The following is a 54,905-nucleotide window of genomic DNA, read 5'->3' on the forward strand; positions in this document are numbered from 1 at the left end:
AAAAAAAAAAAAATATGAGTCTTGTTGGCCAACTTCAATGTAGGACTCAGATGATCCATTCATTTTGGTGAGGACCTATCCACTTATTTCTTCATTTCCCTTAGCCTTCTGCAGGGGATCATATGGACTATTAGCTTAAAACCACATGCGTCTAAAATGTCCAAAGCTCTTACTTATCAAGGCTCCTCAATCAATCACTTCCACATGCAATGCCGTCACTAACCAAAAGACGTACGAAATGCCCCACAGTTGGGTTCCACAGTTCAAGAGAACTCTCTTCAAGTCAACACCTTGAAGACAATGGCCATGACTTTTCACATTTGTTATCTGTTCCCCACCCTCTTCCATACTAACAATAGTCTGGTTAAAATCATCAATAATTCTAACTATGTCAGTATTACATTTTACACCCAGCTATCTTTCACCAATCACCACAACTGTGCAATAACCAAGGTCAGGGCCACGATCGAATGAATTCCCATCAAGGATCTCCCACTTCAACTTTTCTGGAGCTCCATTAACCCAATTTTCCTCCAAGGCTTTGCATTTGCTTTGCTTTCAAACTCAATCCAATCTGCCCTCAAACTATTGATGACACCTATACCAAATTCTTCAAGCAATACCTGAGCGTGCCCCAATATGTCAAAAATGCATGGGCACATTTCCAGTGCTGCCAGATGAAATGGATCGATTATCACCCAACTTTTGCCAAAAATTACCAGTTTTATCACCAAATTTTTGGGGCTTCAACGAAAAATAACCAAATATTACAATGTAGACACCACATGAGCTTTGTTGTTATTTACAGGGCCGGCAAAAATTTGCAGATATATATGGTCTTTATTGACAACAAATTTGAAAAAAATGACCAGATTTACACAAAAATTTGCAAATAAACTTTCCAAAACATGGGCACCAACACGCTCTGGAGGTTGTAAGGGCTGCTTTTGACTTCCCTATCAAGCAACACGTAGATGAAAAGGAAGATCATATCATGATATCTTCCAGCATTGGGATTTGAACCTGCTATCCCTTGCAAGCAGATTTTGCCTTGTCCATGATACCCCCTAGAATGATCCGTATTTTGCACATCTTAATATCTTGCGAAAAAGATAAATATCAGTTCATTAACAAAGACACAATAATGCCAGAGCGTAGAAATGTATTGTAAAACAATTTTGTTGAGAAAAGTAAGTTTTTAAGTTTCAAAAAGTAATTGTAAGTCAATTTTTCCAAAACTAATCATTCAACTCATGACCATTTACCCCAAAAATCATGAGAGCACGTCAAGATGTGCCTGATTATTAAAGGAGGAAGTTCATTACCCAAACAAATCTAAAATTTGAAATAGAGTATCTTAAGAAATTGCAAAGATAAAAGAGCTATTTCAGATTGATGGAAAACATCAGCAGGTGTTTTGTAATATGTTTGCAATCTATTTCATACCTGTGTGTACTATTTTTAAAAATATTTCCTTTTTTGGCCAACCATAGCCAACCAAACTTGGATTTTTCGAATTTTTCAAAATCACCCGATTTCGAGGTTCTTTTTGCCGTAAATCACCAATCACCAGGCGCAAAATGTTGTCCCAAAATTGCTTGTAAAATCACCAGTTTGGTGATAAATCACCACATCTGGTAGCACTGCACATTTCACAAGCAAAACTGTGAGCCTCTCACCATTGGCTGTCAAGGTTAGTGTCCAATAGTCTTGAGGAACTGACCTTTTTGGAGGGGACTTTGGGACACATTGAGTCCGTTCTGGTCAAGCATTTGCTAACATTTTTTTTGTCCTTGGCGAACATCGCTTTGGAAAATTGGCGGGTACACACATTTGTTGGGCGCGCATTTGAATTTGATCAATCATGGAAGTTGACACAGGATCAGGACAATACGCTCTACATCCAGCAATAAGCAAGACTTTCATCATTTAATTCTCCCCAATTGTTTATGTATTGCAAACTCACTCTTCCTTGTTCCACTTTTTGCATTTACGCTGAACCAATTCTATTCACCTTTGTTGTCATATCACGTTTTTGTTAACTGCTTTATCATTCTGACCAATCTATTCTAATATCCATCTTGCGCATTTTTTTGACAACTCTTTTACACAATCTAGGCATTGACATGACAAAGTTGCAATAAATCATATTCAAGGAAAAAAATATTTTTAGATAGCTTATGAAAGCAATGTGTTCCAATAAATGTCAACTTTTGAACTCATGAACAGCCTAATTGTTTCCAGACAATGACGTGCAAAAAATATGTTTTCAAGATTAATATGATTGCAAGTCCATGTATCCTACAGCTGGCCAAAACTTTTAAAAGCCTAATGTGGGAAATTAAGGTCATCTTATCTCTTACCACCACACACTAATCATCAAGAGAGTGAATCCACACCATTGCTCAACTTTCAACCACTTGAATCTACGTATTAATGTATAAGGTTGTCGCGTGGAACACGCTCGGCATCGCTTAACTCTTTCCCCGCCGACTGACCGTGACAAGCAGATTTGACGAGCAGCCCTCCAACGGCTTGTGTCGTATTATTAGTGATATGGGAAACGTTTTTGTGGTCGGTTAAGTGTCAGTCATATGATAATGATAAAACCTGCTGTTTTCCGTATTAGAGATTCGTCTTGCTCGCCGTCCATACCAGACTCTAGCTGGCACCCAATGCAAAGACAGTGGTGAATAAACTTCAATAGCTTTTCCCTTGACCTAACTTAACAATTTGTTACTCAATGCTGAACAGCAAGATGCTTCTATCCCCAGGAAAGGAATCTGTTTTGGGATCCCAGTCTTAAGGTTGCAAGTAGTCCCACTTTAATCGAAAAACTGGATTGAATTCTTCAAGTTAATGCCAGTCTAAAGGCACCCTGACATGATGAAAATCTCGCACGACGTCCGAAAGTACATCTTCCGGACGTGTTACTGAGAATCAACTTGTTGCGATCTTGACGGCGAACCAGTGGATTGGGGTAGAAGCAAACGACTTGTTGATGTCTTGGCGAGCTGGCTTGTCAAAACATCCCAACCACGCACTAGTGATTTTTTGCAAGTTCATTCACTCGACTCAGGGGCTTTAATGAAGTGCTGTCTATTAGAGCCAACCCTGATTAATTTGCTGGGTCATTGTTCGATGCACTTCAATCGACGGACAGAAATGAACCTCAAGTCAGACTACAATGCAAGATTGACGGAATGTACGTACAGTAGATAGGTATTCTGTCGAATGGCGGAACAAAAGTATGCGAACGATTGTCATAGCTTTGGTGTGAGAGTGCATACGTAGATCATGCACTCAAAAAGCCGTCGTATTTACTGTCAAATAGTTTGTTGACCACGTCAGTTTACCGTGGTTGCATTTAGAGAAGGTTCATGCAAAAAAATCGTAGAGAGTTTCTGATAGGGCGTTTTCTTAAGCTCGTTACATCTATGAACACTTAAGTTAAGAGATTTCGAATTGTGTGAAATCGTGTATGAATATGTAGGAGACGCAGTCAAAGCAATCTGCGGGTCTATAAGAAGCTTCAAACGATTTTTCGAATAAATTGATGATTTCGAAAGCTGATTCATTTTTTTTCATTTTGGATTCGGGGTTCGAAAACAAGGTCTTTTTTGCCCGGCCACCACAGCCCGCCATCATGTGGTCCCTATGGGGATGTTTGGGCAAGCTCTGGCAGGTTCCTTTGTTTGCTGGTTCCAGTGTCAGCAATGCAAGTTTGGAGCTTCAAACATGTTTTTGAGAAGCTGACCCTTCTTTCACATTACTATATGAGGAATGGTCAGCTTCGTTAAAACCAGTTTGAAACGCCAATTTTGCATCACTGGCATTGGCAGGCAAGTGTGTTTGCTGGGGTTCCCATCTGTTTCCCCCAACGTCAAACTCCCACTGTAGTTTTCCGCCAGTCAATCTCCCCCAACAGCAAACTCCCCAAGAAGTGAACTCCCCCACAGTGAACTCCCCCACAGTGAAATTCCCCAACATGAAACTCCCCAAGGAGTGAATTCCTCCACAGTGAACTCCCCCACAGCGAACTCCCCCACAGTGAACTCCCCCACAGTGAACTCCCCCACAATGAACTCCCCCACAGTGAACTCCCCCATAGTGAACTCCCCCACAGTGATCTCGCCCACAGTGATTGTATTTAAAATGTAATTTTGGTTGTATAAAACTTCCTTGGTTATTTAGGTTAGTATCAGTTCTATAAACACGGAACTAATAATCATTCGGTGAAGTTCACATTCCTTGCATGTAGGGAATTTGTTTTTGGGAGTCAGGTACTGTATGTGTTATGGCCAAATATTTTTTTCATGGAGACACTAAGAGTGCCTTACTACTGTCTTACTAGTAAATATACAAACTGGGCTACCTAAATTTGGAATCTAATCCAATTCATAATGAAAAGCCTATCTTTTAATTAATCAAAACCCAGTGAAACCAAGCAATGAACCCATGATAACGGGGTTCACTATGTGGGGAGTTCACTGTGGGGGAGTTCACTGTGGGGAGTTCATTGTGGGGGAGTTACTGTGGTGGGAGTTCCACTGTGGGGAGTTCACTGTGGAGGAATTCACTCCTTGGGGAGTTTCATGTTGGGGAGTTCACTGTGGGGGAGTTCACTGTGGGGGAGTTCACTCCTTGGGGAGTTTGCTGTTGGGGGAGTTCACTGTGGGGGAGATTGACTGGCGGAAAACTACAGTGGGAGTTTGCCGTTGGGGGAAACAAATGGCCACCGTTTGCTGGTACCAGTGCTTGCCTAAATGTCCGAATACAAGTTTCTGATGGGTAGTGGTGTCATGTCCGTATCAGATTGGTTCTCCGTCTCTGGGCGAGGTTAGCGTCTAAAAGTTTCCTGTAGAATGGCCGGGATGGAGAATCGAACCGAGGACCTCTCTCAGGCTAGGAAACTGCACTAGCCATTGAGCCACGACTCATCCAATTTATTGTAGCTATAGTTCCAAAATTAATGCCAGCACAACTAAGGATTTAATTTAAGCCCAACAGTGGTCAGAAGTGTCATTTGTGGCGGGACTGCTCTAAATACTGTACTTTGAGATGCCAAAACAGAGGCGGCAAATTTGTCGATTTGTGGAATTTATGCCGCTCTGAATCTTAAGGTGGTGATGCCGCAAATAGACGCCACAGAAAATGCCATTTGACGTGGAGGAACAAATTCTGAATGCCGAATGAATGGCTGGCTGATTTGGAATTCATGCCAAGGGGGATTTATGATCAGGAGGACTTTATCATGCAAAACGCTTTTGGTTTTAGATGATAGTCATTCGTGAACTCCTTCTTGAGTTTCAGGCTCGAACCTAGGACTCTTTTTGCATTCATTGCAGAAAAAGGGGTCCTGGAAATGTGGCTGACATGTTCACCTGAATTGAAAGGTAAAGTTTATCTCAGCTCAAGAACCTTTGACTCACCACGAACACTCTCCGAACTGATTCATCTCGGCGAGGCCAATCACTCAATAATGTGCAGTTTTGGAAGTGTTTGTGGATTTATTTATCCATTCCGGTTCAAGGCTCTCTGGCCGTTAGTCGGTCCCCCATGAAATAGTAAAGCCCACGGTGTAAAGTTAGATGATACCTTGCTTGGTTTTACTGTTTGTGCGTGAGACGCTCTACGAATGTGATTTAATCCCCGTCAAATTGTTTAAGGTTAGATAACCTGAAGTTAGACCATACTTTGGCTCCTTCAATGCAATGATGGTACTAAAAGGTACAATGGTACACACATTTGAATTATGGGCATCGACGTTGAATGGACCACGTCATTTTCGTTTCAGGTTTATGTTCATTTGAAGTTCTTGAATGAATTAGCTGTTTATTAAAGTTGCGACACCTTCATCATCAATAAGTAAATTAAAGGTGGACCCACTCAACGCGATCATGGGTCGACAAATACAGGTCATTGATACATGTTTCCTAAATCTCAAGCACTTTGGTACCGAGCCTACTTGGTAGGCACTATTTGGCATACCTGTTCATTGAAGTTGTTTTGACAGGAGACACTTTGGTCGGCTAACCTTGACTATTCTTGGGCCAACTTAGTAAGATGCCTTCATTTCGTACTCTCACACTCAGTGAGCCTGAGTCACCTTGTCGGTTTTTTGGACATTTTCCTTTACCATGGGGCAAGTCAATCGTGATTCAAGCTTTCTCGCAATGAGAACCACCCCGGAGAATGAGTTCTCAGTATTACTAGGATCACTTGGTTTATTGGTTTATTGGTTGGTACCACTCAAACACAGTTTAACAACATTTAAATAACATTGCACTGGCTGTTCAATATTCGGGTCTATCGATAGGTCACAAATTCATTTTAGCAACATGAGCTGTATTTAGAAACAGCGTACCAGTTATGCTATTTCTATGAGCAAATACGGCAATCGAGAGCGTTTGGTGTGATCTGTGAAGTCATCTTGGATTCGGCGTGGTCCTGAGAGTGGACTCATGAAGACAAATATTTGCTAACACTGCTTTGTGACAGAGACTTGAAGAATTCCACGAAGGATTTTGGACTGCCATGAGAATTTGACGAGGCCCTCCTCCCGACTGACCATAATCTAGCTAGTCATGGCATCGTTGCAATAATGGTTACTTATAAGTGAGCCTCTATGAGATACTGAAAAGACGGAAAAGAGAGAAAAACACTGGGACTGAAATTGTCTACCATGGAGTGGGTATCGATCTTGATTGAAATCCGAGCAATTTCAAGTGCACTTTTGGATTCTACGTCAGGCCAGGACTCCCTTCAATCCGTCTCTCTATCCATCCATCCATCCATCCATCCATCCATCCATCCATCCATCCATCCATCCATCCATCCATCCATCCATCCATCCATCCATCCATACGTCTGTCCGTCCATCCTTCCATCAGGCAAATCCCTGCTCAATCTTGAGCAACCATTCCGCCATTTGGTTCGGTTGAAGGGCGACGAGAGGACAGATCTGATCCAGCTTGATGATATTAAGTCAAGCAGATTTTTGATACAATTTGCCAGAATGAAGGGGCACAGTGTTCAAGGCATTCGAGCCCTCACAAACGATCCATTGGCGACGGGGAGCCCTTTTGGCCGATGATGAGCGGACAATGTGCAAGAGGTGGTAGGTGATGTGATGGTGGTTTATTCTGGTAAATAATCTGCTGGTTGGAATCTTTTCAACAACTTCCCTCCAAGTCTTACTTCGACTGGGTGATGATACGTCAATGACCCCCTCCCTCAACTCCTCGTTGGTCATGAAACCTCAAAAGAAGTACAAAATGCGTCACTAATTTTTGCCTTGCCTTACCTGACTGAGCCTCTGCCTCTCTCCTCCTCTTGAAATGTGCATTACTCGTCCAACTTTTTCGTCTCAGATTAAAGTTGTCACAACTTGGAGATGAATCAAAGAGCCCAGCGCATGTGAAGTTGACAAGGGGGTACAAGTCAAACAAGTGAGATTTGGGATAAGGGTCTGTGGAAGCGAACGTAGGTATCTATGGTACAAGTACAGTATGAGCAGAAGCGAAATGATGGATAAGCTCTGTGGTCAAACCAGGCACCGAGCGCGCAACAAAAGAAGCCATTGGGCTGTTGGTGCTCGATAAACGACTACACTACATAACTAGGGAATGAGCGAAGCGTAGCGTTGAGACATTTTGAGGCCTACATGCCTGTTGGGAACTGGCTAGCTGGGTACGCATGGTACGCATCCAACGATGCAGGGCTTACGCACCCCGAGCGGATTATGACGACTATCATGATTGAAGCATGGGATGCCGAGTGATGTCCCCCCCCCACACACACCACCACCACCACCTCTTCCCTATAATATGTACGCGTATGTATGAGAGCTTTGTGCTTCCCTCATGAATGCAACAAGATAGCGTGAGTGCGTACTTGATTTAATTCCCGGTAAGAACCTCCAACCAACCAACCAACCAACCAACCAACCACCTAACCAGCCAACCAACTGATGAGGATGATGAGGACGAGGATGACGATGAGGACTGTGATGCCCNCCCCCCCCACACACACCACCACCACCACCTCTTCCCTATAATATGTACGCGTATGTATGAGAGCTTTGTGCTTCCCTCATGAATGCAACAAGATAGCGTGAGTGCGTACTTGATTTAATTCCCGGTGAGAACCTCCAACCAACCAACCAACCACCTAACCAGCCAACCAACTGATGAGGATGATGAGGACGAGGATGACGATGAGGACTGTGATGCCTAACTCGTACCACAATTAATACCCGTTAAAGCATCCGTCACAGAGTGGTTCATCCTCGCAGAAGTAACCAGCTGAAATCACGGCAGCCATCGACCACACGATTTATCATCCATCATGAATGATATTCAAGAAACCGTCATGACCACCACGACACACGCCAAGAAACCGGTTCGGCGGGGAAACACCTCAGGCCTTATCGGATTGTGGAACAGTCGGGTCATTCCGGGAGAAGATAGCCTTTCCGACGAGCTCGGCAATGGATCCTCCGTGGACCAGAATAGCAATTCAGACCTCCTCCAGATTCGGGAGCGCGCCATGCGCCGAATCAGTGTTCGAGATCCGCCCTCACCTGCCTCGCTGGAGGCCAACCGGCGCAAGCCATACATGCCGCAAACCTTGAGTGCGCCCAAAGCCAATGGACCATCGTTGTCCATGTTGGGCGACACGCTCCGCGTGGATCCAAGCCTCAAGACCCGAAAGACCAGTGAATTAGTCCGGCCCACGTTTTCCATTCTGAAGGACATTTCTGAAGAGCGAGGCATGTTTGCGGGTGGCATTCTACACGAGCGGCCGCATTCGTCTTCGCACGAGAAGACTTTGCCCACGGTGGTCATTGAGAACAAAGTCCTCACGGATGACTCCATCCAACGGGCCAATACGCCTCGCCGTGGATCTGGAGCAGGACTGGGACGATCCAAAAGTGTGAAGATCAACCGAGTCAAGTTTGGTCTGATGCTCGACGCCACTGAAGGTAGGATCGTTTTCTTTCACGACATTCTCTTGCATTACCGGTTTAGCGAGAGGAAGCCCTTAATTTATGATCATGACTTGTATCCTGGTACGTATTATGTACGTACAGAGCTGCATTCAGTTACTAAGTAGTAATCACTTCCCGAGCAAAGACAATTCCAAGTCCAACCAATGGGCAAATGCATACGTAAGGATAGATACGATAAACAGGAGAAAGATCCCATGACGAGAGCCCAGAGCGAGAACCAATACTAGAATTTGAACAAGTGGTTAGCAACGAGGCGATGTCAATCGTTAAATCCTTTCATCCTGAGTAATACGACGAGTTAGGCCCTCATCGTCTAGTACCAATCGGGAGGTAGAAGGCCAATTTGAATTGGGATCACTCCGCCCGCCAATACCAAAAAGAGTTCTCTCTTATCATCGACCGAAGGTGCAACCGTAATAGCTCCATTGAGCCTTTCAGTTCGACCAACATCGTTTTTTTTTAATCCTGCGCCCACCACTCACATTCCATCCACATGCGAGGCATCCCTCTCCAATCGTTCTGCCACTCAGTCGAGACAATTTTTCAGATTGGCATAGAACCAAACGGATGGCTTATGCGGGCATTGCACATACATACTTCCACTTCTGCTACTGCTATTGCTACTACTACTAATAATAATAATGCAACAGCAACAGCAACATCAACAACATCTACTACACACTAGCAATGCTTTGGTTCAGAGGGGTCACGAACGAGACTGACACTGAGTTATGCTGTTGGATGGTTTGGAATTTGTATTAGTGGATGTCCCTTGCAAATGAGGGCAGTCCATCAAAAATAGGAAAAAAGCTGGAAAGCGAGTAGTAGTGTCTTCAGAAGGGACGTACGTACGTACATCGACTTGTCAAACTCTGATTTGTCCGAGATTTACGCAATGACTACTAAAATTGTACTCGAACCTCTTGATGGATATGAATGATGTGGGGTCGTACTTATGACGATCTGTCTCCACAACGTGAAAGAAATTGGCCAAAGCTTCGCGCTCTTTAATTCAAAAAGTAGAAATAACTTAGAATTGATTGTTTTTGGGCTTTTTTGAGGGCCGTAATAATTTCAAAATTGGCTGATTTGAACGGGAAACAAATAATTTGGTGCTATTGAGCCAGAAAAAAAACTGAAAGAAAATAAAGCATCCACATTTTAGGGCTTAAATGTCAAACGAAGTGAGGTTTGAAGGTAAGAATACATAAACCAGCGGTAGGATCTCAAGCCAAGGTTTTGTAAAAGGCTTAAGAATCCCATTTTGCTTGAATTTTTCGAGAGCTATTGTACTGGCTCATGGGAATGATAGAGGATTTGATTTTGCATTTTTGACTCTAAGAGCATCTTTTTGTCTCGCTTTAGTAGATTTGGAGCTTTTGACCTGGAGCTGATATTTGGACGTTACCCAAATACAAGCTAACTCACTGAAGTGTTTGAAGTGGTGAGCGGATTTTCATACTGGTTAATCAAGTCCATATGCTAACATGACATCAAGCCAAGAGCTGAACAAAACGCTTCATCTCTGTTTTGTTTTGGCACTGAACTCCCCCCCACCCCCCAAGTTGATGTTGATGAAGTTTAAGCTTACTTTTCGAATGGCTTATCTTCACGAAAACTGATCACGTGGCATTTTATATTTATACATCAGAAGCTGGGTTCATAAAGTTTTGTTCCCAATACAACATTCTGCCAAAAGATAGAAGCAAGGAATAGCGCATAAACGTCAAAGACTGAAAGCTAAACCTGGGATACCCTTAAGAAAGCACAAAATGTTAGTAAAGTAAGGTAGAAAGCCTCAATTTTTTGCAACTTCTTGACACTTCTGCCAATTCATTGACAGACAAAGCGATTAATTGCTTTTTTTCACCAATCATTCTCCCAGCTCTGATTTTAACAGGTGGGTCTGATCCTATTGCAGTTCTTGAATACCATTTCCTGCATTCCGCGCTACTTTATCGGGGACTTTTTTGGGCAAACGTATTTCAAGTTGTGACGACTGATCGACGAATGTACGATCCGACATCACACGAATTCATCAATCGGTTAGGGTAAGGTCTTACAACATTTTGCTCAAGTCTTGAACAATCCAAAGTTTGACAAGTCCTTACAATTTCTGTAGTACTGAAGAGTGTGTCGTCTCAATAACATCCAGCAACAATAACACGTTTGAAAAGAGGGGGAAAAAACTTGTTCCAAGATCCAAAAAGTGGTTGGCAGCATGACTGCCCAAGGATTAACTCGTCTAGCTCACAAAAGTTTTAACGTGCTTTAAAAGAGGAGGAAAGGGTGGTCAGGCCATTTTGATTCAACGAGGCACTCGTAAAAACCAACCATCAAAACCTGACGCCCCATTTGGACTGGGCAGTCAGGCCAGCGAGTATTTACTGCATGTTAAGACAGATGGCTGGCTCGCTCTGTTCAAGCGATCAAGAGCCCATCAATTCAAGGAGGTTCAGGATGGATAACCGATCTCCGAACATCTTCATTTCATGGCACTTTAATTCAGGCCAAGATAGCCAACATCCAGTTTTGTTTCCTCGTCTGCAAAATGGGCTTTTCAAGTCTGAAGTTCTTCACGTACGTGCAACCGACTGTCATCCATCCTGTCAAGTTGCATATCCCGCACCACCCATCCAGATAACTGAAAAACAACAACATTGTACCATCGAAGGTGTCTAGAATACACGTCCAAGTAAATCGCTCGTTCTCTAGACTGATGTCGTTACATTTATCCATTTTTATTTCCGACGAACAGATCCGTTTTTTCAGAAATGTTTTTTTCAATCTGAAGTGAGGCACTAAACATGGACCTCAACGCACCAAAACTGTAGGCTCCAGTAATGCCTTAGGATCCAAAAGAGAGTCAATTGCTTCCCATGACACCTGAAACAATTGAAAACGTGTCCCAATATGGAACATGGCAAGAAAATAAGATGTTAATTTCTCGTGAACTCAATGGATAGCCTAGTAAGTAGGCTAGATGTGGTACCATATTGGTAGAGCATCCGCTTCCCAATTAGCGAATCCTGGTTCGAACCCAGGCTAGCCGAGTCCAAGGTTCTTTGCGGTGTTTAGATTACAGCATAAGTTGGTGCCGTCACAACTTAAATGGGCGAACCTGATATTATTCCCAAGGGTGAGGTAACAATACGGAGCGAGAATATCCCTTAATTTGTACACCCATCATTAGATGCAAGCCGAGCGAGAGAGCTGTCATCTGACTCCCAACAAACAAACAAACAAACAAACAAACAAACAAACAAACAAACAAACAAACGGACTTCAACGAATACGCTTTTAGGCTCTTTTGAACGGGAATCTCTTTCAGCAAAATCCGTATAACCATAAAATGGCCGAAGCTTGGTCGCCAGAACATCCTATTAATCATTCAAAAAAACCAAAGATGTTTCACTGTTTTTAAACACAACATTAGATTAAAAGGTGTAATGGAGAAAAGACATCCTAAGATTGAGAGAAATGAAGAAGCGATATGTGGAAGGATTCTCTCCACCGTTTGACCGTGTGACGATGATGTTGAGATCGCTCAGTTCCTGTAAGTATGTATTGCCCAAGGCAAAAAGTAGTAGATAAACTCACTGCCAATCAATATACTCGTGAGGTATTTTACCCTTTTTTAAAGCCTTATTGCCAACCATTTCAAACGAAATATATCCGTAGTTACCAAACAGTATCTGAAATGGTGTTGATTCGGAAACCAATTTGAGCCTTCCCAAGTCCCACACCAATAAAGAGCTAATGATTTGGAGGGCTTTGATGTTTTCAAGCCAATCAGACACGCTCAAGATGAAGCAATCAAGCGATCAAGCTAATTTGGCAATGAAATCAGGAAACCAGTCAACCAGTCAACCAATCTCGACGCTGACCACTCGTCCAGTGAGCCAACGCTAGGTCACATTGCACCGTGGCATGCTTAGTTTATGACCAAATCACATCTCACATCAATTCAAACCATGTGGTTCAAGGGCAATCAATGTCTGTCCAAAGGCATAAGAACAGAATGTGAAGAGCACAGAGAAGGTAGAATACCGCCGCCAAATGCTCAAGATTTGAGGGTGAGCGTGATTTGAGCTCAAATATATTGAATTTGAATTGTGTTGAACTGATATCTGTTCGAGCGAGCGAACGAGTGAGACTCTGGGTTGCATGATGGGCTTGCATGTTTGCACCCGACCCGTAATGATGGGATAATTACGAGCGGTAAAAAACCACGCCCAAAGACCAAAACACCTTGGTGAGTTTTAAGGGGAAAAACTGGGAGTCTGTCCAGACATCAGAGATCGAGGGGATCACAAAAAAGCCTTGCTTAAGTGAGATAATCCTGTGTCCCAAAATGCTTCGTGTTGAAGTGAAAGGTTTGAAAAACATGAGAAACATTGATTTACGGTACCTTAGTAAACAAAATCAAATCCAACGGAAAGATCAAGGCTCGGGCAAATTAGGTCAATAAAACATTGCAGCCATGAAGTCAGAAAAGAAAATACGAGTGAGTGTCCTGATCAATCTGAGTCAAATTCAATCAAATCGTAAGTAACTTGGATAATTTTGTTAGTAGTGAGAAGTACTAGAGTCAAATGGTTTTGGTTTTCGATTCAAACACCGGCGCCAAAATGCAAGTGTCATACGTAAAGCAGTGTGCAAATGATTATAGCATTTTGTGACAGTCAATGGTCCATTTCGGCGGTATTACATAGAGGATGATCCCCAGGATGTCAGTACGGATGTAGGATATTCACAGAACCATGAAAATGTGATTCTTGAATTTCAGAACCATAATTACTGGAATGGTCATGTTTCGTCCTGGAGGCAAAAATTTGCATGAGTCTCCTGTTTGGTGGTCTCAGACGATTTGATACGAAATGAAAGAAAAACGATTCCTCCCAATTGTTCTACATAAACAAAGGGCTCTTAGTAGAGAATCGAGTTGATCATCTTGAGATACTGGTCGAAACAGGCTCATTTCACTACAGATTCAGTATGAAAAGAGCTCGCTGACACTTTGTCCACATGGTTGACAACAGTGTTGCTTCCCATTTCCCTGTTCTCTTATTTTGGGAATCTTTCATTCTTAGTACCATGAAGCTCTAAGAGATCAAATACAATAGGGGATTGGTAACATTTCCGCCTTCCTCATTTTTCGGACCGTATAATATTCATTGTCTTCTCTGAGACAAATCTTGACGCGAAGTTAAGTTTTTCCAAACTCTTGACCAATTCAATCTTTTGGCTGCACATACGGAGAGAGACGAACCAAAAACCCGAACACTGAATATTCAGGATGAAAAACGTTTCAAATCACATGACACGAAGCAATTGTACGTACACCGTAGCATTTCAGGTCAAGGGATTGGTTTACTCAGTGATGTACAAAGATGAAGCCACCAAAGACCGATTGGGTTTTGGAGGAGCTAATCAAAGAGAAGCCGATCAAACAGTTTTGGGCTGAATTTTGGGAGCGAAAGGAAAAATGGACCTCACTGCTGATTATGGACCACAATCAGTCTTAAGATAGGGGCCTGCCGGAACCCCAAAAGTAGTAGATTAAGTTTTAGGGAGTGGAAAAAAGCATATTACAAAGAAGGAGTATGTCAATGGTTGTATGTAGCGCTGCATAGCAGAGGATACATCCCTGAAGATGCGTCCAGAGTGCAATGCCTGCAAAGTGCCAATGGATGGCTGTGAGAAAAATACTGGAACGCTTGTAATGGTTGTTACTTTTTATCACTCCAATCTTTGACCCGATGGATGGCAACCGGGGTAAGCAGACGTGCGTCCTTGAGGGCTTTGAGTGCTGACAGATTACGTGGATGGGTGAGATAATGGAAATCCAACGCCAATAGAATTGACATTATTTTGAGCACCTCTATTTGACGAGCCCTGACAGGCCCGTCGGTAATGATGACGCGCATGAAGGTGAAGACGATGGCAGTGATGATGATGATGAAAAAGATAATCTTGCACTTTGGGAATGTTGACTGTTTGACGGATCATTTTTAACCTTCGACCAGGATTGACGGGTCTGAGAGAGGAAAAGGCTGATCTGAAAGGTCATCATCAGACGACTCAGGTCTGGTTGGTTGATGGAATCTTCCATCTTGGATGGATTACACCCAACCACCACACCAGCACCACAGGCCTGACACATGGATGAAGGCAACTAACTGCCTAGTTGCATTAGCAAACGTAATAGCAATAATAACATTGCCGCTGCCGTCGTCCGGCGACTTGTCTACGTCCTTGCAAGTTCGAGCACGACGGTAATGGACCATTGTTTCCCTCTCATTGAAATTGCCTGATTCGGACTCGACGATCGTAATGGTATTTCTTTCACGCCAACCTCTGTCTCTGTCTCGAGATGGTAAATCGAGACTGGGTTTAAAACACATTTGGCTAAAAAACGACATACTACCCATAATAAGTACGGAACCTGGGAACCCAATCGGAACACCATTAATCTCTGACAACGAGGCAGGCAGAATAGTCTCCAAGTCACGTTGTACGTACATTAAATACCCAATACTTAGCTAAAGTAGTATGGCGAGGGAGCCTCGATGGGAGAGGATAGATGATAGACCGGGGGGGGAGGGGAAAATCAATTCTTGGTCAATGTGATACATCGATTGACTCAAGGACCCTGAAACGGCTACATATTGGGATATCTCATTTGTCAAACCATAATGATGAATAAATAACGATAAAAAAATGCTCATGAGAATGATGGTGTTTCTGCAGTCACTGCATTGCCAACGATTGGCCGTCTTCCACTCATTCCAAAGCCAACGCTTTTTATCCTTGTGAAATATGAAAGATTAGCCCGGATAACCCAAGGCGATGGATTGGTACAGGAGGTCGAAGGAAACACGTGGTGATTAGTCTTCATTTGATGAATGGCTGGATCCCAAAAAATGACCATCTGTATGGAGAGGCGAGGCGTGGATGGGATTTGAACATCGAATATGGATGCAATTTTGAGAGACTGAGCGAGCGACTCCCGAGATAATCGTCGTTTCCTCGTCTGACCAATGTAGAAAGGAAGCTTGGAAATTGATCATTGATCATTATGATAATAGCCTGTGAGGCATCCACGACGTAAACCGCTATCTGGGCAATCAGTCTGACACAAAGTGTTTTTGTTGAGGAGTGCAACCAATTTCATGAATTCAGTCCTTCACACGCGCGAAAAGCAAAATTAGACGAAAAAAAATCGAGCCTGATTTTCTTTTTGAAGATAATATCACTCAAAGCATGTCAATCGGCAGTCTACATGAACCTTGGATGTGCTTTAAATCAGTCACTTTGAAAGTCAGTTTCCATTTTTCATAAAAGGTCGGATTATTCACGTCGCGTCCGTGGCAACTTTAAAAACAGTAAATTTCAAAAGCTAAAAAGTGTTTCAAAATCGATCATATCTCGTAGACCAAAAATGATTTACCGCATATCTATGAACGATTTCTTTAAATGAACATGGAATCGCCATCCTTCCGTTGGATGTGTCAAAGCCTCTTAAAATGAACTGTCTTGGGTTCCTCCTGGTGGCGGCGAAAACAATTTATATATCTGATATATTATTTATGTTTACCTCATGAGTTCGTCAAAATGAATGGATGGATGCAAACTCATGGATGGGAGAATGGGCATCTCCTGATCTGGGCCCCATGGATGGAAATGATGTCAGACATGGCTCGAACGGTCTCGACTTTTAAGACGTTCGAGTTGATTACCTCTCAAGATTAAAAATACTTTTAAGGTGTCGTTTTTGTCACGGAACTTCTTGGGACTGGGGTCCGTTTTTGGTGCGTGTTGATTCAAGTCCCAGGATCATATATGGCACTCCTCGCCAAAGACGAGCATCATGGCTGGCCTGCAGAATAAAGCGACTAGCGACTAGTTCTGAAAGTCGTCTTTTTCTTGCCAGACTAACCGCATGAAAACGGTCCAAGGTCTCTTTTTCTTGGCCATGACAAAGGGCTAAATGAGATTGCACGTAACCCAATTGTAATTGACTTCCTTCTTTGCACAAATGGCAAAACAGGGATTGGTTATCGACCCCAAACCTTAGCAACTACATACTGGATGCACGCACTTTGATTTTCGCCTTAACAGATTGTGAATAAAGTCTCCAGACTTCGGGTAACCTTTTGCTGTAGCTACAGTAGTGTACCACTTTCTTTGGCATTCAAATGCAAATCGTAAGTAACTCTTCTGGCATGGAGATGGCCTGATCTGTTTTTTTCAGACATCGATAGTTTGGCGAGGATGAATGAATACGATTAATGTCTAGATCCCGCTCGAGGTTACAAGAGTGCGTGTGTGCGTGTGTGCGTGTGTGTGTTACATGTACTCATCTCTAATCAGGTAGTCTAGAAAGAGGCCTTTGGAGATGTAAATACGTACCCATAGACTCGTAGGTACGTGAATCCATAAAGAGTTGACACCCATTTGATGAGCGCCATGCAAAGCCATGGCTTGATCAACATACATACGCAGTGCAATTATCTATATGAGTAGGTACTGTAGGTAGGCCTCTTGCTTATTGGTTGTGGATGGCTGATTGGTCGGGCTCCCAGCAGAATAATCTCATTCAGAATCTCAATCCAATCAGACCAACCATTCATTTTCCGTGCTCAACTTGGCAATTATGGCATTGTGCTCTGGATAATGTTGCAATGGTCTTTGACACCACCGGTCAGATCCAATTGGATCATCCAATGGGCTTGGTGGCTTGGTGGTTTGGTGGCTTGGTCTCCTGGCTTTTGACTGCTGATTGCCTAGGCGAATATGATTCAACCTCCCGGTCATAAAGTACCCGATCCTCTTTCCTCACCATCCATTTTTCATTCCAACGCACGGAAATTATGTGGTAGCCAGGGCTTTTTTTCGCTAGCTGGCTGCCTTTTGGTGGCAAGTGACCTTAAGAATCCGTAATATTACTGGCCTCAGACAATTAGCAATTATGGCTGGTAAAACTGAGGCTTGCTTGGAATAGACAGACAAAAAAGCTGAATAGGGCCGTTGATGAGTCATCTAAACTTGGATAGCATGACGAGGCTTTGAGAACAGATTAAAAGATTCAATTCCCAGGTTCATGAATGAGCCCGTCAATCGAGATTTCAACGCTAGGGGGACTCCCTATTTCATATCGCCGATAAAAAAAATGAATGAACCATCTCACGGACAGAGGATGTTTATGTTGTATAATTGTTTTCCAGGCCACATTTCTTAACAACGAAACAGATGGTCATTAAAATAGCTTTAAAGGCGACATTGTCTCGCTCGCCCATCAATAACTTATTCATTATCGAAGTCAAGAAACAAGCACTAATAAATGACAGCATTTCTAAGTTAAGCTATGAAGTGAGAGCATAAGCTTAAGTTTGATCTCTGTCCAAATATTCATCTCATATTTACCGGTATGTGCTCGTGGACAGTGTCAGGTGTACGTAACAGCCTGCAATTAGTCGGAGCAAAAGTGTCTTGATCATAGTCTTAATACAGTAACGAGGCCAACGATCAACCTCAAAATCAAAAATGCTGAACACTGGTACATAGAGCACACTTTTCTCTAGAAATTCCACGGGGAGGTGCCTTTGATCTATTTTGAACCATCCTCGTGGATGAAATGCCAGGAGCAGGACGAAAAATGTGCTCACGAGATTGTAAACAACGAACAATGGCCACCAAGCAAAGAGGAGTTTTAAAAACCGGTCGGCTTTTTGTTCGCGTCAGCCAAGGCAGATCAATATGATCATCGACTCCTCAGAAGATGCCTTTAGATGTGGGATGCTAGGGGATCATAAAAGCGCTGAAAACATCCAATTCACACCCCATGGAAACAGGATGATGGCAATGACATGATTCGCTAGGCACGGGTAGTAGGTATCAAATTTTTATGTAGTACAATTAGGATCTTTGGACCGAAACCAGGCCCAAGCGATACTTCTACAAACTGCGCTGAATGGAATCTTTTAGGTTTAAAAGAGGACTGGATGATCGAGGCATGAAACCGAGATGTGGTTGAAAAACAGCCTCGTTGCAATACTGAATACCTCATAAAACGCATCAGATCTGCTCAGTAACACGTGTGGAAGTAATTGGATCAATGAATTGGATTCAGAATCAAGGTCCCCTCGGCTTACCGGGTTGGTGGTAGAGACCATTGAAAAGGCCATTCAATTACTGTTCAGTTGAAACTCTAGTTGTTGTTGCTCTTGTTGTCGTCCTCCTCAACGTTGTTGTTGTCGTCGTCGTGCCACTTTAATTTGCCTCAGATTTGTCGTACATACGTAGGTACAAAGCACAACTTACCACGTTCGTGCTCATTTATGTCATTGTATCTATTTTGGAGATGGGAGCTAATCATGGGCACGTGAGCAAACCATCCATTTTGTGTCCCATAATGCCATTCCAACCCAATTTCAACCCAAATTTCACCATCACGGACGAACAGTACGGTTGGCTAGGACCTCGAGATGACACCCAAGAGATTGACATACTTCGAAGACACGACAGTACAGAGAAGTCACATTAAAAAGATGTGGTTCTTTAGCTCCAGGGCCCGTTTTTTAGTGTACTTGATTGGAGCCCATTTCGATGTCTTCGCCATTTTTGTTGTACATACGTAGACTATCGGACTATCGTTTTAGGAACCCCACCCCCAGGCGCTACTCAGCCCACCAGAGGCTGTCCCAAAGCAATCAAGACGTCATTGGCCAAACTGAATGGGTTGACACCCACTGTCCATTAGGAAGTAAGGAGCAATCATTTGGTGCCTTAAAAGTTTGTGATGTCGGGCTTCTCGTATGAACGGACAAGTTTAGAGAAGGAGCGGAGAAGGGCGCATTTCGAACCACGTACCCAGTACGAACGAATGAAGAGTCGAGTGACGATCTTGACTTTTTTTGCCAATGCTGTTTTGAAAGGGCCGAGTTTGTTTGGTTAGCTTTCTCTGGGCAATATCCGTCGCGGGAAGCTAGTCAATGCTGCTCTTCTGGCTCTAGTCTCTTACTAACTCTGAGAGATACGACATGATTGTAAACTTTGGAATGTAGGAAGCAGTTAAGGGTCAGTGCAAAATCTTTAGAATGACTTGTTCGCTGACTATTCTGAATGCATTCATGGTTCTCGAGTGTTCGTTCATCTGAGCATGATCCTTGAGCTTTGATGGCAATAATCGATGGCAAGACCCAACCAACGTAGTCTGGGCAGAGTTTTTTTGGACACATTTGCCATCCATCCGTCCATGGCTGGAGGCACTTTCCCAAATTTGTGTGAAGCCAATTGACCTTCGGAATGAAAGTGGGTATGTACATTGTACCAAGTGCACAGGTTGGACAGTACGTAGTGCCGTGTATGTAACCCCGGTTACGCTGTTGGTCGGAGGCACGTTCAAATTGTTCATCTATCTTGATGGTCCAATGAGTGTGTCCATCCATGTACCCAATTCTCTCTCTCCTGGTCGTCTGGCATGTTTACTGTCAATGCGAATGTTTGAGTGGGTTCGTTTTTCTTGAGCAATTGGCCAACATGGTCCTTGGTCAAAGTGCGAATATCTCGTCTTGAAATCTCGGAGGAATCCTTTGACGGCCGCCAGGCGTTTGATCGGGCAAAAACTACCCGCCACGAAGATTGAATACCAAATTTAGCCGAAGAGGAACAGCACAACATCCGATTCAGAGACACTGACAGAAATCCTATCCAAACCCTCTGAAAGTGTCCTAAGACTTTCTAATCGAGTGCACCTTCCATCTTTACTTTCGCTAGCTTACCTATTACTGTATACTAGACTGTTTATCATCAAATCTGATGTATGAGTGGTTTAAACAATAAACAATCAACAGGAACTGTCCTTTTATTACTGTATACGTATACGTAGTCGGTGGTGGAGGAGATCCAGAGCTATTGAGCATCCAATAACCAATCATCCATCCACGTTTGTCAAAAGCATCCCTGGGTTTGTTGGGCGGGTGGTTGGCCACCTGCTTGTCATTTAGCTCAGTGGCAGAACAATGCGAGCTTGGAGCGAGCATTCGTTTGTACGTACGTACATGTGACGTCTGTATTGTGCTCGTCGGATGACAATCATCGACGACATGGACGATGGTAATGATGATAATGCTGAGGGACGACGACAACGACGACAACGACAATAACGACGACGACCACAGCGAAGTAGAGGCCTCACGGAGCGATTTGTCAAGGAATTTACCATAAGCTTCACCATGACAATTGCGCCGAGATACTGCGGAATGAGCATGGCGCTCATCCTCTACCTCTTTAGTTGGCATCCTCGTAGCAGGAGGCATGAATTGCCTTTAAAGCCTCAGTAGTGCAGTCGGTATAGTAGTGCAGTAGTAGGTAGGGTGAGTTGTATTGGTGGTAGAACTACTGACGTTATGACTCCCGTCTCCCTTGCACCAGGAAGTTAAGATGGTTGAAATTGTTTGATTGCGTGCTTGCTTGCTTGCTTGCTTGCTTTTGGAAAATACCATAGCAAACTACCTACGAACGAGTTGTGCAAAGCTGATTCAGTCGTCTGGAGTGATTGATCATGAGGAAAAAGGCCGGGGAACATTCTTTGTGCCACACCACCCAACTCATCCGGGACAACAAAGAATTATCCCCCAGTCCGAAGTCCATACTGATTACTGAGTCCGCACACAGCCAGTGTAAGACACATACCGATGTGTGGAAAAGGCTTGGGCGCTAGATAGATAAGTAATGCCCCGTCATCATTAGTCATGGCCCTTTTTGTTCCTGTTTTCCGATCCCATCCCAAGACGGAAAAGTAGCGTTGAAGGAACGCAAAACAAGGCACGATCGCGAGACGGATGAAATTCGAAGCTCAAGCCCGCCATCTTCAAAAGCCTTCTTCCTTAGGTGCTCTTGGCGTGGAGTTAGTTCAGCCTTCTATTATGAGGCAGTGAAGCAGCACTCACCCAGTCACTCAGTCACTCAGTCACCCAGTCACTCAGCGATGCCACGTTCTCTAAATACTTTGATAAGAAAAATGAGCATGCCTAAATCCATGCCCATATAAGCACCCTTTCCATTCCCGCCCACCAGCCTCACTCGAAAATCAGTACTAACTTACTCACTTATGCACGTACTTACTTACTTGCTCCCTCCCTTACTTTCCTAGGTACAACTACAGCTCAACGTACTGTACAAATCCATAAAGGGTAGGGTGGTAAGTAAACCCCTCGTCTCTCTTTGTCCCTGTCTTGTGAGGAGAGTGTGAACTTGGATCCATTCCAAGTCAACTTATGCTCGTTTTCATCTGGCCGATCTGGCCAATCGGGCCAATTGGGGCCCCGAAATCAAATCAACACTCTTCCCATAAGCACATTTCCCACCAATCATAGTGTCAACAATTAGAATGAGGACACCTTTTGAGGGACGGATTGGCAGTCTTTCTTCCTAAATTGTCCGATCGTCTGATGATAACTCAAATCTACAAACTACTGTATGTTGGACTACTGACCCAGTTTCATGAGGTCGCTAGAGGTCTCAGTTGTCATTGGAACATTGGATCGCACCTCAGCCCATCGGGATGGACCCGGGTGACCATCTACCTTAAGCTATTCAAGCCCAAAGTTAGGATGACCCCTCGAGTTCTCACTCCCCTAGCCTACTTGGTGCACGTCGGGGTGGGTGGTCATTGTGTCAAGGCTGAGATGTCTTCATCGTAGATCGGTCGGGCCCACAGCGAAGGCCTGAGCAGCTGGTCACTTGTCCTATTTCTTGGCAAGATCCCTGATTTGTTTTCACTTGAGGATTGTTTCTTGGCGAAAGCCTTCGACCCAGTAGAGGTCTCTGCCGAGTTCAGAGTCGAGGCAGTTGTAGTTGTAGAGAAGAACGAGAAGATCAACTCGGGGACAGGTGGACGGAGTTGGGTCGTAAGAGGCCCGATCAAATATCATGGATCAATAAAAAGACCTGCTTCTTGCGCCTGAACAGACGACGATCGCTCATAACTCAGGTAGGTTGGACCATGATGTGTTACGAAGACTCCACTGAAAGCCTGATTTGGCATGCAAAAAGCGACGCGTTCAATTTGCTGTCGTTGTCGTCGTTATGGCGTTAGCCGCCAGTCCTCCTCCCTCCCCCTGATAAATTAGCCAACATTGCCACCTGGTCAGTGGTGGGTCAAATGGCCCAATGGCCTCAGTGCATAAAGATAATGGCGAGAAAGACAGAGGGAAGAGATTGGTCAGATGGCAACCTGTGTCCGACTATTAGTCACTTTGTAACAAGGGAAGGGCCCCTCTCATGCAATTGACCCGGCAAATTTGCAAATTTATGTGGCGTTTCTTCACCATTCGTGATGGATGGCGCCTCGGAACAACATTTACGAGTATTCTCGCTATTCTTGTCCTTGTCCACACAATGCAAAGCGAGGTGAGCTTCTCGCCCAAAATTACTTTTAGCCTGAGGCATGTCACAGTTTTCGAAATCCAAATTCCGAGCCTTGGGATCTGCAACGAAGAAGTAGAAAACGACGTTGCCAATCTTCTGGACGGATTGTTCTCATTTGAAGACTTGTTTCCATTGAAAGTACTGCACAATCAGTCATGAAAAATCACAGTTTTGCCTTTATGCATTTGAGTTTTCTTGGAGGCCCACTCGGGGCTTTATTTAGGGGGAGGGGGAGGCAAGTCTAGGTTTCCCAGAATTGATCATCATTCTTTCACACATGAATAATGCTGTTGCTGGCAGCCTATTTCACGAGTCTTCGCATTGTTGCGGCACCTGGATCAAATTGTTTTGACTTGCCCATGATTGACGCCGATTTCAAGGGCAATGCCAACCCAACTCATTGGCAGTCTTAAAATGGGCATTGAACAAAAGACGAATGCAATCCGTCATTTAGGCTACACTACATTGTTGCCGCGGAAGAATAGTCTGGGCGCCCACTTCGGTTGGTCATATTTGGCCAATCTATATTCTTGAGACGAACAGTGCAGGTAGGATGATGGATGATGGCCTTTGGCAAACGAATTAGATCTGTATTTAGCAGACATTAGCGTTTGCTTGACTTCAACCTCTTGAGAAATTCATCAGACGATACCACGACACCTTTCATTGGCAACATTATCGTTTGAACTGTAGAACTCGTGGCAACATGGAAATCCATGAACTGATACTGAATTAGAGTTCTATAACACTGTGATTTTGATCCGAGAAAAGCGTCACGTCGAATGGCTGACGGACGTATGTTTCCTTGTTAAGGGTTGACAAATTTGAGATCGTTTTTTGTGAAGCTTGACGTGTCTGGATTACAAAAGAAAGCTTCCCACCTTCCTTGTTCTCAGATCGTCCACTCTTTTATGAATTCATCGTTCGTGCATTCATTCAACCTGGTCGCTGCTGTCTCTGCTGACCTCAACATGAGCCGCTACCATCCTCATCCTCATGATCATTCGTCATCATCTCAACCCACCTATTTGGAACGGCAAGCCCTCAAAGACCAAGTGTTAGAGTTGGCCAAACTCCAGGATTGGCAAGGCGTCCTTTCCTTCTACGACGCGCATCCCAATTTCCACGAGCCTCTCCTCGTGTGGATCCGTCCCACGTGGAACGCGATGGAATTCATCCGGAAAACACTCAACTCGCTCCAAATCCCATCCATCTTGAGCATCGGGTGTGGCTGCGGCTTCTTTGAGTGGCTATTGGGATGTGCCACTCATCTTCAGGTCTCGGGATTGGAAGTGAATCAGAGTTGGTGGGACTCACGTCATGCCACACCCACTATGATCCCTTTGACCTTTACCGAACCGGGACAAGTGCCGGATCTACCGCCCGCGAGCGCATTACTCTTTTGCTACTTTAACAACCTGGAATTCTTTCATCAGTATTTGAAGCACTACCGAGGCTCTTGTCTCATCCTCATTGGACCGATTGATGGTCGACGACATTGCGCCCCCGAACCCTTCGATTTGCCGCACGGAACTGAATCCGAATGGGCATTACTCGACAGCCACGAGATCAAGGCCAACAACCGAGATGTGATTGCCATTTATCAACGTAGGACAGACACGTAACAAGATGGACACAGACATATATGTATATGTATGGACAAGAGAGACAGACCCAAGCATCCTGAACATTGATAAAGTCAACAAGATCCAAATGGAACGAGCGCTAGCTAGCCAATGAAAATGAAGTCCAGCAAACTCCTCGGGGCCCAACTGTCGGATGGCAGGCAGGGCTTTCTTTCATTCACATGAAATTGATTGCCGATCCACGACTTCACTTTCTGTTCCTACTAATACGCAGCTCGGAATAAAAGGCCAAGCCACTCCGTATTTTTCTCGAATTTGTACTTGTGGGTGGGAATGTATGCGTTGCACACCGTCTCGAACCTCAAGGTTCATTTTCTTCGGGCAGCTTTTCAAGGATAGCAATCTCATTGACAAACTCTTTTGTCACGGCGGCTAAATGACATGATTTCACCCATGGAATTGTGCACGACGGAGCTGATCTACGAATATAAACTCAAATCAAGTGAGTGCAAACACAGACGAGGAAAGCCAGGACCAAGTTGAGCTTCCCAGGTTCCGATTAGCCTATTGGCCAAGGAGGGTGGGCACAGTGCCTTCAATTGTCCAGCAATTCATTTCTATGAGATACGTAGATCATTCGGATGATTTCATTGCTAAAGTTTTCCTATAAAAGCCCTTTCGTAAGAACTAATCATATGACGGCTTTGAATTCCGTTGACGGGTTCTCTCATACAGATATGGTCATCTGTGCTGAAGAAATATAAACATCTTTTCGATTCATTTATTTCTTTTAGGATATCCATTGCAATTACAAATTTCATCAAAGGAGCCAAGAATATCGGTCACATTTCAAAAGGAAATTGGCGACATTTTCGATAGAGTGTCACCTGCCTGATACATTGCGAATTAAGGAAATGCGTGTTCAAGTTAATGTAATGCCTAAATATGAAATTTTTTAAATATGAATATGCACCAGAATACAAAGCTGCCACGCCCAGGCAGATATAATTTGGAGGGTAGCTCTTGGTGAAATTTGAATTGAACCCTTTTGAACACGGTTCAAGGGTCTGTCCGTACCTTCAAGCTGTATCTGAAATCGGAGAATTGATGGACTTGGTGGAGGTGTCTAAAAGCTCGGTGAGTTGTGCCCACCTTTGCTGATTTGTTGCGGCGACAGAACTCCGCCATAGCTCGTACTTGATGAGACAAGCTCTCGAAATAACTGTAAAAGCTTGACTCACCTTGAGATGTGATACCTATACTTGACTATGGCTGTACATGAATCTGTGAGAGTTGACTCGAGTTATGCCAGTATTTTCCCACAAATAAGCATAAGCATAAATATTCTTCCATAGATGAAAATGTTCCAAAGTTAATCGCAAGTATTGATTTGAAGGTGTCGGTTAAAACACTCATTTAATCACGAGGAGAGTTACCTAGGTTTAGTCAAAAGATGAGCTGAGCACTGTCACTCTAAAAGGAGTTCAAATTGAAAAACCAAACCTTCAAACTATCCCACCAAGTAGGGCTATTCTATGTAAGTGTGATGAGAAAAAACAACGGAAACTTGCGAGTCATTTGAAACGATTCAAGAAGACACGAGTTGTAGACAATGGCTTTCAATTCCTTTTATGAAGATCGCGAATTAACTCGTCGAGTCTTACGAGTCACCTGGAAAGCTCTCTGCAGCCTTACTGTTGACTTTCCACTTCCAATTTGATGCGTACCATTTGATGCCTGATCAGTTCACGCTTCATTGTGGCGAAGTAATCAAGTCAACAAAACAAACGTACGAAAGCACCTTCATTTCAAGCTTGATGATTTGCTTGATTTTGATATTTTTTTTTTACTCTTGATACTTTGTACTCATGCACCCCTTATCTTTAAACGCCAATTTGAAAACAAAAAAAGAACACCTACAGTGATCATAAGAGTCCCAATTTAAAGTAAGTTCAATGCAGTTGCATCACACGTGGTACCATAAACATAGAGTAGTTGTTTGTGAAAACTCGAGGAGGAAAATCGCGGCTGAAATTGATGTCGTTTCATGAAAGCTGAGATCGAGGTTGAACCCCGGACTGAATATTTCCACGGCCGTCACTTTTTTTGAGCTGTCGAAGAAACTGGCGAAACTGACATTTGAAACAGAGAGATGTGTCAATGTTCTTTATGGGATGACGTAAAAAGTGCTCCCCAAAAAGAGAGAGAAACAAAACAAACTTGATTGATTATCTTTTGTTTCACTCACGTTGTTTTTTAGGTAAGCCGTTGACCCGACATGCGTGGTTTCTTGCGCCAATCCAAAGGTTGGATCTTCTGAAGTGGTGCGTTTGTTTTCATGCCGCTCACTAATCCTGATCTAGATTTAAACCTCGTATTCACAAGCATGGTTCTGAACCTGGGCAAGTTTGCTAAAAACCTTTTCGGGTCCAGCGAAGTTTTTGTTCAAGATGTTCCACGGGAAACCTCAGGTTGGCCTCGAATAAAGTGCATTTGAAGTGATCCTAATCTATGGTTGTTTGTTTGAGCGTGTGTTTTTCTTTTCTTGGCTAATGTCTTGTCTGAATCCGCGATTAATTACTGAACTAGCGTGTCTATCGTAACAGATTCACCGTACCAATGAGTTACCTGCTTCTGTGCTAGTTAATAACCCGAGTAGAGTGAAACAGCTCTCTATTCATTCGTTTTCGTCCCGTGAGTGAAGTGTGCCAAATCCATAGAAAAGTGTTCTTGGGCCGAGCTCAAATTTTAAAGAAGGAACTGCGGATGGAGGAAGGAAGAAGGCCAGCGACATCGACAAACAGGAACAGCGGAACAGAGGAACAAGGCAGATCGACGCCTGAGGAGGAACGACCCGAACCTTCTTCGTTTCTTTACCCACCTCCTCGTGTGTCGTAGTAGGTGGCAATACGTGAGCACCCAAGGTTTATAGGAGAGTACGGAAGTAAGTAAGTAAGTAACACCTTGTCAACACGATAGGCGGGTCTGCGCAATCGCTTGGCTCCGTCCCCACTCCGTTTCAATGTCGTTCGTCGGCCTTGTCGTCCGAGAGAGTGCGTGCGTGCCGCCTGCCTGCGTGCGTGTCTTCCAGTTCGTTTTTGTGTCGTGCAGTTTGGAAATTCATCCTTTCTTGGGATGCAAAGTCTCCACAACTCAATCCTTATTGCAGATCATCGAAATCAACGAACAAGCAAGCAGCCTGGATCCCAAAATCGCTCCAAGATGTCGACCCACTTGGATCGGAAACCATCGCTCACAGCCGAGGAGTTGACGCCTATTGTCATGAGTCAACTCCAGACCACCAACAAATTGAAGGAGGAATCCCGCAGACAGAGACTCAACTCCCAACGTCAGAAGCAATTGGGGATGGACGGCCTCAAGAACCCGAAGAGTCTCGATTCCGGCTCCGAGTCCTGTGGGGAAGAATCGCGCAAACGCACGGCCCAAGATTTCATATCAGGAATCCAAAGTGCCATCAGTGCGTCCATACCAGACCTGACGCAAGTCCCGTCGGGTGACACGAATGGAGATGGAGCCAAAACGCCCGATGAGGGTCTCTCCGATGAACTGGTTTCTGAAGTGGAGTCCGTTCTTTCCCGACTCATGTCGTCAGTGAACAAAGGCGATCCCAATCTCGTCCCTCTCATTGCTAACCTTCAATCTAGTTTGAAGGCCACGCGCCAGACATCCTCCCCAATGAGCACGATGATGCAGAGGAAGGTCAAGGTTCAAATGCCCTTTGTTGCGGCTCCACCCGACAACCAAGAGTCCCTCTCGCCCAAGACACCCAATTCGGCTCAAAAGAATTGGACGAAAGATCCATTTGGTTCTCTCCCTAAGCGACCCCAGGTTCTGCAGGATGGGAACTTTGGACCCGTGCATTCCAAAACCTTTGAACCTAACCCAACCACCGAGTTTGAGTCGGCACATACCACTCAACAAGGGGTTGAAGCCGAGGTTCATGCAGCTTCCAAAATACCTTGGAAAATTCGGGCTGCTCGGAAACGCCAAATGAAACACCACACCACGGGCATGACCAAAGACGAGTTCGCACAAATCCAGCAATCACTCAGGGAGTCAGCTGCCAAATGTAAGTGTGTTAATACCTATTCTGGGATATGAAAGGAGCTGACTTTAATTCACTCCCATTGTCACACCCTTTCATCCTCCTTTCAGTGGCTCCCAAGCCTGTAGAGTCGTACAACTTAACGCGCAACAAGTCAGAAGGATCCATCCAATCCAAGCAGACCCATAATAACCAATGCAAGCCGAACGAGCATCCCCAGGCTCACCCTGATTCTCAAACACCTGGCCAGTTATCGCACATGCCAGCCAGCTATCGACAATTAGAAGGCAATCGCGCCTACGCTGACGCTTGTAAGGGCGTGGACAACATGCTCCCCCCTTCGGATCTTGGTTATGCCTCAGATGTGTGTGATTACAACGTGACTAGCAATTCCAAAGGAGAGCCACCCGTTCGGCCGAATTCGATGGCCGAAGACAAGACTCGGAGAAATCAGATTCAAGAAGACCATTCGTACCTTCAACAAAAACGGCCACTTTCCATGGTAAGTCTGAAGCCGTTGAACCGTTCCCTGGAAAGTGCCCTTTTTGACCGGCGCCAAAGGATCATCCAACAACGAGCAAGTGTATTCCAACCCAAGGCCAGCCAAGAGGACATAAGACAAACCCCGACGCTATCTGAGATCAAAGACTCTCAACACACGTCTTTCAATGGGGTACATACTCAGTATTGATGTTCATTTGCTGCTAACGTGTGCTAGTGAGTTGATATTGCAGCCTCTAACACAGGATGAATAACGGTTAACGGAGTACACACAATATGTAACACTCTCTGAGCTTACTTTGGTCCCATTTCAGAACCGGCAAGAGTCCTTCGACAACTGCCTGGTGGTTCCAGAGCCTCAACCTCATCTGACTCGTCAGAGTTCCACCGAGGAGGAGGGGAGTCGTTCAACCAAATTGTCGAGGAAGAACTCGAAAGCTTCGAGCTCTGGTGTCAAGGCCAAAATTGCCCGCAGGAAAATAATGAGAAATGCCAATGCCATGGATGGCGCCCAAGTCACATTTTCCGACCCGGAGGGCAATAGTGAAACCAATGAGGGCGAGGACTCCGTTGAGGAAAAGCAAGATAATGAGCTCATCAATGAAAAACAACAATTCACTTTGAGTAATTTCACTCCAACCTTGAGCAAGAAGAACTGGAGCTCGAGATTTTCGAACATTAAGAACTCGTTTGATAACTCGTCAGCTTTGAACATAAACCAGGATGAAAGCAACCTGAATAAGTCTCGCTCCCCGTCTGTTGGACGTCAATCAGATTTGAACCAATCAGACAATCGAGGACGCTCGCGAACCAAAGACAAAGCTACCAATGGATCGCCCAATACGCGCAGTCGCAGCGCCCATAATCTGGAACACAACCCAATGTCCGAGACTCGCCCAACCTTGGCTGATCGGTCCAAGTCCATCAATCGGGATCGTGCAAAATCGAAAGATGACAAGAACAAGTTGAACGCCATAACTGCGCATTCCAGTAGTAATAGCAATTCAAGTTCGGCTCCCATTCCTAAGGAAAAGGACCACTCTGGTCGAGATTCGGTGGATTATCACCAATACCTGGAAATGATAGAGCGATTCCGAGGTAACAATCCAAAGATATACTCCCATCCATTGCAGAAGAACACTCCGGCCAATAACAATACCAATGCTTTAGTGGTGAGGCCTCAATACCAGATGACTCTTCCACCAGCCAAATCGCCGGAGGTATCTCCTTCTCGTGAATTCAACACCGACGCCAAAACAAAGGCCGAGGTTTTGGGTCTGATCAAGGCCCCTTCGAAGGAGATTGAACTGAACTCAAAAACCCACGATATGGACTATCAAGAGTATATGAACATTGTGAATAAAGTTCGGGCCACGAAGGAGTTCACCAAATTACGAACCGAACAACTGCGCCTTTCCAGCATGTACGATCAAGAGCGGGATCGTCAACAGGAACTCAAAAAAGAGGAAGAGCGCCTGCACATGGAGCGTGCTAAAATTGAACAAGAAGAGAAAGAGGGCGAAAAAGCTGAAAAGGGTGAGTCGCGCAAGTCTGCTGACCACAACTTGGAACCCAAAACATCTTGGACCCAGGAAGTGAATAGGGTTCACATGGACCGAAGGCAGCCTGAAGATCATTCTAACAATGATTCCTGCCCCACCACGAGTGCCAATTCCAACCAAGGTAAGGCCTTAAAACGCCAAACCAGTGCTGAGATGAGACGACTCGACGAGATCCATCGACAGCAATTGGAACAGCAGAAGCAGCAAGAGCTCAGAGAGCTCCAGGTCCGAGCTGAGCAAGAACGATTGGCTAAACTCAGGGAGGAACAGATTAAACAAGAGAAGGAGAGGGAAGAAATACGAAGGCTTGAGTTTGAACGACTCCAACAGATTCAGGAAGAACAAAGGAGGCTTGAATATGAGCGTCGACGGCATGAGGAGCAGATCAGGCAAGAGCAACAGAGGCTTGAAGAGCAAAGGAAGAAGCACGAGCAATTACAAGCAGAGAGAAATGCTCAATACAACCGGCAAAGGCTGGATATGGAAGCCCAAAATTTTGCATCCACGGAAGACCATCGGCTCATGCAAGATCGACTCCGAGAACTACCTGAGACCACAATGCCGCCATCGGCCTTGTCTCCGGAAGAAGCCCTCATAAGGGAACGACTTCTCCAACAAGACCGACTTCGCGAGGAGCACCGCCGAGAGGAGGCCCAAATTAGACAAGAGAAGCTGAACTTAATTCATCAAGAGGAAATGCTCCTGACCCGTCAAGACGAGATGTTGCGTCAAATTGCAACTGATCGGGAAACCCTGACCAAACAGGAGAATCTTATTCGATCTCGGCAGTTTGAGCGGCTCCAACAAGTGCGTCAAGAGAAGGTGCTTCTGGAAAAACAGGAAGAGATGCTCAAGATGAGGGAGCAACAATTGGTACAAGAGCAATTACGGGAGGAGAAACTCAGGTCCGAGCAGAGGATCTTGCGCGAGCAAGAGGAGGCCATCCGCAAGCGCCAAGAAGAGATCTCCAAAGAACTCATGATGGGGGATTTGTCAGACACGGGATCAGAGAGCATTACCATTTGCCACCCGAGGGAAGGCCAAGTGTTCATGGGTAAAAAGATCGTTCCTTATCATCAGCCTGAGATCCCTAACCAGCTGGCCTCTGCCATGCACGTCTCGGTCCCTTATCAATCAGGAGGCCCTTTTGCCTCGGATCAAAATAGGAAAGGACCTGAAGAGGCTTCTGGCACCGAGGAGGATACATTGGACGAGGATGATGAGGATGAGGATGATGCTGAAGAAGAAGGGGAAGAGGATTATTATCAAACTCAAGTCGAAGTTCAGTCCAAGCACACGTCTGTGCCCACATCTGTTCGCACCATTGAGACCAAACTTGATAATCCACCTTGGGCCCAAGTCACACCGTATCTCTCCTACTCAGAAAGACAAGGTCAAGAAGAGATTAATGACATTTTCCGAGGTGCCAAATACACTCAAGCCGGAGTGGTCACGTCGCCCGAGAGCATGAGAGCATCCACTACAATTATCACGACCCCGGAAAGTAGTCTTCAATCGCAATTATCTCAGAATGATGCCCTATCCATCTCATCCTCGAATCCAGGATCCCCACCTCCTCCTGTACCTCCTTTACCTATGGATGGCACGAGTGCTCCCATGAGAATGCCGCAATTCAACAGCTTTGTTCCAGTTCAGCCAGAAGTGCCACCTCGGAATGAGTCCTTTGCCGCTACTGCCGGATACTCAAATGATCAGGTCCAGGCCCAATCCAACACTCCTTATCAAGTCCGAAGAAGCTTGGTGGAAGCCACGAATGATGAATACCCACCAAATGCTTATTCCCCCAAGATTGGTGGACCGGGCAGTGCTTTCAAGCCTTATGAGAGTACAGAGCCACTCTTTGACCCGGGAAATTCCTTGAGCAGGAACCTCGGTAAATCCCTGATGCAAAAAGACACCAATAACCCAGCAATGCATAGCAAAGTCAAAGAACTCCGAAAACCATTTGCACCACCTTTCTCAACCACTGACACTGAGCCAGAGATGAAAGAATGCCATATGAACACCATAGACAAGAAAAAGATCAAACAAAAATTGTCAAGTTATTCCACAAGCGAGACAGAAGAGGAATTCCAGGCCTACTTAAAATCCCGATCGAAATGGCATGGTAAAGGGGGGCACAAGAACTCTTGGGATCCGTTATTACTTGACAGTCCCCCACAAATCACTCAAAAACCACTGGGAATAATTCCAAAGCCTACTCCGCACGCTCCCGTGTCCAACCAGGAACCTGTGGAAAGAGGGACGCAAATGGTTCAAACGCCCATTTTCATTCCACCACCAGCAGTCCAATCTCAAGTCAATCCAATTTACGAGCCACCACTCAAGGTCAACAAACCGCCCACTGTAGTCCACCGGAACAATGGCAATACGAATGGGACTGTGGAGAGGATCCAGAAATCATCTTCAATCATTGAGGTTCGGTCCAAAAACGATCCACCTTCCCTGACCAAGGAAAGAAGCCCTGGATCTCTGCCCCAAAGCATCGCAGACATGAATTCAAAACTCGAAGAAGGCGTTCCATTGAGCGAGGCTCCCACATCAAACTCTATGATCCCGTGGGCAAAGACCAAAGAAGTGCCTACCACTCCTGCTTCCTCCGTAAAAATCAAGCAAGAGCGATTCCAGGAACAACCCGAAGCTACACAACAGCTGATCAAAGCTAATGCAGCAAAGAAACCAATGATAACTCATCAAAGAACTAATCCAACTATTGCTGCCATGGAAATCATGACCAGAAAAGAATTGGCCCTTAATGAAATGGAAGAGAGACGGGCCCGAGAAGGGATGAGAAAGCTATCAGGTGAATCCAAGAGCGTCCCACAGGTCAATAACCAAGTGCAGGGACCAAAGAAGGGGATTCAAAGGCAGAACGAAGTTATCAGCTATGCTTTGCTTCCACATGAACCTCGCAAGATAGCTGAAACATCAGGCCTATTGAAAAGATTTGAGGAAAGCCAACAAGCGCCCCTTGTGACGCCTCATCCGTCCCAAATTCCAGTCAGAGCTTTAGAGAGCCACGCCCAAAAGCAAACCCACTCAGTGAGACCTAACAACAGCATTCAAACCCAGGTGCAAGAAGCGCCCATTGAAAGCAGAGCCAATGGTAGTGGTGATCTGCGGTCAACTAAGGTTAGGATTCAGTCTCCGGAAAGGTCCGTCTCGGCTATGACAATGAGTTCCAACAAGAGTGGTATTGCCAATACCAGTTTTATGGTGGATTCTCCCCAACCTCAAAGGAAACTAGTGGCCACTGTCAAACCTTCGACAACCAGAGTCTTACCTCACGAAGAGGATTCCAAAATGACAAGTGACATGGTGAAGAAATTCGCCGAAAAATTCGAGACTGGTCAAGTTGGCGTGAAAGAATCGCATCTCGCAGCTTCTCCCCTCTCCCTCCAGAACTCGAAACTCAGATCAAAGTCCATAGGAAATAACTTGAGCCAAAAGATGATGGAGCTAGAGGAGGAAAAAGAACGCATCGAAGCTTCTTCTAACCAAAACAAGACCATCCTTCCATGGGCCAACAGCAATAAAGCCCCCGTGTTGAGGAAACGCGATGCGATCAGGAAAGGCTACGAGCTCAGGATGAGCAAATCTTCAGACCATATCACAGCCGCCAAAATGTTGGCGGAAGCCAGATTGCAAGAAAACAAAGCAGGCTTGAGCCTCAACCGTGACATGTCCAAGTCTATTGAGCGACAAATTGACGTGTACACGAAGACAAAGGACGACATCCGGAAAATCCTTCAATTTGCCAAAGTCAGCTCGGTCAACGATCGCATCAAGGTATTTGAAAGTCAACGTCCCCCAGAGCTTCTCAATGATGAAGAGAGAGATCGCAAGGCCGATGCCATTAAACGTGAAATTGAAGAGGCCAGAGAGTTTCAACGACAAATGGAGAATCAGAAAATCAGTGATGAGGAAATTCAGATCCAGGAGCCAGTGGAATACAAGGTCAAGCCATTGAAAATAAAGATGAAACCCAAAATGATCCAAAATAGTGGGTCGGGTGGGAGTAACGGCCCGATTTCCAATGCTAGTGCTGACTCAGTTCGTGGAGTGCCCGGGGCCAAACTCCGAATCAATCAGAGACCAGGGGAGGAATACAAATCCGAGATTCGATCCATCCTGAGAAATTCTTCCAAGTATGAAAGTCTGGATGACTTGGACAGTCCCAGTGTGGAAGAGCGGCGAACTTCTATCGAAAATATGCCCTCCATTCAATCCAAGATCGAGAATTACATCCAAGCTGCTGAAGTCACCGCTCGAGACGCCCCCGTTCCACCTCCAATATCCAAGAAGCCATCTTTTGTCAAGAGTGCGTCGTTGGATAGAAAGAAGGGTCCTCGATTAGTTCATTCCAATACCATAAACAATGGGCAGACCATGCAGATTTACGCACAATCAGCCACCGATTATTCGGCCACTGAAGATGAGACGCCGGATTTGGAGCCTCACTACCTGAAGACCCCCGCAGTCACTCCGGCGGGACTGCAGAAGAGTAAATCCTTCGCAGGCCAATTTGAATGCATCTTGCCCGAGGACGAAATCGATGCGAAAAAGCGTCAAATGATGGCCTTCTTCTCGGACAACGCTCCCGCCCAACCATCCAATTTGGGATCGTCTTCAAGGACCGCCCACGGCCAGCCGAGTGCCTTTCCACCGGATCGCAGAGGCAGCATCACTAGCATCAGTGACGAGATTTTAGGCGAGGATCGGGATTTGTACCTACATGATGTAGACGCGGCCTTTGAGAGCCTGTTGAACGGAGAAGACGACGACGAGGACGAAGATGATAACAACAACGCCCGCTTTGGCACAAGGCCAGGAAAGCACCTGGAGAGTAGTCGAGCTCGAGCTCGGGATCTGAGTAGTGGTAACGGGGTGGTGGGAGTCATGTCGTCCAATAATAGTCATTCTAACTCAGTGCAAAACAAGGGGGGTGAGAGGGTAGGAAGCACAATAAGGGGCGAGGAGGTCAATTCTCGACGGATGCTTTTGCCTCGCCAGCCATCTTGGACCGGGGCTGGAAATCCGACCCCTGACACTGGCGAGCCGTCACCCAGTCCAACTCAGAGTGAGTATGACACATGTCTCGATCCATGGGAAGATTATTAAGCGAGCGAGTGGCCACACGAATAACATTGTTTCCAAGGTTGGGAAGATTCTTTGTGCGCTGTTGGCCCACAGATTCCGACGCAAATATTTATACATTACCCAAAATTAATATCAACTATCTTCATGTATGTCACAACAGAGCAATAAACCATGCGTTTAATTTATACCGACCCATGATTTACTCATAGGCTAGGGAGGCTGGGCTGGCTTTGCACGAACTGTAAAGCACCGGAGAAAACCAGGCTCAGTCAATCTAAACCAATTACCAAGCCAATTTTAAATCGCCATTTGTTGTTGTTTTTGTTGTTGTTAATGCCCTAAACTTGACCCACACAACGGCACCACTGCCCAAATTGGTGCCTCATTTCAGGTGTGACCCGTCCCAGTCCAGTATTAGGTGCTACTCCCGATGACAACTCTCCACTTCACAACCTCCAAGGGCTGCAAGGAGAGGTACGGCAAATCCCGAGCCAAGGACCCAGGTGAGATTGTTAGTTTAAGGCCAGGCACTCTTGGGGCCCAGGCTGTTGAGTGGCGAACAAGGCCAACTCACCATTGCTCCAGAGAGCGAAGAGCTTCTTGTAAACACAAGGTGCTTTTTGAACTGAAAGCTCTTAAACGGTGGAAATGGCATTTGGCTGCGCTCTCTCCAACACCAACTTACCAACTGGGTTGTTTACATGGAAAACTTCAACCGTGCTGTTTATTTCTAGAAAGATCATGCTTACACTCGATGATTTTCGAGTATAGAATAGAACCGAGGACGTGGTTGAAGTTAGCAACAATCCCCTTGTAAGTTTAGTCGATTGCCCTTCCAACTTATGCAAAAAAAGAAAAGTAACGAGCCAACGAGCCTTGCTTCTGAAGCAAAAGGAGTGGAGCTCTATTCAGCCAAAGCCGTGCAAATTGAAAAACAATTTCATACTTTGGCGCAAATTCAGAAAAGGTTCATTCATTTGGCCTTTTTATCAGTTTGCTTGTCGACATTCATTTACATTACATCGATCGGGGCCATTTCACACTACATACTTTGCAATCGCCTATGATCGTAATACTGGGAAAGACGGACAGTTTGAAGCATTGAACTAGATATGTAGGTCTCTTGCCAGAAGCCTTGAGTGAATTTGAAATTACAGTGCTAGTGCGTGTTTGTTTTGCTTTTTCATCCGCCTCCGCTCATATCATGTAACATTCTATAATCAAACATGAAATGTTTGAGCAACGTCAGGTCAGAGTTATGAGCAGAATCATTTGATTCTAGTTTTGTTGACTTAACGAATCCACGACAATCTTAGAACTTGCAGATTAGTGTTTTCAAACACTAATTCTTGAGCCTGAGATCAAAGGTGGTGAGTAGGCTTTGCCGTCTAGCAGTTTCAAAATGAGATCACAGCTTCGTTTTTGTTGTGTGTATGTATACGCGTGTGCAGCCTTTATTTGTATAGAACGTCACTTCATTGGACTACTACTTGGATCTGCTCAATATGACGTCCGAATCACTCAAGAATCTTCTCTTTTTGAACAACTCGCTGTCGTGAACTTTAAGTCGACTGAAGGGACGAAAGGACATTTCGTCGAGCAGGATCGGGCGAGTGTGAACAAAACAAAGGCTCTGAGATTCTTTCTTCAACAGATCCGAGGGGTGATTGCCTACACTTCAGTTTGTCAGTTGGGAGGGAGAGTCGAGAAGTGGAACGAACAAGCTGACTGATTTCGAACTTGAGACGCCTTCGAATCAAAACGAGCAAAGTCAAATGAACAGGGTTGCATGGAGTGTTGGCAATGAAAGTTGTACAATCTACTGCTTACTCTTTCCATTGTGTTATTATTGCTGTTGTTTGACTGTTCCACATGTGGTGGTGATGGTGGTGTAGTTAGTAAGTGGGGCAAATGTAAGCCAGCCTCATCCATATCACGTGGGTCAGGACAGAAACAAACGAGGGTCTTAATGTCTGACTGGCCCCACTGAAAAAGTGAATGCCAGGAGTCCAAACTGTCCATCCCAGCCAACATCTCGTTGGCCACCCCTGTTATTTACTCTTTCGAGAGAAAACGAGGAATTTCAGCAAGCTCAGAGGACAAAGCCACTCTATTAATCAAACAAAGGCTGGCCTTTTGGGGCAAGTATGTATCACGACGACGTACGTAGATGTGATTTGATTGCACTGGAGACTGCCTGAGACAGGTGGGAAGAGGTGCATCGTTTGTTGATAAGCCCAATGGCCCATGACAATTTGTTAATCACCTGGCATTCACACCCACTGGCCCACTCGGTAGAAGAAGCCACAGGGACAAACTATTACTGAGTATACTTTCACAAACTCTCATCGTTCCCATCATTTCGAGAGCAAAGCTTGAAGATAAGTAGGGTAGAATAGGGACAAGAACGAGCGAGGATGAGCCTCATCGCGGGCCATAATGTTAATGTGGCTACTAGTATTTACATCTGCATCTAGATTCGGGCCTGGGGTTAGTATGTGAGCCTAGGTCATTTGTCACTTGTCGTCGACTCTCATTTCAAAAATCGATATTTCTTCACCTCAGCGATAAACCGAATCACCCACCCGTCTGAACTAGTCAAGCGAGCAAGATAGGTCTCAAATTTCACGATGAAAATCAGAAAGGCCTCGTCGGTCGGTTGATCGGCGGCGGAAATGCATTTTTGCCTCAGGCAGAATGCACTTCAACACTAATATGTTGAACTCGTTACAGAATGGCTGCCACGCCCAATGGATCACGTCTCACACGACAGGCCTCGATGCCACTATCTTCATTCACGGGTGGCCAACAGGTATACTCGTTTAATCGACCCCCGCAGCCCTTGGGCGGCACTCCGGGCTCCACAGGTCCCGGTCAAATCGGAAACCGATCCAGTATTGCCCGTTCAGCCACTTCAGCCAAGGAGACCATTTTGACGTGGGTTCAACAACAAGTCAACCATTATAATGTAAGATACCGACACATGATCAATCTCTGGATGTACGTACCGTAGTTCTGATTGGATTTTGAATAGTAACACAACGAGTCTTTCGATTGATTTTTGAAAAAGATCGTCTTTAAAGGCTAGAATGTGAACACACCAGGTCTTGAAGTAACTTTTTCTTTTGAAATACATATCTTCGTTTGCTTTAAAGGCTTATTGATTCTGCAAACGATATCAAGAATGGCATTCAATCAAAAATGTAAGTTCGTTTCGATGTACTTGCAAATACCAGTTGATGCTAGCACTTCAAAATAGGCCCAGAAGGTAAAGTTGGGCTGGCCAGGACTATGGGGTGTATGACCATCCAAATGAGACTTGAGCTATGGCATTATGTCAATGGCTGCATAAAATCATCTCAGATCAGAGGGCAATAAATCGCATAAGTTTGCTTCGGTGTTCTCACAAAAAGTTGACCTAAGGTTATTCTGAACCAATTTGAATACTTGAACATTTGTATCATTGCCTCTATTATCAGTGATCCCACGCATGTCCCTTTACGTGGCGAACTAAACTCTATATCATTGGTATTAAGCTCCGTCAAAAGCCATTTGATTTGGCGAGTACCAGGTTTCATCAAGCACACATCTCAGTATGTAAGTACCGCATGAATTGGTCAAGAATTCCAATTTTGTTGCGGAAGATCATGCCCTTTGATTATGGCTCGTTGCTGTCAAACAAGAATATTGAAAAATATAAAGCCATTTTACTTACTCTTTAACAGGTTTTTTCGTTCAAATACAAACCAACTTTACGCGGGGGCTTGTTGAGGAATAGATTGTATTAAATAATCGCACCTGAGCGATGCTCGGAAATGGAATTCCATTCTCTGACTGCCCACATACCACCAGAATGTTGGTGGAGACTAAGGTTGCTACCCGAGCTGCCATTCATGGATTTGAAGAAGACAGCTGAAACTGAGCCAAAACTGGTTAGTTCAAATCCATGAAAGCTCCAAGGATTGAGCAAGACTAAGACTCTACCAACATTCTTCAATGGTTGAGTAACTAAAGTCTACAGGGCTGCCACAAAGTACACCGGCAATTAGAAATACAAATAATTCTAAAACTATATGAGATGCATTCATCAAACTTTTTTGAACTGTCATGAACAATTCTTGTTTGTAAAATTATTCATTTGGCCTCCTTTTGCATTGACAATCTGACTGATGCATTTGAAACTCCATTCACTGTGGCACGCACAGCTTTAATGGTGATATCTCCTAGACAGCCTTTAATCCTTATTCGAGTGTCGGGGTTTCTTTTTTGTTAGGTAAATTATTCTCTTTGTTGATTGAATCGATTTCTATTTGTTCCACTTTTTTCCGGCCCGAAGATATCAGATGAAAGAGTACTCTCCAATGAGTTACTTAAAAGTGCTGAGCGAAATAAAGTTTCACCATCAAGCTGCCAAACATTAAATGCAAAGGTTTTTAAGGGCTTTTAACCGATGCTTAGGAATGATTTCACATCACGTCATGTAAAAAAAAATATATGAAAAAAAATAATGAGGTTCAAAAACACCCCTGAACGTAAGGTTGGTCAAGTCTCGATTGCAAAAATCGCTCAAGATCGCGCGTAGAACTTAACAAAGGTGCATCTAGAATTGTCGGAGAGCTACTGGCAAAAGTTTAAACAGAAGACTTCAAGATCTAGATGTAAAATGCGTAAATAGATACTTACTTTTAAAATTGCCCTCCTCCATGATGCAATCTTCTTCATTGAGGGGTTGTAGGCATCTAATTGAAGATCATGAGTGCTCAAGTTAATTCTCTTTAACAAATGACTGTACGTGATATGTACAACCCTATTCTATGTAGCTAGCTTTGGGTGTGATAGACAGGTTCGGAATCGACTTATGGTTAGCCCTCATTTCATTTCGGGGGGATATCGTTTCAGAATGTGAATGTGACCAACTTTTCCACATGTTGGAATGATGGCTTGGCCTTTTGCGCTCTGATCCACAATTTCTACCCCGAGGCTTTCGATTTTGATAAATTAGAATCCCGGAATCGGCGTTACAACTTCAAGTTGGCCTTCGACGTCTCAGAGTGAGTAATAAGATGCCTTTGTGACGGTAATCGTACGTCCTCTGTCTCCAATGAAACGAGCTGGAGTTTCAGAGATATTTTACTGCAGGAAATACGGTGATGTGTGTCCGCTTTTGGATGTGGACGACATGGTCAAGATGACGAAACCCGACTGGAAATGCGTGTTCACCTACGTTCAAAGCTTCTACCGACGGTTCCGCAACGGCCGCGAGAAGATCAGTCCAAAAAGGACGCTGGCCCTTCAAAGATCGCCAGACCGAGAAGATCCTACCAATGTAAGCGCCCTAGAGATGAGTATACCTTGGCGGGGCCCTGCCTACTCCAAGACAGAATTCGTGCTCAATCCCAAGGCAACTGTGCAACCATTCGAGAAATTCAAAAATTTCAAAGTGCCCAGTTTACCCAAGACCGATTTTAAGACGTCTGCCAAGGCTATAAATGCCACCGGGCACACAGTGGGAGGCCAACCGCCCAAGCTGAATTTATCTCCAAATCAGTCCACAAATAACTTTTACCAATTCAGTAACACAACCCCTTGCAACCAACTAACTCGACAACAGAGGTCCCTTTTATTACAAAGACAAAGCTCCTTACCCCAAAGCTCGGGCAAACATTTGCCTCCCTCAAACGTGAAGCAAGTTCGCTTGCAAACATCGGAAAATCAGGCCCAGTTTCAGTCACACTTGTCCCGGAACCTCTCACTAATCTCTTTCATCAGTCAAAGATCTACTAATCAATCCCCGCCGTGTTCTCCTCTTCCAGCACTAACATCATCACCATCAACACCAACACCAACATCACCATTACATCCACAACATCACCACCATCCCACACCCATCCACCAAACCAGCAAAGCCCACGGGTCCATTAGACACGCCCCTTTCCAACGGCAGGCAAGCTACCAGGGAATAGGGCCTGACACACGATCCAATCATTTTGACGGCTCGATGGGCTTCTCGAGGCAACGTTCAACTAGTCCTTCGTGCAGTGCCTTCCCCAGCCCAGGACCCCGATCCCATTCCCGTCAAATGAGCTTACCGCCGATGCCCAAACTGGCCCCGCCACCTCCGCCCCCTCTTCTGTGAATCAATATATTTCGAGCCGTTTGATCTGGAGTCATTTATTTGTTCACGTAATATAAGCTTACATTTTGATTAAAGAGAAGTCAAACTCGGATTCACTATTGTCGATGACGTTCTTTTTTCTTCTTTCCAATGTTGTTGCAATTGCCAATTAATTCTTAACAAATCGACTGAACTAATGAAAACATCTGCTCAAGCAGAGTATGTATGAAAGCCATACATGGCATCGCTCAAAAGCATGTTCGCAGCCATTTTAGCTCTGGGGAATCAACAATATTTTTCCATGATGGAGTACAAAACATCTCGAGATTGTAGATGATTGTTAGAACTATTATCATAAGCGTTTCAATGCTAGAAACTAAATTTGAGTGCGAACAGTTAGCTCACATTGTTCCAATTTTTAAAGGAGGAGATAAGTCACTCCCCAGTAACTATAGGCCGATTTCTCTCACTTGGAATATTGCGAAGGTATTTGAGAAGATCATGAAGTTCACTCTTGTTGAATTTCTTGATATCCATGAAGTCCTTCCTCCTAGACAGCATGGGTTCAGAGCACATTTTAGCACGGTTACCCAACTGATTGAACATATAGAGCAGGCTTTTGAGAGCCTAGAGAACCTAGAGAGCCAGGAATAAGTCGATGTAGTTTATCTCGACTTTGCCAAGGCCTTTGACAAGGTAGATCATGACCTGTTAGTTAACAGGTTCCATGAGATTGGGATCCGAGGCAAGGTTCTCAATTGGTTAAGAAGTTTCATTTGGTTAAGGTTAAGGTTGAGGGGATCCCTTAGTGACATACCTACATGATGTCAAGTTGGGCGTCCCTCAGGGCTCCATTTTGGGTCCTCTCCTTTTCATCATCTTCATTGCTCCGCTTCAGAGGCTTGATCCAATGCTGATGATACAAAATTGGTAGTTGGTAGGAATGATTAGAATATTGATATTCATTCCTAGCTTTTCTTCACGGTATGAAAATATGTCAGAACTGTTTAAATGTCATGAATTCAATTACGGTTTTATGTCAAATATTCACTAAGATAGCAATCTTCCACTTTTTAGGTTATTTTAGTGTTACAAATAGCAAAAAAGTTATTTTGGTCAAAAATGCCCCAAATTCGTTAAAGCCTTGTCAAACAAAATAAATGATTGTCTTTGGCCTTTACTTTCTCTATTTCATGATCATGCACTGTTTCCCCATTTGTGCTCGTACCGGGTACGTCAGAAAGAACAAGACTTTAGGACCAAAAAGTTTAAAAGGGTCATATCTCTGTCCATAATGAACCGATTTAGTCGAAATTTCCTTTGCAAGCTCTTGGGAAATTAAACAACTTTAGCTATAAATCAGCCCTGGTCTTGGCGTTCATTTTTGTCTTCAGCTGATGACGGAACACAGAGCAATTGTCAAAGCTGAATAGGGAGGTGAAGCCCCTAAAGGTGTGGTTGAGTGTGACCATGAAGGCCCTTTTGGAGCAGAATTTTGCTTTGCAGGCTTTGGCTGTAATTCGCCGCGAAATTGAATAATATAGCACTGCCTGATTAAGAGCAATATTAGAGTTTTGGTCTTTGATCAAAAATGGTTTATGCACTGCCTTAGAATAGGCCTTTGTTTTGTTAGTTGTGAGGACCAGGATCTGTTCTCTTTAGGTCAATCATAAATGGCTCCCGTCTTATTTGAATAGAAGCACTGTGCCTTGGTCCTCCCCCACATCTAGCTCAAAATTTTCAATTTTGCTTCCCACAATATCCACGTAATTGGCCGCAGAGAGACGGAATTCTCTTTCATACCAGACAGGATTGGACGACTCCTTTGCTGGTTCTAAGATCCCAAATAAAGTTGTTACGGTAGAATATTTGGATACATTCCTAAATACATATTGATCCAGCTCTATTCCCGCTCTTTTCTGGGGCCTGAAAACCGATTTTCTTGAAATTCTAAGGATTGTAAACTGGTTTTCAGCTTGATCAAAGGCAAATTTCTTTTGGTCTGAATGAAAGATGATTGTGCCAACATCCAAGCCTTCAATTGTGAATAGGATAACCTTAGAGCAGACAATATGAGTGCTTCACATTTATTCATCAGTTAGAGGCTTTCCCTCTTCCTAAAACTTGACCAGCTGATGAATTTGATGATTTTTCCAATGGGAAACTGAAGCATTTCGATCTGACCCGTCACCACCCATAAATGTCATTCTGGATTTCCTTCTAGACGTTTTTCATTCATTGAGTGAATCAAAAAGTCTATAAAAGTCCTCAACGACCCATTATTTAAATCAACAATGATCTTTCATAGACTTTTTCATGCCAAAAAATGCATTCCAGCTTATCCCAGTGACCTTAAAAATCTAAGATGCGGGTAGGTCCTCGCGAGAAGGACAGCAAAGGCTCCCTGATTTGGCATTTGCCGTAGTTAAAATCAGGTTTTGAAGTTTTATTTTTTAGCTTTTACTTTCTCTCTAACCCACATCTGTTCATTTATTTTCTGTTTTGTCTCGCTAACTTATTTATTTCCGGTTGTACTAGAAAAAGAGTTATTCTTTCTGACGCACCGGGTACTTCGTTTTTAGACTGTTGTAGGTCCTAAGTCTAAAAGTCCTTTAAATGATGTGCTTTTTCATCCTCCAGCACACTTTTTCAGTAAAATACAATTTGAATATTTGTGTTAAAGGCTGGGCGCTTCTTTCATCTAGATTTTCCTAAGAAGAATGAACTAAATTTAGTTAAATAGAAAAGAATAAACAAGTTTATTAGTCTAAAACAGTTGCCTTTGAGAGAGGATTGAAAGAAGATAAAATATGTTTCTTCGTTTATCAGTGTGTTAACCAAAAGCCTCACAAGTATTTCAGGTGCTCAAGACAGAAAATGGACCTCTACGAAGTCCAGCAAGTTGGTCCTGTGGCTACCCTGACTCGATAAATAAACACGTTAGTAGTTCCAACACGCTCAACTCACTACATTGGTGACCCCGACGTCTGTTCTGACATGGTTAATTGTCGGTGCCTTGCCCATTAACCATTGTGCCCCTCAAGTTAAAGGTCATTTCCGCTTGAGATTGTACCTCCCCCCATGGCCAAGGCCGAAACCGAGGCCATGCGATCCTCTGAGGATTCGCTTGCCTCAATTATGGCTGTGTCTGTCAAAGTGCCTAAATATAACAGACATTACCCGGAAAGCTGGTTTCGGTCTGCTGAGAGTCAGTTTCGCCTGGCCAACATTTCTAGAGAAAGCACCAAGTACCATCACATGGTGGCTGTCCTGGAAGTCGAGGAATTGGATCGTTTCAGTAACATCTTGGCCATCTGTGATCAATTGGCCGAGGATTCCGATGGCCAGCCCTATACCTCTTTCAAAAACCACGTCCTCAAAGTTACTAAGAAAAGTTACATGGAGCTTTTTGAGGACTGCCTTACATTCCGCCTGGGTGATCGTTCTCCCCCGGATGCTCTGAATGCTTTGCAGAAGCTGTGGCCCGATGGTGTTGCTGCCGCTGAAACTTCTTTGGCTTTTAGGGCGTTGTTCATTCGAAAACTTCCCCCTATAGTTGGCCCGGCCATCACCTCTCTTGACCAATCTACTCCCCTTCATCACCTGGCGGTCATTGCCGCAAGACAATTGGCCCTCGAGAGGTCAAGGGACAACCCTTCTATGGTGTCTCGAGCTGCCCTTGTAAGAGACACCAACTGCGAGGTTCCCAATGAGGATGTTTTATCGGCAGCTCAACTGGTACTCGCTGCCCACAAAACTGGTTACCGTACCAAGGCCAAAAAACATATGAAGACTTCCGACAATAGGCCTCAGTTTCCAGACAATCGCTTCAGCTTCGTTAATGGGAAGTTCATCTGTCATTTCCACTCAAAGTACGCAGCTCAGGCTGAATCTTGTGTAAAGGGATGTCAATGGTCAAAAAACTTCGCTGAAATCCGACGGGTATCCTCAGATGTGTCCGCTCTCTTTTCGATCAGTGCTTCCACTACTTCCAAAACGTTAATGGTCCCTGCGTCTCACATGGAACTTCCCCCCGGTTTCCATGCCAACTCTAATGCTATCAAAATCCAAGATGGTTCGTCAGAGACAGTTTGGTTGGCTGACCCCGGAGCGTCTTGGTCTCTTATTCCTCCTACTGAAGAGGACATTCACTTGTGTCCAAACCCAAATGAAACCATGTTTCAGGCAGCCAATGGGACACCATGTAGGGTGTATGGGCGCAAATTGGTAACCGTGGATCTCTTAAAAGTTGGTAAATTCGACCACACCTTTTTTGTTGCTGATGTTACTGAAAATTTGCTCGGTTTTGACTTCTATCAGACGAACGACATTATGGTGGACTGCAAGCGTCGACAACTTGTGAATATGGCCACTGGTCACTCAGTAAAGGGACATTGGTCCCCATCCTCTGCCATTTCGAGGCTCCCCCTGTCGAAACCATCTGTGAGTCACTTGCTTGTGCCTCACAATTTTCAGTTACTTCTGGAAAAATACAGCGATGTACTCAAACCAAGGGCAGATTTTAAATCAGCAGCAAAACACAATATCCTTTGCGAGATCACCTTGAAAGATGGTGCCGGACCTGACAAGATATGTGCCAAACCTCGTCGTGTCTTTGGTGCAAAAAGAGAAGCTGCAAGAGAATCTGTGGATTTCCTCATCTCTTCTGGGTGTGCCCGTTGGTCAAATTCTCCATATTCCAGCGCCCTTCACGTTGTGACCAAGCCTGACGGTTCCTTCCGTCCTTGTGGCGACTTCAGGAAGCTCAACTATTGGACTGTAAAGGATTCGTATCCACTGCCTCATTTGGACGATTTTCTCACTTTGCTCCCAGGGTGTTCTGTTTTTTCGAAATTGGATCTTGTTAAAGCCTTCCATCAGATTCCAATGCATCCAAACTCCATCAAATTTACCGCCATTACAACACCTTGGGGTCTCTTGGAATTCCTAGTAATGCCCTTTGGGTTATGCAACGCCGCCCAGCTATTCCAACGATTTGTGTCTAATATTCTTCGTGGTATCCATGGTGTTTTTGCTTACATAGACGACATTATTTGCTTCAGTACGACCATGGATGAGCATCTTGCCATAGTGAACTCTGTCCTGGAACGCCTCACTGAAAATGGCTTGACCATCAATAGTCAAAAGTGTACGTTTGGTGTTTCGGAACTGGAATGTTTAGGCCATGTAATTTCCCCATTTGGTGTGAGCGCAAAGCCCATGGGTCTTGATTCTGTACTTTCCTTTCCTGTTCCTGACTCGGTTAAAGGCCTTCAAGAGTTCTTGGGCCTGGCCAACTATTACTCTCGCTTTGTGCCTCACTTTGCCGAAATTGCTAGACCTCTCTACGACCTGCTTAAGAAGGATGATGACACTGACCATTCCATCAAGTCAAGTGCTCGCCTACGTTGTTGGTCAGACCTTGAACAGGAGTCTTTTGATGCTTTGAAGGCTGCCGTGTCCTCTCCAAATGTCTTAGCCTACCCATCACCTGACCTCGATACTCGCCTTGTGACTGACGCTAGCAAGGTTGCAGTTGGTTCGGTTTTGGAACAATTTCATGAAGACTCCGGATGGCGACCTATAGCATTCTATTCCAAATGTCTCTCAGCCCCCGAACGCCGGTACGATACATTTGGACGTGAACTTTTGGCAATCAAGCGGTCTGTTCGCAAATTTCGCCACATCCTCGATGGTCTTCCTGCATCCCGCTTGCACGTTTTGACAGACCATAAACCCCTCGCTCATGCCTTCACCAAGTCTTCATGCGGTTTTGAGTCGGACAGAACGGTGCGAAGCCTCATTGAAATTTCAGAGGTTGTTAGTGACATTCGATATGTTAGAGGTAAAGAGAACACAGTCGCCGATGCATTGTCCCGTAATCCTGTTTCGCTCGTTTGCTCTTCGTCACTCCTTAATGCCATTGCTGCTGCCCAATTTGCGGATGCAGATTTCAGCCCCGTTGCTAACATGCCTCCATACGCCCAAAGGGAAGTAGCTCTTGATGGAACTGAACTCTTCGTCGACACCCGTTTTGGTCTAACCCGACCCCTTGTTCCTTTGTCAATGCGAAAACAAGTTTTCAAACATATCCATGGATTTTCTCATCCTGGTGTCAAGGCTTCCGTCAAACTGGTCAAAGCGTCTTTTTCTTGGCCCAACCTTCCCGCTGACGTATCCAGATGGGTAAAGGAATGTATTGATTGTCAAACGTCAAAGATTCAACGCTATAACAAAACAGCTCTCTCCTCCTTTCCATTATCGAATGATCGCTTCATGGATATTCATGTCGATTTGGTGGGACCTCTACCTCCATCTGATGGCAACACCTACATATTGACCGTCATCGATCGCTTCACCAGGTGGCCCGAAGCCATTCCCATTCCCGATTCAACTGCTCTGACTTGTGCCAAAGCTTTTTTCAGCTCGTGGATTGCCCGCTTTGGATGCCCCTCCACCATCGTTAGTGACCGTGGCCGCCAATTCATAAGTGATCTTTGGAAATCTTTGGGTTCGCTCTTGGGCTCCACTGTGAAATCATCCACCGCCTATCATCCCGCTTCGAATGGATTGGTGGAACGCTTTCACCGGCATTTGAAAAGCGCTCTAAAGGCCAGACTAGGTTCAGATGTGAAATGGACCGATCATCTACCTGTGGTTCTTCTCGGTATTCGCGCTTCTGTTAAAGAGGATGTTGGGTTCAGTCCGTCAGATATGCTTTACGGATCCGCCATTCGCATTCCTGGGGCTTACTTCTCTGCCTTAAACCACCCCCAAAATGTCAATATGAATGACTTCATCCTAGATCTCCGCAAGGCCATTAATGAACGCTCCTTTGTTCCCACGTCATGCCACTCCAAAAGGATGTTTCAACCCGATGACATTAAAGATGGCATGAAAACGTGTAGCCATGTATGGGAAGTGGTTTCCTCTGTCAAGAAGCCTTTAGACCGACCCTACAAAGGACCCTTTAAGGTTTTGCGAAGGAAACAAAAATATTTCATAATTGATAGATCTGGTAAGGAAGACTCAGTTAACGTCGAGCGCCTTAAACCCGCCTTTGGAATTTCTGATTCCATTGGATTGGCTACGAGATCAGGTCGCATAACTTCCGAACCTGATCGACTACACCTTTGATTTATATTTCATATACGTGAATTCTCGCTTTGTTCTTGCTTTTTGTTTGGTGTTTTTGATCTTATAATGTTCCTTTTGTGGGAGGGGATAGTGTGGCTACCCTGACTCGATAAATAAACACGTTAGTAGTTCCAACACGCTCAACTCACTACAGTCCATTTCGCTCAGCCCATGATCCATTTTCTCCCAGGACCCGTAAATATAAAATAAATTGAAATCCGAAAATGAATAACTTTTATTGTCTCATCTTAATGAGGACTTTGATGCTGTGAAAATCTAGTCTTCAGTAGCAAAGGGTAAAATAAGTGAAAATCATGTTTATTTGGCAATACCTTGATTTCAGTGTAAAAATACATTGCCGTTTTGTCCAATATTGTACCACATCTTACGCATTTATTGAGAAAGCAGCCCTGAAAACAATGATTGACTCTAAAGTTGAAAACACCAACTTGAAAACCTTGAATACCTCTTTTGAAACAGTAACGTATGTACTCTATTTGCACTAAATACATGGCTATTTTATTTCTAGAGAATATAATTGATGATCATACAAGTGATGCATGATTCACAATTCAAACGCCTGACTTTGTGCCCAAGTGTGCTGTACATTAATCAATTGCTCTGAAGTATGAAACTGACAGTGCGATGAGATAAAATTGCCGAGGCACAACCTGTATTCTAGCAAGGCACCCCCAAACTTTGGAAAAATATTCCAATTCCTTTTATATTTGGGTCAAAAAACGCCTAAAGTCAGTCAAAACGCCAGCAACCCACCTAAAGCAGCCTTGACGGATAGTCAATGTTGAAAATTTTCCCAACGCACAAAGTTCAAAAAGGCCAGAAAACGGCCAGATTCATCCTCCCCGCGAGATAGAATCTAAAATCTAAGAGTATCTAGCGGGCTAAACCGCCATCTGGCAGCACTGTTTAGGAAAGCTTGCAAAAAAGAGAGCTTGCAGTTGAGCAACATCTGCCGTCAGGGGTTTGATAAAGGGCTAGTCAGAGAAGCGACACTCACGAGATTTCTGAGATTTATTTGGCTCCCTCGCGGCTGCCTGGCGGCTGCCTGGTGTGTGCGATGGGGATCGGCTTTGAACACATTTAGCTACGTGATTCTCGAAATCAAGTTCCGAATTCAGGGAGCCAGTGAGTTGATGGCTCGTTTGTCTGCTTTGGTTGAAACTGAGTAACGCAAGAGAAGTCGATCAGCCCGACACCCTCTTGCCCAACTACCAAAATGTGTTCAAAGCAAAGTCTCAAGTGTCTTGGTTGGAGTGACTTTTCTCTGACTAGCCCTCTAATCCGACCCAACACTACTTTGTAAGCAAAGACACTCTCCACACCAAAACAGTAGGCTCCAGTAATGCTCTAGGATCCAAAAGAGAGTCAATTGCTTACCATGATATGTATTAATTGAAAACGTATCTTAATTGATACAGATGTCATGCTAAGCAATTGACTCTCTTTTGAAGATACTGTTGGGTACCTAGATCTTATAACAGATAGAAATGCAGGAAAGAGGCTAAAAAGGCGTTAAAAACGATCTTTTCCCCTTTGTAGGAGTTCTTTTGGATTGTTGCAACTTGTTTTTGCATATTTACAACTTTCAAAAAAACATATTTCGCCTGGAAGACAACCTTTTTTTCCGAGGTCTAGTCATCACATATTCGTCGACCATCTCAGACTGTACAAAACCTTTGGAGGAAAGGTTCTTGGAGAATAGAGGGGAGTTTTTCAAACGCACGCATCTCTGAGTTAAGGCATGGATGGACGTTACCCAGAATGAGCCTCTGCTTTCCACCGGTTAATGTCCAAATCCCCAACTCCGAGGTACCAGCTTTAAAGACAGGCCTCAGCCCTCTATTTCAAGGACGTTGGCAATGGTTGATGTTAAGAGCAAGAACAATTTTCAGCTCTTATCTTCCATCTTGGGAAGCATTATCTGAAAAGCGGCAAAAATAACCATGTCTGGTAAGATTGCCGCAAAGCTTCTAGTGTCTTCAGTTTTCAAGAGAGAAACGAAAATTGGAAGGCCACTATACAGCAAAAAAAGGAACAAGTAGGGGGTATTTTTAGGTTTTTGGACCGTTACAATTAGTTCCGTATATATTCCCTGTATTCTAAATGCAGGGCCCTAGTTATAGCAAGGACACTAAAGCAAGGAAATGCCACTTTTTGTGATCACGAAACCTTTCCCGCCAAGTAAGGCCTAAACTTTCGCGGCTGACATTTTTGAATGTCAAGTATTGGTATAATTATTGAACAAAATATGAGACTAATATCATTTTTGTAACCATTGATGGTATGTGCTTAAAACCAGGCATTTAGATAAACTCAAAATGACTTTAAACATGTCTTAAAGTACAACAACTGAAAAGTGCTAATTAGGTTTTCTTGATAAAGCAAGAATTTGCTTGAAGCACAATCAATCAATTCTGTTTTGCCAATAATATTATTTGTAGAAAATTGTTTCAGAAACATCTTGATCAAATTTCAAGTAATTTGACGCTTTTGTTATAAAACTATAGTTCTCACTCTAGGAATGGCCCTCAATCCAAAAGTAGACATACTGTAGCTCTGAGCTACAAATTGTTCTTTAAACTCATGTAGATGCTTCATAATCATGAAATAATAATTTCAAGAGATATGGCACCTGATTTCTTTGACTATTTTGGTATTTTGGATGCTTTTGCAAGAAAAACAATTTATTGAAGCCCAAAGTTCAAATTGAGATCTAGTCTACTGTACTTTGGTATTACCCTATGCCCCTTAAATAATGCCTGCCTTTTATGCAAACTTCCTAATAAGCAGAAATTTAAACTTTACAAAAAGATAACTCATTCATTTTTCACCAATGCCTGATGTTTTTTGTCAAATGTGTGGGTTAAGACAAAATTACCAATTGTCCATCCCAGATGTTCTAATATGTTAACATTTATGTACATGCACTTTTATTGCTTATTCCATGCATTTCTTTTATATTTTGTTAATGCAAGTTCCTCATCAATTAATCAAATGATTCTTGTTGATTTTCTATCTATGCGTGTTTTTGATTTGAAAGACAATTTGATTGTTTTTGATTAATTTGATGTTATTGGGTATTTCATATATTCTTCTGACTTTCAAAATTAAATAAGAAATATTTAGTATTTGGACGGAGTTGTATATCAAGGAGATCATTATTAAATTAAAACACTTTAATGTATTATTTAGTACGGATAATCTCGTTTTATTGGTACTAGAGTTACTGTCTTGATTCAACGCAATGGCCTAAGTTGGCGGTGAGGGGAAAGCCGTGTCGTTTCCTCTCTTTAGAGTCCCTGGTTATAGTTACACCATTTCAAAAAGTAATGGGATTAAGGGTTACTTTCGGTACTTCTGATCTTGGATCAGGTCAAGTTTCCCTCTTCACTGAAGTTGCCTCATGTTGTTTCGATTTTCAAAGGAGGCACAGCCATCAAAAAGCCAAAAATGATTAGGGAAGGAAATTCAAAGGCTGAAACGAATGCAGGGAAGTAACTCCGAGTGGAATCTGGTGCTAGCGAGGCATTTCACTGATGGAATTTACGTTTTATTTTGTTCTTAACACATGCTTCTTTCTCATGGCACAAATCTTTTCTTGGATTCTGCTGCGAAACCAAATTTGCCAAACGAAAAGAGTAATCACCAAATGGACATGGTTTACCATAATCCTATCAATACCTCTGACATCAATAGTGGTTTGTTCTCGTTCTACACCACACCAAACTGCAGTTACTTTGAGCTTGCATCATTCACAAATCTAACATGCCATGCTGAGCAATCCTAAATAATTTCAAATTCATAGGAAATGAGTTGGACCAGTCAGTTTGCTCAAATGTTTTCTTTGTAGGGGACTTCAATTTTCCGGCTAGCGTTGAGGGAGTGGGAGGTTAGTCCAGATGGGTATATTCCTGTATCGAAATCGACGTCTCAGTCGTTCGAAAAGCTGGAGGAGTTTGCGATCTAGCGCAATCTCTCTCAGCATGTTGGTGTGGCCACCAGAGCGAATAGCGTTCTTGACTTGTTTTTTTTTCAATTACCCTGATCTGATCCAGTATGTCCATGTGACACCTAGTAATCTGTCAGATCATCATGTTCTCGAGACCGGCAAAAAAGGTCGGTCTGGCTAAATTCAAATTCAAAGATGAACATTGGCCGTCAAGTTGAGCATTTAGATGATCCTGTAGTCACAGATCAGGATGCTTTAGAGGCCATCAAGGACTTGAGACTCTCGAGCTCCCCTGGTCCTGATGGAGGTAGCTCATGTTGTTCCAATTTTCAAAGGGGGCGATAAGTCACTCCCCAGTAACTATAGGCCGATTTCTCTCACTTCGAATATTGCGAAGGTGTTTGAGAAGATCATGAAGTTCAAACTTGTAGAATTTCTTGATATCCATGAAGTCCTTCCTCCTAGCCAGCACGGGTTCCGAGCACATTTTAGCACGGTCACCCAACTGATTGAGCATATAGAGCAGGTTATTGAGGGACTGGAGAGCCATGAATCAGTCGATGTTGTTTATCTCGACTTTGCCAAGGTTGTTCCAATTTTTAAAGGAGGAGATAAGTCGCTCCCCAGTAACTATAGACAGATTTCTCTCATTTCTTGATGTTCATGAAGTCCTTCCTCCTAGCCAGCATGGGTGCCGAGCACAATTTGGCACGGTTACCCAACTGATTGAACATATAGAGCAGGCTTTTGAGAGCCTAGAGAACCTAGAGAGCCATAAATAAGTCGATGTAGTTTATCTCGACTTTGCCAAGGCCCTTGACAAGGTAGATCATGGCCTTTTAGTTAACAGGCTCCATGAGATTGGGATCCAAGGCAAGGTTCTCAATTGGCTAAGAAGTTTCATTTGTGGTAGGAAACAATTAGTTAAGGTTAAGGGATCCCTTAGTGACGTACATGATGTCAAGCCGGTGTCCCTCAGGGCTCCATTTTGGGTCCTCTCCTTTTCATTATCTTCATTGCTCCGCTTCAGAAGCTTGGTAGTAGTAATGATAGTATCTCTTCTTATGCTGATGACACAAAATTGGTAGTTGGTAGGAATGGTCAGGATTCCGGTTGTCTGGCAGAGGTCCTAGACCAAATCTACTCCTGGGCTTCGAGTAACATGGCACTGAATGGAATGAAATTTCGCTCAATGACCTTTAGGTCGACGCCATTAGACACTCCACTATTAGATGATGAAGGTAAGGACATTGAACAGGTCTCATCCATGAAGGATTTAGGTGTAGTCCTCCAAGATAATGGAAAGTTTGATGAGCATATCCAGTTGAAAGTTGGTAAGGCTTTTCAAACATGTGGTTGGATATATCGCACATTTAAGTCCAGAGATAGTATCACGAT

General features: G+C 44.1%; 3 protein-coding genes across 3 annotated transcripts; all 3 read left to right on the plus strand.

Annotated features, from left to right (window-relative positions):
- Positions 1 to 8,239: 8,239 nt before the first annotated feature.
- LOC131886897 (uncharacterized) lies at positions 8,240 to 27,433 on the plus strand. Its single transcript, XM_059235349.1, has 2 exons — positions 8,240 to 8,986; positions 27,296 to 27,433. The coding sequence occupies exons 1-2, from the start codon at positions 8,350 to 8,352 to the stop codon at positions 27,385 to 27,387; spliced, it is 729 nt and encodes a 242-aa protein (XP_059091332.1). The 5' UTR covers positions 8,240 to 8,349; the 3' UTR covers positions 27,388 to 27,433.
- Positions 22,816 to 25,338, plus strand: LOC131886898 (uncharacterized). Its single transcript, XM_059235350.1, has 2 exons — positions 22,816 to 23,012; positions 24,346 to 25,338. The coding sequence occupies exon 2, from the start codon at positions 24,361 to 24,363 to the stop codon at positions 25,072 to 25,074; it is 714 nt and encodes a 237-aa protein (XP_059091333.1). The 5' UTR covers positions 22,816 to 23,012; positions 24,346 to 24,360; the 3' UTR covers positions 25,075 to 25,338.
- LOC131886894 (uncharacterized) lies at positions 27,389 to 42,512 on the plus strand. The gene is made up of 9 exons (XM_059235346.1): positions 27,389 to 27,506; positions 28,205 to 29,125; positions 29,212 to 29,603; positions 29,917 to 36,265; positions 36,677 to 36,788; positions 39,019 to 39,253; positions 41,185 to 41,336; positions 41,425 to 41,611; positions 42,099 to 42,512. The coding sequence occupies exons 1-9, from the start codon at positions 27,422 to 27,424 to the stop codon at positions 42,102 to 42,104; spliced, it is 8,439 nt and encodes a 2,812-aa protein (XP_059091329.1). The 5' UTR covers positions 27,389 to 27,421; the 3' UTR covers positions 42,105 to 42,512.
- The last annotated feature ends 12,393 nt before the right edge of the window (positions 42,513 to 54,905 follow it).

This window comes from Tigriopus californicus, chromosome 9 (genome assembly GCF_007210705.1).
Source record: "Tigriopus californicus strain San Diego chromosome 9, Tcal_SD_v2.1, whole genome shotgun sequence".
Lineage (NCBI taxonomy): Eukaryota > Metazoa > Arthropoda > Copepoda > Harpacticoida > Harpacticidae > Tigriopus > Tigriopus californicus.

Bases quoted from the DNA above. Each gene is read 5' to 3' on its own strand.
- LOC131886897 (XM_059235349.1), top strand. From the start codon at position 8,350: ATGAATGATATTCAAGAAACCGTCATGACCACCACGACACACGCCAAG. The intron at 8,987-27,295 runs GTAGGATCGTTT...GTTGTTTTTTAG, and splicing joins GATGCTCGACGCCACTGAAG to GTAAGCCGTTGACCCGACAT.
- LOC131886898 (XM_059235350.1), top strand. From the start codon at position 24,361: ATGAATTCATCGTTCGTGCATTCATTCAACCTGGTCGCTGCTGTCTCT.
- LOC131886894 (XM_059235346.1), top strand. From the start codon at position 27,422: ATGGTTCTGAACCTGGGCAAGTTTGCTAAAAACCTTTTCGGGTCCAGC. The intron at 29,604-29,916 runs GTAAGTCTGAAG...GTCCCATTTCAG, and splicing joins AAAAACGGCCACTTTCCATG to AACCGGCAAGAGTCCTTCGA. The intron at 39,254-41,184 runs GTAAGATACCGA...ATATCGTTTCAG, and splicing joins AACAAGTCAACCATTATAAT to AATGTGAATGTGACCAACTT.